Here is a 72,089-nt window from a genome sequence, read left to right as displayed (position 1 = left end):
TCCATAACAGTGTGAAACAATTCTTATAATAAATATAAGTATTTATATATATTGGTTCTTTTTCTCTGGAAAACCCTAAGCAATACACAGGGTGATAGAATGAATGAGCAGACATTTAGTCTCAGGTGAGATACTCTTGGAAACATTTTGGCCTTGGAGATACACAAACAAGTGTGTTTAACTTGGGAGATGAGAGTCAAATATACATAGGCACCAATAATGTAGAACTGTGCCCTAGTAATTCGGCCATAGCACATGCTTCACAAAAATACCACTTGACAAATGGCTCATCCTGAGCAAAATCCCAGTAATAGTTCTGGCCTGATTTGCTTTGTGATCTTAAATAATTTATTACCTTCTGTCATTCTACCTCATTTTCTACATCTATAATAGGATATTCTATCAAGGTGCCACAAAAGCACATTAAGCTAAATGTGTTGTTGCAGATGGAATTAGCTGTTATGTGCTGCCTGCTTGGAAATATTTTCTGAGAAACAAGTAAAAAGTATTTTTAAAATAGGGTTATTCCTAAAACAAATGACATAATTAAATGCAAGTGTATGAGCAGAGCATTATTTCACTTAGAGAAATTCAATACTTCTAAGTATTTCCTGTATCAACCATTACTCAGCCATATTGATATAAAATATAGAGGAATTAGAGTGATCATAAGCAGACATAATCAAAACCTTATTCAAATAGTTACCTACATTACAGTTACTGTGGCAACCCACAACTTTTCTTTTCCTGCATTGTATATCAAGCCACATGATGTTTTGGCAAATGATGTTTTAGCAGCCCAGGTTCCAAGGACAAGAGTTAATGACCCATCTCAATAAACAGTATTTTTAGTCTTACTTGTTCAGTATTGTGGAGGGAAGTAATAAAGTGCTACAGTTCCTGGAAAAAATGGCCAGACTTTATTTTTAGTGTAAACAGTCAGAATCGAGGTATATTCACAATAAGCAACAATTGTGGGCTTATATATAAACTGCTATTAGGGAGCTTCCTAGTGCCAGATGTAATTAAAAGGTAACTGATAATTTTTGAATCTTAAAATATAACAGAATTGTGAACTTCATTTACTAGTTTAATTTATACCATTATAAGTCCCAAAAATGTTTTTTTTATTTTTCAAATATGTGTTGTGTTCAAGTCACCATGCCAAGATCACAAACAGGAGCTAACAATCTAATGTAAACTGCACTTTTTTTTTGAACTTTCTTTTTAAATCAAAATCTTCACTGTTGGCATAATATACATATATAAAGAAAGGCACACAAATTATAAGTGTGTAAGCTCAGTGAATTTTCACAAAGTGAACCCTCTGCAATTCCCACTTCAATCAAAATACAGAGCCTTAGTAATACTCTAATAATTTGTTTCCAGTTTGGGCTAATATATTACTGACCATTTTTGTACGTCTTTGGTAAACATAGTTCCATAACTCAGAAGGCAAATGCTGGGTCACAGAATATGCTTATGTCCAGCTTTAGTAAATACAGCCAAACAGGATTCCAAAGTTGGACCAATTTGCATTCCTATCAGCAACATACGAAAGCTCCAGATGCTCCATATCCTTGTCAACTCTTGTTATTATCTGTCATTTACATTTTAGTCATTCTAGTAGGCATGTAGTGATACTGTCTTCCACTTACATTTTCCATTTCCATGATAAGCACTATCGTCAAATACCTTTTTCACAGGTTCATCAACTAAAAAAAATCCCCTTTTGGAGATATCTACTCAGGTCTTATGCCCATTTTTCTAATGTTAGTCTTTTGTATACTGATTTGGAAGAATTCTTTACATATTTTGGATATGAATCAGATACATGTATTACAAATACCTTCTTCCACTCTGTAGTCTGCCTATTCATTTTTTTTCTTTTTCAAGATTTTATTTATTTATTTGTCAGAGAGAGAGAGAGTGCATAAGTAGGAAGAGTGGCAGGCAGAGCAGGCAGAGGGAGAAACAGGCTCCCTGCTGAGCAAGGAGCCCAATGTGGGACTCGATCCCAGGACCCTGGGATCATGACCTGAGCCAAAGGCTGACACTTACCCAAAAGGCAGATGCTTAACTGACTGAGCCACCCAGGTGTCCCTGCCTATTCATTTTCTTAATGTGTCTTTAGCAAAGAGCTTCTTAAGTTAAATGTAGCCCGACTGATTTTTTTTTCTTTAAGGTTAATTATTTTTTTGTGTTCAAGAAATTTTTGCTTCCCGCAAAGTCATAAAGATATTCTATTTTTCCTTTAAAAGCTTTGTTTTCTCTTTCGTATTTAAAGTCTACACAACATTCAGAATGGATTTCTTAGTATGGTGTGAGATATGGTCCAATATCTTTTTTTCATATTAATATCCTATTCACCCATTACCATTTATTGAAAAGAACATATTTTCTAAATCATGCTTTTGAGACAAGCCTATATGAGAAGGTACATTCAGAAAACATAGGTCTTTAAAAGCAGAACTGTATATAATCATGTGACTAATTTGGAATGCTCTAGACTGCCAATACAGATGTAAGAAATTTATCTTTAGACTAGAGTTGGCAAACTTTTTATGTAAAGAAGGAGATAGTAGGGGCACCTGGCTGGCTCAGTCAGTTCAGTATCAACTCTTGATCTTGGGGTCATGAGTTCAAGCCCCATGTTGGGTGTAGAGATTACTCAAACAAACAAACAAACAAACAAAGAATGAGATAGTAAATATCTTAGGCTTTGTGGGTCATATAATTTCTGTCCTAACTACTCAGTGTTCCTACAGTGTGCTACTAGCAAAAAGAAGAGCTACAGACAACATGTAAATAAATGAGCATGGTAGTACTCCAATCAAAATTTATTTACAAAACCAGGTAGAAGGCTGGATTTGGGCTGATGGCCATGGTTTGCCAACTCCTGCTCTAGATTATAAAAAAAATTACCAGATAATTATGTATTTCTCTATTTCTTTGTATCAGTGAAACCCAGATATAGAAATAGGCCTTTGGCAGACAGATGGTCTGATCCTGCTTAGGAATTGCTCATAGGAGTTGATACTGATTCATCCAGTCTAAGCTACTTTAGCTGTTTCAAGTATTTAAGGTAAGACTGAGTGAATCAATATAAACTTCTCCAGTAAATCATCCCTAGACAGTCATTTGGTGAGAGTTTTTAGAATGGTTTGGAAGGAAGGATTAATGTGGTATAAAGTTTCCTAACAGGAGAGGGAATGGAATTCTTGAGGACCTGTTTGGATCATTCTCCCAAGTCAGGTCATTTCATTGGCAGCTTGATATCTGAGGACCTGTGGACCAGGGAAGTTTGTACCCAGTACTGGAAACACTGCTGTGTTCCCTGTTTTAGTGCAAATGAACTGTGTCTTCTACCTAAATTAAAGACTGTATCCTCACCCTGTGTCGATAGCCTGTTTCCGTCAATCACTTCAAAAACTCTTATGATAGCTACACTCCTGGTTATAGAAAATAAACTTCATTGTAAGTGAGTATCAGAAATTGGTTTAAGCCACACATCAATCACAAATCAAGGAAAATCTTTAGTCCAAGTGGTTTAAACATTTACATTTTCCCCTTTTGAAAACATTTTGTACTTCTTGATATTTTACTACCAGGTTAATATGGGTTCATTACCAGTTTTGTATGGGCCTAAATAGAAGAGTGAAGTTGTCAATGCATTTTGCTGAGGGATTTAAACTTCAACCTCCCTCATTTAATTGTCAAATTTCCATTCACACTTTATGTATTTTAATTAACCACTATAATTTTTAAATGATAGTTTAAAGCATCATTTAAGAATCAGTGAAAAGTGAATCAAATTTTACTTGGGTAAGCTGCTTAATTAAATCATAGGATTTTAGAGATAGCAGCAGTGGACAAGTTAGCTGCCACATAGCATAGCATTGTCCTAAATGTTTTCTGGAAACTTCTCTCCCCGCTAGGTTCTCCTCACCTAAGCGCAGTTTGAATCAGAGGTTGTTCTCTTCATACATATATGGCCAACAAGCACTGTTCTCAGACAATCTGGAACTGAGACCCAGGGATTTTAGTCTGGGTGTGGCTGCTGTCTTGAATATAGGAAATGAAAACTCAAGAGTGGCTGTTTGTGTTATTTTCCTCATGTGAACTGAAAATCAGAATGAGCTGGACTGCAGCAATGGTGAAGAATGAAGCAAGCGCAGAGGTTGGGGTGGAGGGTGTCTCTGGATAGCCTGTAGCACTCCAGTGTGTTTCTGAAGCTCAGTTTCAACCCAGCTTCTGTGAGATGCACATTTATTCTTTAAACCAATTCCCTCCTCTTTCTCTCTCTCTCTTTCTCTCTCTAGCTAGGTAAAGGGGGTTTCTGTTAGTAACAACCTAAAATATTTCTAACTAATACATCATCTAGTCCATACCTTCCATTGTACAGGAAAAGAAACACAAGTCCAGTGATGATAAATGATTTGCTCAAAGACCCCATTTTCAGCGACAGAGTCGTGACTAGAACCCAGTCTCCTCCCTTTTTGCCAGGTTTTTCTCTAGGTGATGTTAGATAGACATTTATTCAATGAATGACCCCATGAATGAATTCACCTTGAATCTCAGCTTGTAATTAGCTTTTTTCTAACGGGTTTGCTCTCTTCTTTTGGTCTGAATAGGTGACAAACTGTCTCTGGGGTACTTACTTTCCAGAAGGGAAAACGCTCAGCTTTAGAGTTGTGCTTCTCCTGCTCAGTTTGAGTTAATTATGGAAAGGCCTTATTTGGTATAGCAGATTCTGTGCACAGCCCAGATGTCCCCTTCAGAAGGAGGCATTCATTTCCCTAGCTCCTGGAAGTGTTGGCTGCTGAAGGTTCACAAATGTTGCTCTTTCTGGTTATACCACTGCAGGGAATTGCCTAGTGAGGCTATGCCTCTTCCCTGGGGTCCAAACAAAAGTCTGGTCCCCTTGCCTCAACTATGTACAATTCTGAAGGCCATATCATCTCCAGGCTTCCTTTGCAGCTGTGTGGCAGTTCAAAAACTCCCTCTGCCCAATCTCCCTTACTCCCTCCAGGGGTTATTCCTGAGCACACTCCTTAAATCTCTTGCATGCACAAAATCTGTTTCTCTGGGAATCTTATCTAACACAGTAGAACTTTCACTCTGTTACCAGAGTAAAAGATAAGAGGAGCAAAAAAGCTACATAAAGCAGTTTGTATCTTAAGATTCCCCAAACTTCTCCTGTCTCACAAAGCTCCATTTTTTCATTCTCATTGGTATTTTAAAATACTGTTAGCTGTGAGTTATTTTATAACTGTTTACTTCTTTAAGAGATTAAAAGTACATCATCTTGTATATTTATTGTATTTTATCAACCACTTTCTAATAAACTACTTTTATATTCCCTTTTTTTAAAGATTTTATTTATTTATTCATCAGAAAGGGGGAGAGAGAGAGAGAGAGAACACACAAGCAGGGGGAGCAGCAGGCAGAGGGAGAAGCAGGCTCCCCACTGAGCAGGGAGCCTGATGTGGGACTCGATCCCAGGACCACAGGATCCTGACCTGAGCCGAAGGCAGACGCTTAACCGACTAAGCCACCCAGGCGTCCCTACTTTTATATTCTTAAAACTCTATTTAATCCATGTATAGCAGTAATTATACTACAACTGCCTCCTTTGCTGGTCTTAACTTTGAATCTCTAGCACCTATCTTTCAGACTGCCCTTGAGCAATTCAGTTAATGTTGGTTGAATAAATAGATTGTATTCAGTTGAAATTTGGAAAAAGATTACAGCAGAAAAAAATTCCTAAACGGAACGCCTGAATCACATTTCATTAAATAAGATTTCTTTTTAAAAATTTAAACAATTTTTACTTTATTTTTAAAGATTTTATTCATTTATTTGAGAGAGCGAGAGTGAACATGGTGGGGGTAGTGGTAGAGAGAGAGGGGGAAGCAGACTCCCCGCTGAGCAGGGACCTGGGACACAAGGCTTGATACCAGGACCCTGGGCCTACTGAGCCACCCAGGTGCCCCTGAATAAGATTTCTTATACTCAGAACCCTTGAGATATTAACAATGGATTGTCAGAAAGACATTTTAGAGATTTGTTTCTAAAAGAATCAGTATCTGGAATTCAGAGTTTGGCAACATGTGAACTAAGCTAATGTAGAACCATTCCCCCCAACAAAATGCTGAATGAGATTCAATTTTTAATTTCTTCCAAATTTTATTTTGAAAAATTTCAAAGCTAAAGAAAATGTCAAAGTCTATATACAAATAAAAAACCTGACTTTTTTTTTCTTTCTCTCCTTGAATGTCTTTATGAACTAATGGGTTATTTTATTTTTTATTTAATGTATTAGTCCATGATAGTCTAATTATTATTTTTGATCCATAAATTGTCCCAAATTTGACTGAAGATTCTTTCAGTCTGGCTTCTGTGTCCTTTTAACATTACAACATTAGTCTTTTAGTATTTCTTTGCATTCTGGCTCATATTACACGGCTAAACTCATAAGAAAGGAAATTCGTATTTGCTAGAAAGGAAAGATAACTGAAAGCCAAAGCAGATTGTAATTGTAAACTGACGCTGAGGTAACCTGGGAGGCTGTGAGGGGACCTGCACCTGGGCCTTGATAGTGAGGGGCTTAGATTTTAGTTCCCGCATATCAACAGGTGATGAGCCCCTGGACTGGGGTGTAGCATGGATAGAAGTGAGACCTCTGTGTAAAGCAAGTCTCTTTCAAAGAGCTGCAAGTACCATGAAAGGGGACTGAAAAACTGTTCATAAGGCCGGAGAGAGAGCAAAGATCCAGGGACTCTGGGTAGAGGAAAAAAACTACTGGTGAGAGAAGAAAATCACCACACCATTCAGTGATTCAGTATCAGTTTTAAATTACCTGAGTGGTAAGGACATCTCCCAGGTACTCTTGGCATACCTGACAAAGGCATGTATAAAATCTCTTTGGAGGAACACTCCCATGATCTACAATTCCACGTTAGATCTTCAGAGAAATAACAATTGCCATTCAAGATATACACATAATCAAAAAATTAAAGGACACATGAGTAAAGACTGTCATGAACAAAGGAGTATTGAAAATCTAGACAGTTGATAAAATAGAATATTCTGAGAGATACTATAAAATTAGTATTTTTTTTTTTTTTAGAGAGAGTACATGTGAGTAGGGTCGGGGGAGGGGCAGGCTCTGTGCCCAGCATGGAGCCCAACATGGGACTTGATCCCATGACCCTGAGATCGTGACCTGAGCTGAAATCAAGAGTCAGACACTTAAATGACTAAGCCACCCAGGCACCCCTAAAATTAGTATCTTTCAATGATGAAACATATAAAGTATGATTAGAGATCAAATCACTGTGCGAAAGGAACAGTGTATTTGATTAAAAAACCAAACATAATGACAAGAAATGAAAAATAAAGTCACTGAAATTACAAGAGAAATGCATGGTGTGAATAAAATGATCAGCCACAGATGAAGAAAGTAATAATGAATTAGAGCAGATACTCAACTAGTAAAATTGAGCAAAGTACCAGAATGAAGCACAATGAGAGATGCCTAAGAGAAGCTCCACTAGGAAAAAACTGTAGAGAATATTTGTGAGATATTGAAAATATAGTGGATGAGAAATTTGCAAAATTGAAGCATGGCATGAATCCTCCGAAAAATCAAATACACCAAGTTTGAGTAAGATAAACAAAAATAAAATCCCTATCTAGAATACCGAAGAAAACAAAAATCTCAAAAGCAGTCAGTCATAAAGAAAGGGCAAATAAGGTAAAAGGGACTGGAACTAAACTGCTAATAAACATGTCAGCAGTAAAATGAGGTTAAAAGACAATACAAAGTATCTGTGAAGTGCTAAGGGCAAAAAAAGCCAACATAGAATTCTGTACCTTACTAAACTATTATTCAAAAAAAAGGGTGAAAATAAGGATTTACAGACACAGATAATTATTGAAAGAAATATTAAGAATGTATAGAATGGTCAACTGCTACTATTTTCAGTTCTTTGACCAATACTACACTTAAAAAGAAAATCACTATAGGGGCGCCTGGGTGGCTCAGTCGTTAAGCCTCTGCTTTCTGTTCAGGTCATGATCCCACGGTCCTGGGATTGAGCCCTGCATCCAGCTCCCTGCTCCGCGGGAAGTCTGCTTCTCCCTCTCCCACTCCCCCTGCTTGTGTTCCCTCTCTCGCTGTGTCTCTCTCTGTCAGATAAATAAATAAAAATCTTTAAAAAAAATCACTGTAACTTTGTAGTATTTTTTAACAGCTTTATTGTATTATAGTTGATATAAATTATACATATTTAAAATGTACACATGCATTTTGTACATTTTTTGACATGTGCATATACACATGAATACAGTACCACAATCAAGGTAATGAACATATACATTACCCTCCAAAATTTCCTCAGGTACCTTTTTAATCTCACCCTCCATCCCTCCCCATGCCCTCATCCCCTGGAAACTATTGATCTGCTTTCTATCACTATGAATTAGTTCGCAGTTTCTAGAGTTTTATAGAAACAGAATCAGAAAATATGTACTTGTTTCTGTTTCTTTCACTCAGGATAAAGTATTTTGAGATTCATTTATGTTGTTGCATGTAACAATAGTTCATTTCTTTTTATTCCAGAGAAGTATTCCTTTGTATGGATATGATAAACAAAATTTGTTTATTCACTCATCTGCTGATGGACATCTGGGTTGTTTCCAGTTGTGGGCCATTACAAATAAAGTTGCTAGAAATAAGTCTTTTTTATTGAGATATAATTGACATATTATATTATACTAGTTTCAGTGTACAATGTAATGATTCAGTGTTTGTATGTATTATGAAATAATCACAATAAGTAAAATAACAATAAGTCTAGTTAAAATTCATCACCACACATAGTTGTAGTATCTTTTCTTGTGATGAGAACTTTTAAAAATTTACTCTTCCCATCTTTCAAATATACAATATTATTAACTACAGTCACCATGCTGTACATTACATCCCCATGATTTATTTTTTTTACAACTGGAAGTTTGTACCTTTTGACCACCTTTGATCACCCTTTTGCCCACCCCTCACTCCCTGTCTCTGGAAGCTACCAATCTGTTCTCTGTATCAGAGTTTAGCCTTTTGTTTTCAGAGTCCACAAATAAGTGAGATCATATAATATTTGTCTTTCTCTGTCTTATTTCACTTAGCATAATGTACTTAAGGTCCATCCAATTTGTTGCAAAGGGCAAGATTTTATTCTTTTTTATAGCTGAATAATATTCCTATATATATATTATACACACATATCACATTTTATTTATCCATTCATCCATCAATGGACAGGTTACTTCCATGTCTTGGCTACTGTAAATATGCTGCAGTGAACATGGGGGTGCATCTATCTTTTCCAGTTAGTGTTTTCATTTTCTTTGGATAAGAAGTGAAGTGCTGGATCAAATGGTAGTTTTATTTTGGATTTTTTGAGAAACTTCCATACTGTTTTTCCATCATGCCTGCACCAGTTTACATTCTATCCACAGTGTACAAAGATTCCCTTTTTGTCCATATTCACACCAAAACTTATCTCGTCTTTTTGATAGAGTCATTCTAACAGATATGAGGTGATATTTCATTGTGGTTTTGATTTGCATTTCGCTGATAAATAGTGATGTTGAGCATCTTTTCATGTAGTTGTCCATTTGTACGTCCTCTTTGGAAAAATGTCTATTCAGATCTTTTGTCCATTTATTAAACTGGATTGTTTGTTTTTTGCTATTGAGTTGTATAAGTTCTTTATATATATATATTTTTTAAGATTTTATTTATTTATTTGAGAGAGAGAGAATGAGAGATAGAGAGCACGAGAGGGAAGAGGGTCAGAGGGAGAAGCAGACTCCCCGCTGAGCAGGGAGCCCGATGCGGGACTCGATCCTGGGACTCCAGGATCATGACCTGAGCCGAAGGCAGTCGCTTAACCAACTGAGCCACCCAGGCGCCCGTTCTTTATATATTTTGGATATTAGTCCCTTATCAGATATGATCTGCAAATATTTTCTACAATTCCATAGGTTGCCTTTTCATCTGGTTGATGGTTTCCTTTGCTGTGAAATATCAGTAAGTCTTTGCATGGATAAATGCTTTCATTTCTCTTAAATACCAAGGAGTGGAAAGTTTGGATTATATGGGGAGTATATGTTTAACTTCTTAATAGCTTTTCAAATTTGTTCTGCCATTTTGCATTGCATTCAGCAATGTGTGGGAATTTCAGTTCCTCTATATCCTTGCCAACCCTTGGTATGGTCACTCATTCTAATTTTAGCTACCAGAAAAGGTATGTAGCAGTATTCAATTGTGATTTTAATTTCTAAAGACTAATGATATTGAACATCTTTTCATGTGCCTATTTTCCACTTGTATATCTTTTTGATAATTTAATAACTTGATAATTTTTTCAAATATTGATCTGTTTTAAAAATTAGGTTGTCCCCTTATTTTAAAAGTTCTTTATATATTTGGGATACAAGTTCTTTCTTTTTTTTTTTTTTAGATTTTATTTATTTATTTGACAGAGCGAGAGGGAACACAAGCAGGGGGGATTTGGAGAGGGAGAAGCAGGTTCCCCGCTGAGCAGGGAGCCCTATGCGGGGCTAGATCCCAGGACCCTGGGACCATGACCTGAGCCAAAGGCAGACACCTAATGACTGAGCCACCCAGGTGCCCCTGGATACAAGTTCTTTATCAGTTTATTATTTGTGAATATTTACTCCCAGTCTGTGCTTGTCTTTTCATTCTCTTTACAGTTACCTTTTACAGAGCAAAGGTTTTACATTTTGATAAAGTCCAGCTTCTTAAATTTTTCTTTAATGTATGGTGCATTTTGTGCCTTATCTAAGAAATCTATGCCTAACTCAAAGTCACAAAGATTCTCTCCTGTTATTTCAAGAAGTTTTATAGTTTTAGGCTTTACATTTAAGTCTATGATTGATTTTGAACTAATTTTATATGTATAGTTTGAGGTATGGATCAAAGTTCCATTTTTTGCATATGGATATCTAATTTTACTCTTTTGTCATAGCTGACTTAGCTATTTATGGACCTTTGTTATTTCTCATAAATTTCTGAGTAAATTTTAGTAGTTCCTCAAAAAACCCTAGTGCAATTTTAACTGATTACAATGAATTTAAAGGTCAATATGGATAGAATCAACATGAGCATAAATTTCCCCAATTACATCACTGAAATTCTCTTGCCATAGTCATCAAAACCACCTCCATGTGTCTAAATCCTACTGGAATTTTAATTGCGATTACCCTGCAACACTCCCTCTCCAATGAAACACTTTTTTCACTTGGGTTCTATGACTCTACCCCAGGGTTCAACAAACTTTCTATATGGGGACCAGATAGTAATTTTAGAGTTTGTGGATCAAACAGTTTCTGTTGCAGTTACTCAACTATGCCATTACAGTATGAAAGCTGCTACGGGGAAAATATATAAATGAACAAATCTGGTAGTATTCCAATAAAATTTTATTTACAAAAAAAGGCAGTGGGTCAGATTTAGTCTCTCTGAGCCACAGCCTGCCAACCTCTGTTCTACATTCTTTTTGTTTTCATTCCACCTACTGGAAACTTCTCTGTCTCTTGTGCTTATTGTTCCTTATTTCCTTAACCTTTTAACACTGGAGTAATCTAGGACTCAACTTTCCTTCTTTAGGTATAATCAATTTCTTGGTGATTTCATCCAATATTATGATTTTAAGTAGTTTATCTATATTAATGGCTGCCAAATACGTATGTCCGCCCAGACAACTTCCTGAACTCCAGCTATTACATTTGATGTCCAATTAGTATCTCCACTTGGATATCTAATAGGCATTTCAACCAATACATGTCCAAAACTAAACTCCTGATCTTTGTTCACAAACCTAGTCTGTTTTCACCATAACAATTGATGGCAACAATATATTTCCAGTTGCTCAGGCCAAAACCCTTGGGAATCATCCCTGACCCCTTTCTTTTTGTCTTACCTCACATTTAATCCATCAGGAAAACCATGAGCTCTATCAAAATATATCCAGAATCTTGGCCACTTCTTATCACCATCATTGCTGTCACTCTGGTCTAAGCCATTATCACCTCTTAACCTAATTTATGCAACAGATTTCTAATTGATATTCATGTATTCAACCTTGCCCCATAGTCTCTTCTCAGCATAATAGCCAAAGTCATCTCTTTAAAACTTAAAATCTTATATGACTTCTCTTTTCAAAACCATCTAACGGCTCTGCATTTTATTAAGTGAAAACCATAGTCCTTTTAATAGCCCGCATAAACCGGCATCCACTCCCCACCTCCTTCTACCACGTCATTTCTACGATTTCATCTCTTACTACTCACCCCATTAACCACTTCACTCCTGTCACTGAGTTCTCTTCAAAGATAGCAGGCATGAACCAGTCTTAGGAACGCTGCACTAGCAGTTTGCTGTTTGGAAAGCTCTCCCCTTAGATATATGCATGGCTAGATCCCTCACATCCTCACCTTTACTCGACTATCACTTGTCTTTACTCAACTATCACTTTCTTCGTGAGAACTTCCCTGATCACATTTAAAATTGCAATGCCCTACTGTTCCCAGCTTCCCTATCTCCCTTTCCTTCTAATTTACTTATTAATTTTGTTTATTGTCTATCACCTCCAGAAGTAAATTCCCCCAGGGCAGTGAATTAGTGAGTCCCAATAGGAAATAGATGGTACACTTAAAATACGGCAGTTTGAGAATGATTTACTTGTAAAGGGACTATTTACAAAACTATGAGTGTAGGGGAACCCACATGGATAGTAGCAGATGAGCTGTTGCAACCCCAGGCCTGCAGAGGAAAGGGAAGCTCTTACCCAAACCGGAAGGAGAGAACTGTACAGAACTCACCTTGAGAGAAGCTTTGAGGGATAGTGCAGCCTGAGGCAACTTCTCAGGGATAGTCAGAAAGATAAATACCTGCCTTCACTCTCCTCCCTCCTTCTGATCTCCTGCCAGCATCCCTCATTAGAGAACCAGCTAAAAGTCAGAGGGTACAGAAGCCACTTGAGCTGGTTCATACAGGTCAGTCCTCCCAGAGAAGTTTGCAAACAGGGTCAAAAAAGCCTGAAAGTGGATCTAAAATGACAAACAAGATAAGGCAGGCATTTTTCTTATTTGCATTCATGTCTGTATCATACTCACAATAGGTTTACAATAAAAGTGTCTAGGTCTCTCTGTTCAAAAAAGAGGGATGATTGATTATGCCAACTGCTACTGAGAGAATGAATAAAATGAGGACTAAAAATTGACCTTTGGACTTCCAAATGGAGGTCGCCAGTAACTGGGACAACAAAGGTTTGATTGGAGTGGCAGAGTTTAAGTCGTGATTGGGATCTCTATAAGACAGAGTTGGGAGAGAAGTGGCACAGTAAGCACAGAAGCCTCGTAGTAAAAAAGTGCAGAAAAATAGTGTTGAAGCTCAAGGACGGAGGTGGGTTCAATAAAGTTTTTTTTTTAAGATGGGAAATATTTCAGAATGTTGAATGCTGTTGAAAACAATCCAGTGGAGAGAGGGGTAAATAAAGATTTAGTGGAGGAGAGGGATAATAGTAGGAACAAAGTCCTTAAATGATTCCAATATATAGTAACTTGGGATATGATCACATTGTTTTACACGTAATCAGGAAAAGGATAGGCTATCCAATAAATGATGCTGAGGCAAACTTTTCTCATAAAAAAGGATAAAATTAAACCTCTTCCTCATATTATAAACAAAAATAAATTCTAGATGGCATAAAGGACCAAACATAAAAAGCAAAACTTAAATGTTTAAAGGAAAATGTATTAGAACACCTCTGACTATGGAATAGAAAAGAATTACTTAAAAAGGTACAAAAGCAAAAGAAATTTAAAATGGATACACTAAAATAAACTCCCATACTACAGGTTTATATAAACAGTGTTAAAAGACAAGACACATTATGGAAGAAGACATTTACATCACAGGTAACAGACTCAGGAATTAGTACCCAATATATATAAAAAGGGATCAGTAAGAAAAAGCCAGACAATCCAAGAGAAAAAAGTGAACAAAGGATATGAACACACATTCATAAAGGAAAACTGTAATGACCAATAAACACAAGATTACTTCATCTGTAATCCAGAAATGCAAATTAAAACGTGATACCATTTCATATCCATCAATTTGGGAAAAAAATGAGAGAAGTTATATATAACAATAGTGAGGATATGGAAAAATGGGACCTCTCACACAGTGCTGACTAGAATATAAACTGGTACAAAACCTATTTTTTATCTGAGTACAAGCAGGGGGAACGGCAGGCGGGAGAGGGAGAAGCAGGCTCCCCGCTCAGCAGGGAGCCTGATGTGGGGCTCGATCCCAGGACCCTGGGATCATGACCTGAGCCGAAGGCAGACACCCATCTGTCTGAGCCACCCAGGTGCCCTGGTACAACTACTTTAAAGAACAATTTAAAATGGAAGGATTGAATATGTACATACCCCATGCCTCAATGGTTCTGCCTCCTCATATGAATTCAGATAAACTTTGGGTACAAGAATCCATGTGGAGTTTTTGGTAAATTTGTTTGCAATATCAAAAAATAAGACAATACTATTGTTCATCAAGAGACATGGATAAACTAGTTCATTCTTACAATGGAATAAGACATAAAAGACCCAGATATTTATGCAACAAAATAGATTAATCCCATGTGAAAAAATAAAAAAAGAATAGATCTTTAAAACTTAAGTATGATGAAAATAAGTTACAGAACACATGGAGCATAACACCATTTATTTTCATTTTAAAACCTCAAAACAATACATTGTTTTGAATACACATACATTTGGTAAAAGTATAAAAACAAGTATGGGAATGATATCCACCAGCTATAAAACAGTAATTATACTTGAAAAGAGATAAGAGAAAGAAAAGGAAGTGGGACTTTAACTTTATAAGATTTTGTGACTTATAAGGAAGGACATCTTTAAACAAATACGGCAAAATGTAACCTCTGTCAAATGTTGGAATGAGGTTCACGAGTGTCTGATACACTAGATGCTAATATTTTTACTATTTCATAATTAAGTTTTAAATAAATCACTAGTAGCTTAAGTACTGTCCTTTAAAAATTATACATTGATCTACACACTGTAAAAAATATTTAAGCATGCAGGAATTACCATAATAAAAATCCCCAATTTACCAGTCCTTTCACCAAATCTCATTCTCCTACCTGACTACAATTGATCCCTGAACAACCTGGGGGGTTAGGGACACTGAACTCCCACTCAGTTGAAAATGGACATATAACTTTTTTTTTCTTAAAGATTTTATTTATTTATTTGACAGAGAGAGACACAGCAAGAGAGGGAACACAAGCAGGGGGTAGTGGGAGAGGGAGAAGCAGGCTTCCTGCGGAGCACGGAGCCCGACGCGGGGCTCGATCCCAGGACCCTGGGATCATGACCTGAGCCGAAGGCAGACGCTTAACAACTGAGCCACCCAGGTGCCCCTCAACATTTAACTTTTAATTGCTCCAAAACCTAACTACTAATAGCTTACTTGTTGGCCTTACTGATAACATAGTTGATTAACACATATTTTGTATGTTATGTATATTATATACTATATTCTTAGAATAAAGTAAGCTAGAGAAAAGAAAATATTAAGAAAATCATAAGGACAAGAAAATATATTTACTGTATTCTATCAAAAAAAAAAAAAAAAAAGGTCCACGTATAAGTGGACCCATGCAGTTTAAGCCCTTATTCAAAGGTCAACTGTACTAACATTAAGCATGTTTATTTTTTTTAAAGTATGTAGATTTCTATTCATTTGTGTGTGTGTATATATATATGTATATATGCACAAATACTTTTGTATGTAAATGGATTCATAGATAACATATATTCTGTGACTTGCTTCTTTCACTTGACGGTATATATATTTTGCATCAATCTTTCCAACACCTGCATAATATCCTAAAGCTACATTTCCTATAACTGTTGCCCTAAATTTGGAAATTTAGGCCGTTTTCAATTTTTTACAGTTATAAACAATGTTACAGAAATTCCTATACCTATATTTGAGTGTTCATTTATTAGTATTCTTGTGTGCTATGGAGATAAAAGATTAATATGTTTATTTTATTATTTTTTAAAGATTTTTATTTGACAGAGAGAGAGAGAGACAGCACCAAGCGGGGGAGCAGCAGGCAGACTGAGAGGGAGAAACAGGATCCCCGCTAAGCAAGGAGTCTGACGTGGGGCTCGATCCCAGCACTCTGGGATCATGACCTGAGCCGAAGGCAGATGCTTACCCGACTGAGCCACCCAGGCGCCCCAATACGTTTATTTTAAATTTTGATGTCAATTTTCCTTTCAAAAAGGCTATCACTTACATCCCTTCCAGAAATATTTGAGATTGCCCATTTCCTCACACCCATGTTACTTTTACAAATAATGGATATGATCAGTTTAACTTTTGCAAATTTGATGAACAAAAAAAGTTTCATATTGTTTTAATTTACATTTCTCTAATCACTAGAGAGGCTTAATATTTCTTCTTTTGTGAACTTTTTATTTATATCATTTGTCCATTTTTCACTGAGTTATCTTTTACTGAGTCATAGGAGCACTTATATCTTAAAACTATTTTAATCATTATGTTGGCAGCAAATATTTTCTCTAAACTTTTTTTATAGTAGCTTTTACAGAGTATAGAAGTTACATATTTTTACATAGATATATCTTGAACCTTTTGGGATTTTGATAGATAACATTTAAACTGTTCATGTCCATAATTTTCAATTGTCCCATCTAGAAACATAGTATGTCTTTCATTTTTAAGTTACACAGGTTTTAAAAAAAGTCTATTACTATTTTATAGTTTTGTCTGCTAAAATAAACACGATCTTTTTTCTTATATATATACAAGATATGTATCTTGAAGAAAATCTCAAAGCCACTGGCTTTAATAAAATATGCATGTGAATTATTAATCTCTATTGTTCCTAATGGTAAGTTTATAAAAAAAAAATCTGTTGAGATATTTAAATTAATGTGAATGAAGAATGGAACACAGGAATTAAGATTAAAGAAAAAAAAAAGCTAGGGGGAGCGACTGGGTGGCTCAGTTGGTTAAGCATCTGCCTTCAGCTCAGGTCATGATCCCAAGGTCCTGAGATCGAGTCCTGCAATGGGAATCCCTGCTCAGCGGGGAGCCTGCTTCTCTCTCTCCCCTTGTTCCTTCCCCCCTGCTCATGCTCTCTCTGTGTCAAATAAATAAATAAATAAATCCTTTAAAAAAAGAAAAAAGCTAGGAACTACTAAAAATGTTCAATATTACTGAAATAATTAAAATATATTAAGTTAACCTAGGTCAGCCAACTTTCCTCCAAATATATAATACAGATACTTAATGAAACAATATGAAGTCAGGGAATTTATCAGTGATTGTACTGTGACAACTTTCAACATTCTTTTATAAGAGCAAATTTCAAATATGAAACAATTAGGTATAATTTCCACATAAATAATAACTACACATGGGAGATGAAAAATTAATGTTGCAAATCGTTTGACATGTATAAACCATTTCACAGACTACTAAACACTCTTCTCACAAGTATTAGAAGGCATTAAGGATAGTTAATGGCTTAATGTTAAGTGTAATATGCCAGGAATTTAGCAAAATCTTTGATCTCTTTAAATTATTTTATTATTTTTTAAATTATTTTAAAATATGACATTTTATATCCACTATGGATATACCCATGTTTTGCCAACAAAGCTTGCATTAAGAATCCTATAAAAATGGAAAACCCTGTATCATTACTGAATGGGAGAATTGCTCAGTGAATGGGAGAGAACACACTGTTCACTAAGAAGAGAATGGTAAAGATACACAGATAAAAGAGAAACACGAAGAATATTAAATGCAATTTTTTAGTTCCCACCATTAGATGGTAGAACGACACACTGTTTTGTGATACTGCCACTCACGTCAGGGATGGATGGGATATGTGGAAGAAAAGCCATTTAACTTTTTTTTATTAAAATGGAAAGAAGGTAGCCACATATCACATTTTCACAATAAAGTCTAGCTGTGGCCTAAGTACACTATTTCTACTAAGGGTGTATTCCATAGTTTGATTAAGGGTCATTATTTGCTAAAAAAAATTAGGATTTCTTTATTCCACAGTGATCCCAGGTGATTTTGATATTTTATTCATCTATCTTCAGAAGACTTATTAGAAAAATGTCTTTACAGGAACAGAGAGATACTCTATCTCTGAAAGGAAACTGAGTAATTACTTGTTAGCTACAGAAGTAATTTCAGTGCTGGGGCACCTGGGTGGCTCAGTCGTTAAGCATCTGCCTTCGGCTCAGGTCATGATCCCAGGGTCCTGGGATTGAGCCCCGCATCAGGCTCCCTGCTCCGTGGGAAGCCTGCTTCTCCTTCTCCCATTCCTCCTGCTTGTGCTCCCACTCTCCCTGTCTCTCTATCAGATAAATAAATAAAATCTTAAAAAAAAAAGACCAAAATACTCATCAAGGTCAAAGAGAAATGAGTATGATATACCTCCTGAGCATTTATTTTAGTTTATAAAGTTTGATTTTTAAAGCAAATTACATGTCTTATTTAATGCTGTCTAGGAATATTTAACTATGTTCTGCAGTTTTCAGCAATGTCCTTTTAATGTGAAATTTAATTATGAAGTGATACTTTAATTCATTCATTTTCAATAGGCTGGTTCTGAAATACTTGCATTTCCAAAACTTTTGCCAGAGTTATGTACTCAAGATTAAAAACTAAAAGACTTGGATTTTATCCTAGAAAACTCATTGCTTCTGAGTTGGTGCATCACAATATGGCACATTTTCTATAAGGAGCTCTTTCCTAGGGACCAATTCTGAAAGAAAAACAAAAAGAACAATTGATATCATTAAAATTAAAATAAAATGAACATTCTCATTTCCCCCTAAAATTTTTAACAGTAAAATACTGAATTTTAAGGTAAATCTTCCAGAAATATTTCATTTCAGATAACTTCAAAAGTGAAGTCCTTGATTTTAAATGGAAAACTGTTAACAGGATTCTCATTTCAAATTATATTAAAACATCTATGATCATCTTAACCTTTTATGATTTATTAAATATAACTAATTACCTGAACAGAATTCGGCTAATGTACATTATCACCTATCTGATGAGAGATTACTGATAATTTAAACAATCAACTTGAAAATTTGTTAAACTGCCTACTATATAAAAAGCAAGACCATTTTCCTAACTTAAAGACTCTCAATGAATTTTACAGAATAGTGGTTCTCAAATGGGGGTGTTTTGGGTTGTCACACCAAGTGAGAATGCTACTGGAATTTAGAGAGCAGGAGCCAGAGATGTATGGGACAATCTGGTGCAGTAAAGAACTATGCTGTTCAAAATGTCAACAGTGCCCCACTAAGAAACTCAGTCAAACAACAACAACAAAAAATATTAAGTCTTCGGTAAGACATCCTACTGGAGGTCAAGTGAGAGCTCTTAAGATAAAAAATTTTGTAAAGATCAATGATTTTTCGTTTTTTTTTTTTTTTTTTTTCCAGGAGAGGTGAATTCAGGTATCAGGATCAAAATGCTCATATCACATTCTATGAAATAACTTGGATATACTCTTCAAAAACATCATGGTCAGGAAAGACAAAGAAAGATTGAGGAACTGCTCCAGATTAAGGAAGACTAAAAAAATAGTGACTAAATGCTATTTGTGTGATCCTCAATTGGATCCTAGACCAGAGGGAATATTTTTCTTCTGCTAGACAAGACAAGTTAGGACAAATGAAAACATATGAATGGTAGAGTTGTATCAATGTTAATATTCTGGTTTTGATATTTACACTGTGGTTTTATAAGAGAATATCTTTGCAACTTTAACAAACATATATGAAAGTATTTTTAAGAAATATACTCTTTCTCCAAATCTAATCCTAGTGGGCTGTCATGATTTTAAAAATGACCATTTGGGTGTAAAGAGGCATTATGTTTACAATTTACCCTCAGAACATTCAGGAAAAAAATGAGGGATGGATAATAAAGCAAATGTGGTAAATGTTAGCATTTGTGGAATCTGGGTAAAGGAAATTTCCATACCCTTCAACATCTCTTACATCTTTTCTGTAAATCTGAATTATTAAAAAAATTTTTAAAAAGGTATCATTAAAACAAATTCAATTGAAAAGGAAAAATACCTGATCTAACTAAAATAATGTTCTTATGAGCCAGATGATAAATGTGGTTTACCAAAATGAAAATCAGCTAAGTAATTATTATTTAACCACTGTTTATATCTCATCTGCTTCTACCAATCTTTGGAGATACCACCAGAGAGCAAATTATAGTTTAGGTTTTAACATATTAGCAATGGCAGTAAATTGTTTCACTTATCAAACATATATGTGCCATTTTATGCTGAACATTATATCACAAAATGAAAATGCAGAAATGAAAACAGAATAGTCTCTTCAGTATAGCATAGTGACTGTAGTTAATAATACTGTATTGCATATCTGAAAGCTGCTAAAAGAGTGGATCTTAAAAGTCCCCATCCCAAGAAAAACAATTTGTAACTATGTAAGCAAACAGACATTAACTAGACTTATTGTGGTAATCATTTTGCAATTTATACAAACATGGTATCATGTTGTACAAATGAAACTAATATATTTTATGTCAATTATACCTCAATTAAAAAAAAACGTCTATTGGGTGCCTGGGTGGCTCAGCTGGTTAGGCGACTGCCTTCGGCTCAGGTCATGATCCTGGAGTCCCGGGATGGAGTCCCGCATCAGGCTCCCTGCTCAGCAGGGAGTCTGCTTCTCCCTCTGACCCTCTCCCCTCTCATGCTCTCTCTCTATCTCATTCTCTCTCTCAAATAAATAAATAAATAATCTAAAAACAACAACAACAACAACAAAAAACGTCTATTTAACTTCAAGGGGTTTACAATCTGGTGGAAAAGAGAGATTAACCAAAAGTCCAACAAACAGTTTAAAACAAGAGATTTAATTTTCTCACATATCAAGCGATACAGATTAAAGCATCCTGGGCTACTGCAGGTCTTTACTACCACTAAGAAGCCAGGCTCTTTTTAAATTTCTGCTCTGCTATCCTTCATATGTGATTTTTGTCTTTACTGCTGCTGTGACATCACCATCTGTACTCCAGGCAGGGAGAAGGGAAAAGGGCAAAAGAAGACTGCTAGGTTGACTTATGCCTTTTTAACAGGAAAACAATACCCTTCTTACAACAATATCCAGTACACAACTGCTTAGGTGGTCAGAAAGGTGTCATGTAGTCTGAGAAAGAACTTTTACTTTTTGGCTTGGCACACTGCACCCCAACAAAATTTTTCAGCTGGTAAGAGGGAATGGATATTGCGGTAACAAGCAGTACACCCTCTTGGCTACGTGAATAGAACATGAATATATACCCTTTGTTTCATATACGGAATATATCCATTTACTACTTGACCCCCAAGGTCCTATCCAGATTCAAACTGAGTACTTCTGGCTGATGTGCTAGCCTTTCCATTAGGTCTAGCCAGAGCCCATACGGTAGTTACCTATGGGACTACCGTAAAGAGTAAATAGATACAGCAATGAAAACCTGGACCAGGAAACATATGCAGTCACTGTTCCACAGTAAATCCTAAATGCTGCTGGAGAGGAAGAACAAGGACCCCTTGCTTTTGGCAAAGCAATAAATTCTTTAGTCAGTCAATCTGGTAGCATATATCCTGTTTTCTGGGAGACTCAAAGACCCTCTCTTGTCCATTGTTCTTCAAGGCTCCTGGTTCTGTATACTGGGGAAATGCTTCCCAGAGGTGAGGATACTGGGAGAGATGCCCTTCTTTGAGGCTATGAAGCTTTCATTTTCTATTGATATGAGTTCAGGGGCCCAGGGATGGCCTTAGGAGTTGAAGTGAGCTAGCCAGGCTTGGGGTTTCTTGGCAATATACTCCATTCAAAATTATCTTTTTCTAGTCATTTCTATGTACAAGTAGCCACAGGCAAACACCCTGAAAAATTTTAAGCATGGAGATTTTCATCCTTTGGTAATGGCCTCTATGTTCTGCCCATTCCCCAACCCTAAGATTAATGGATACTCCTTAAAGTATGAAAAACTGTAGGCCCCACTGAGTAAATGCATTGTATATCTGATCCTTGTCTAGAAAGTGGGAACGGCTTGAGGCACTGATTTTATTTCATGTCAGAACTCAAAAGCCCCCTGCTTGTATTGGCTATAGGGTTAGTGAATAAGAGCAATTCTCATTTTCAACACTGCCAGACTCTAAATCTCAAGTATAAGACTCAATCAGGATGTAGACAGAAAAGTGCCCTTAGCAAAATAGTACTTCCTTCCATATTTGCTTTGCACCAACTAGCTTAATCTGCATTCATCCTCTTTTTCAGAATTTTGCTGAAAGCTTGAAGAAATAACCAGAACACCTTGACATTTTGGTTATTTGTCTTATTGCTGTAGCCTCAGCTGGTACTTGGTCTGTGCCTCAAGAAACACAATGAGGCACTGACCTCATGTTTCATCACTACATAACGAGGACCACCAGCCTAAAGACTGTAAAGGTCAGGTCCACAACAGTCCTATCCCCCTCTGGCCTTGCCTTCCATTCAACTAATTTCACATTTTAGGTTGTGTAATTTTCACTATCTCACTTCTGGTAACAACTTCTGTTGTTTTTGGTTAAAAGTAACAGAAGCTGACTCTGGATGATTAAGCAGAAGTCATTTATTAAAAAGGTTATTAGTCTAATTCATGCAATTATTGTGAGGGCTTAAGAATCAGGCAGGCTTAAGGCTAAGCTTCCAGCAACAATGTACAAAGCCATACCACAAAACTGGCCTGATGATGAAAACTACTGCTGCCTATTGGGCAAGAGAAGAAATTGCCACCAATTCTACCACCACGGAAACAAGACGCTACATTTTGAGATGCTGTTGGAAACTCAATTTTACTACATTTGCTCCTGCCACCACACCAGTGCGCTTCTACATCAGGAACTTGACTCTGCAACCACTGATGCTACTCTTGCCTGCAAAAGAGATTCTATGCCAACTGTCTTTTCTCAAGTTCATTTCTGAATATGAGTGAATATACTTCACCTATGTCAAATTCTATGCTAAGCTGTAAAGAAAACTGAGGAACTGAATTTTCTAGATTCTATGATGGGAATTTAGAACTTAAGGAGATGGAAATCCCTGAAACAAAATTATCAACTCAAAGAGTGGTAAATAACCAGAAAACCTGTCAAATATTCACTATTCCATCCCTTCACCCAATTCACCTTATTAGGTAATCTCTGGAATCAAAAAGTGCCCTACAATTGAATTTTTCTAAATTAACTGCTAGCACTTTCACAGGCCAAATATATCACAGGTATATTTATATGCTGTATACTATTTTTCACTGTAATGTTGCTTTATTGATTATAAAATCCCTGACTTTGCTCTTTATATTAGATGTCAATGTACCATAACAGCATAAGTTTACTGAAGTTGTCAGATCTTGAAAAAGAACTATACTGAGATCATGATTTATTTCCTGTACTTTAGGCCCCTAAAAAACCTTATCTGTTTTGGTCATATGAAATGTATCACTTAAAAAGTAATTTCTTAAAATGAAAAGGCTTTAATCAAAATTTAGGTCAAGATTAAAGATAAATAAATAAATAAAACAAAAGAGGAAGTAATATTTCCAAACTCATTTCATGAGGCCAGCATTACTCTGATACCAAAGGACACCATAAGGAAAGAAAAATAGAGGCCAATAACCCTGATGAACATAGATGTAAAAATGCTCAACAAAATATTAGCAAACCAAATTCAACAATATGTGAAAAGGATCACACATCAAGATCAAGTGGGATTTATACCAGATGCAAATCAACATCTGCAAATCAATGTGATACACCCCATTAACAAAATGAAGGAGAAAAAAAAATCATAGAATCAACTCAAAAGACATAGAAAAAGCATTTAACAGAATTCAGTATACACTCATGATAAAAACTCTCAGCAAAATGGGTATCATGGGAACATACCTCAACATAATGAAAGTCATATATGACAGGCCAACAAGTAACACCATACTCAATGATAAAAAACAGAAAGTTCATCCTCTAAGATCATGAACAAGGATGCCCTTTCTCATCACTTCTATTCAACACAGTATTGAAAGCCCTACCCAGAACTAGGCAAGAAGAAGAAGAAATAAAAGGCATCTAAATAAGAACAGAAGAATGGTCTCTATTTGCAGATAATATGACATTATATATAGAAAACCCTAAAGACTACCAAAACTGCTAGAATAAACAAATTCTGTAAATTTGCAGGATAAAAAATCAATATACAAACAATCAGTTGCATGCCTATATACTAATAACAAACTATCAGGAAAAGAAATTTAAGAATATCCCATTTATGATTGTGTCAAAAATAATAAAATACTTAGGAATAAATTTAACCAAGGAGGTGAAAGACCTGTATACTCAAAACTATAAGATAGTGATGAAAGAAATAAAAGACAATACAAATAAATGGAAAATTATTCCATGCTAATGATTTGGAAGACTTAACACTGTTAAAACGTCCCTAATACCCTAAGGAATCTACATATTCAATGTAATCTCTATCAAAATTCCAATAGCATTTTTCACAGAAATAGAACAAATAATCCTAAAATTTAGAGAACCCCAAAAAACTTTGAAAAGCCAGAGCAACCTTGAGAAAGAACAAAGTTAGGGACATCACACTTCTTGATTTCAAACTATACTACAAAGCTATAGTAATCAAAACAATATGGTATTTGTGTAAAAACATAAGAATAAACACATAGATCAATGGAATAAAACAGAGGGCCCAGAAACAAACTCATGCACATACTGTCAATTAATTAACAACAAAGGAAATGGGAAAGGATACAATGGGAAAAGATAGTCTTTTCAATAAATAATTCTGGTAAACTGGACATCCACATGCAGAAAATGAAAGTGGACCTTTATCTTACACCATACACAAAAATGAACTCAAATGGATTAAAGGTCTGAACATAAGACCTGAAACCATAAAACTCCTAGAAGGAAACATAGGGGAATAAGCTTCTTGACATTGGCCTTGGCGATTTTTTTGGATTAGACATTGAAAACAAAGGCAATAAAAGAAAACAAATAAGTAGGACTAAATCAAACAAAAGCTTCTTGTACAGCAAAGGAAATCATCAACAAAATGAAAAGGCAACCAATGGGATGTGAGAAAATATTTGCAAATCATATATCTGATAAGAAGCTACTATCTAAAATATATATTTAAAATATATAAAGAACTCATATAAGTTAATAGCAAAAAACCAAACATAATTAAAAATTAAATTAAAAAATTAAATTAAAAAGGCACTGAGGATCTGAAAAGACGTTTTTCCAAAGACCTATAAATGGCTAATAAATAAATGAAAAGGGGGTGCCTGGGTGGCTCAGTTGGTTAAGCGACTGCCTTCGGCTCAGGTCATGATCCTGGAGTCCCAGGATCGAGTCCCGCATCGGACTCCCTGCTCAGCGGGGAGTCTACTTCTCCCTCTGACCTTCCCCTCTCTCATGTACTCTCTCTCTCTCATTCTCTCTCTCAAATAAATAAACAAAATCTTTAAAAAAAAATAAAAAAAATACATGAAAAGGTGCTCATCATCACTAATCATCAGGGAAATGAAATGCAAAACCACAATAAGATAGCACCTCATGCCTGTCAGAATGGTTATTATCCAAAAGACAAGTAAGAAGTGGTGGCAAGGATGTGGAGAAAAGGGAATCTTTGTGCACTACTGCTGAAAATGTATACTGGTGCAGCCACTACAGATAACAGTATGTAATTTCCTCAAAAAAATTAAAATAAAACTACCATATGATCCAGCAATTCTGCTTCTGGGTATTTATCCAAAGAAAATGAAATCACTATCTTGAAAATATATCTGTACCATGATGTGTTCACTGCAGCATTATCTATAATAGCTAACACACTGAAACAATCTAAGTGTCCATTGACAGATGAATGGATAAAGAAAATGTGGTGTAGGGCGCCTGGGTGGCTCGGTTGGTTAAGCGACTGCCTTCGGCTCAGGTCATGATCCTGGAGTCCCGGCATCAAGTCCCACATCGGGCTCCCTGCTCAGCAGGGAGTCTGCTTCTCCCTCTGACCCTCTTCCCTCTCGTGCTCTCTATCTCTCATTCTCTCTCTCTCAAATAAATAAATAAAATCTTAAAAAAAAAAGGAAGAAAATGTGGTGTATATATATATATATATACACGGTGGAATATAATTCAGCCATAACAAAGGAAGGAAATCTTACCATTTGTGAAAACATGATGGGCTTTGAAGGCATTATGCTAAGTGAAATAAGTCAGACAAGAACAAACACTGTATGATCTTACTTATATAGAGAATCTAAAACAAATACATAACAAAATACTGAACTCACAGATACAGAGAACAGATTAGTGATTCAGAGGTGGAGAGTATGGGGACTGGATGAAATGGGTGAACGGGGTCAAACAGTACACATTTCCAGCCTTCAGATAAATAAACTCTGGGGATGTAATGTACAGCATGGTGACTATAGTTAACAATACTGTACTGTATATTTGAAAGATGTTAAGAGAGTAAATCTTAGGGGTGCCTGCCTGGTTCAGTTGGCGAACATGCGACTCTTCATCTCAAGGTTGTGAGTTCAAGCCCTACATCATGTGTTGAGCTTACTTAAAAAAATAAATAAAAGTAATTAAAAAAAAAATCTTTAAAAAAAGGAGAGTAAATCTTAAAATTCTCATAAGAAAAAAATGTGTAACTATGTGTGGTCATCAAAGTTAACTAAAAACTTGTAATCCATGTTAATTGTATTTCAATTAAAAAATCTATCAATGGCATGGTTTATAACAGTTTGGTAATCAGAGAGTTGTTTAGGATATAAATAAATTATAGGGCATTAAAATATTTAGAATATTTAGCTCCACAGTTCTAGAAATGTCTCTAAACATATTAAGCACACAAATATACAAGCTCAAATTAAAGAACTTGAAGAAAAACTGCTTTTTTCTAAGAACCTCTCCTGACCCACGAAGTGTTGGATTTGGAACTCTGCCTATGTGCCTCAACAACACCTCTGCCTCTCTTATCATGGCACCCAAAGGATTGTAATACTTAACTGTTTGTTTTCCACATAGCACTCTAAGTTCCACTAGGACAGGAACTGTCTTTTTTTTTTTTTTTAAGATTTTATTTATTTTTGACAGAGAGAGAGAGAGAGTGTACAAGCAGGGGAAGCAGCAGGCAGAGGGAGAGGGAGAAGCTCCCTGCTGAGCAGGGAGCCTGATGTGGGGCTCGATCCCAGGACCCTGGGATTATGACCTGAGCCAAAGGCAGATGCTTAACCGTCTGAGCCACCCAGGCGCCCCAGGATCAACTATCTTGCTCATTTTCTATTCTCAGTGCCTTGCACAGTATGTAGTCAATAAACGTTTGTTGGATCACATGAACTTGCCTCAGAATAAAAAACCATATAATAGTTTTAGGCGAAGACAAATATAAAAAAAACAAATAAGTTTAAAAATGCACCTGAAATAAAGAATAGTTTCCTGGAACTTTTTTATTTTAATATAACACGCATGTACTTTGTTTGTCTTTCACATATAGTCCAGAGAAGAAATTAAAAAAATATGGATAATACTGTTTAGAAACAAAGTATGATTAATATATAGCTATGTGAAGCCCTGAGTTTTCTTGTTCACAATTTGTTCATCATACATTTCTTATTCATAGTTTTTTCTTATTCACAAATTTGGTGACTGTCTATGAAATATGTTTGATAAAGGCCAACAATGAAACCAGCTGTCAATGTTCATATGAGAAAGAGGACTTTGACAAATGTCAATAATCAATGAAAAAGTGTAGAACAATGGGATAATTTCAGTATTTTTCTAAGTCATAATTATTTTTCTGTACACTATCTAGAAAGGCTAGGCTAGACTAATGATGAAAATGGTATGAATCAAAGATTATGATTAATCCAAATTCATGTAGCTGAGATACCAAAAAAACAAACAGACACACACAGAAAAAAGTAGGGATACATGGAAAGATAAATAGTTTCCCTAATATTTTTTTTTCCTCATCCTGCCTGTTTCCCCAATATTTGAAAAGATTTTAAAAAATAATGAATCAACAAAACTAAAAGACAACCTATGGAATGGGTGAAGATATTTGCAAATGACATATCTGATAAAGGGTTAGTATCCAAAATATATAAAGAATTGATACTACTCAACACCAAAACCCCAAATAATCCAATTAAAAATGGGCAGAAGATATGAACAGACATTTCTGCAGAGAAGATATACAGATGGCCAACGGAAACATGAAAAAAATGCTCAACATCACAGATCATCGTGAAAATGCAAATCAAAACCACAATGAGATATCACCTCACACTTGTCAGAAGGGCTAAAATAAAAAAGACAGGAAACAACTAGTGCTGGCGAGGATGTGGAGAATAAGGAACCTTCATGCACTACTGGTGGGAATGCAAACTGGTGCAGCCACTGAGGAAAACAGTATGGAGATTCCTCAAAAAATTAAAAAATACAACCACTCTATAAGCCAGTAATTCCACTAGTGGGTATTTACTCAAAGAATAAGAAAACACTAATTGGAAAAGCTACACGCACCCCTATGTTTATTGTAGCATTATTTACCATAGTCAAATTATGGAAGCAGCCCGAGTATCCACTGATAGATGAATGGATAAAGAAGATGTGGTGTACATGTATAAGATGGAATATTGGTGTACATGTATAAGATGGAATATTACTCAGCACCAAAAAGAAAGAAATCTTGCAATTTCCAACAATATGGATGGTTCTAGAGAGTATAATGCTAAATCAAATAAGTCAGAGAAAGAGAAATAGCATATAATTTCACTCATATGTGGAATTTAAGAAACAAATGAACAGAGAAAAAAGAGATAACCCAAGAAACAAACCTTTAACTCTAGAGAATAAATTGATTACCAGAGGGGAGGTGGGCAGGGGGAAGGGTAAAATAGGTGAAGGAGATTAAAAGTATACTTATCATGAGAACTGAGTAATGTATAGAATTGTTGAATCACTATATTGTATGCCTGAAACTAATATAATACTGTATGTTAACTATATCGGAATTGAGATTGTAAAGTATCAGCATTAAAAATGAGTTTTTCTCAAATGATGAAATTATTTGGTCTGTAATAAGAAACTTGTAATTATCTGCAAGGATAGCGATGTGATTTTTTTTAAAAAAAGGAAAAAATGAGAGGGGCTCCTGGTTGGCTCAGTCAGTAGAGCATGTGACTCCTGATCCCTGGGTCATGAGTTCAAGCCCACTGGGCATGGTGCTTACTTAAAAAAAAAAATAAAGGAAAAAATGAGGTGCGCCTGGATGGCTCAGTCGTTAAGCGTCTGCCTTCGGCTCAGGTCGTGATCCCGGGGTCCTGGGATCGGGTCCCGCATCGGGCTCTCCACTTCGCGGGAAGCCTGCTTCTCCCTCTCCCACTCTCCCTGCTTGTGTTCCTGCTCTGGCTATCTCCCTCTCTATCAAATAAATAAATAAAATAAAAAAAAAAGGAAAAAATGAGAAGTTATTTAGTATAAAGAGTTCTTAGTAGGTATTTTATTTTATTTCCACTGTAGTTATTATTTGAAAGGGAAGGAAAAAGAGACATGGATTTAAAATTCATGCAGGGCGCCTGGGTGGCTCAGTCGTTAAGCATCTGCGTTCGGCTCAGGTCATGGTCCCAGGGTCCTGGGATCGAGTCCCACATCGGGCTCCCTGCTCGGCGGGAAGCCTGCTTCTCCCTCTCCCACTCCCCCGCTTGTGTTCCTGTCTCTCTGTCAAATAAATAAATAAAATCTTAAAAAAAAAATAAAATTCATGTAGCTGTTACTGAACTTGGTGATTATTCTTGCAAATGAAGTTTAATTTAATTATTTTCAATTGCTATTATTTTTCATGTTGGGACATTATCTGATTAATTTTTAGAAACACACTATCACAACTCTACTTTTTAGCCAAGTAGCAGAATTCATTTCTGTATACCAGTATAGACATTGCTAAAATTTGTGGAGAGATTTGCTTAAAGTGATTGTAAAACAGATTAAAAAATCAAATTTGTTATATCTTGGACCCACAGGAATAAATTAAGAAAAAGAGACCCATATATCTCTTAATAGAAAGAATGAGGCCATTATTAAGGTAATACAGCATTCTATACTAATTACCATCAAAGAGTCAAAATTTTCAATCTTGTGGGAAAATTAAATTATACAAAAACTAATAGATAAAAAGAAATTTAAACCAATATTGTCATATCTAAAACAAGGCATGTGAAGTATAGATATCAAATTTAGTTAGTTGAAATAACCTCAATTTTTATTCATATAAATAAAAATACTTTTTTTTAAAATGATAAAAATAACATTTAGCTGTGACTACTTGCATAAAATGTTGGCTATATTATGCAAAAGCTCTAACAATCATTATTAAGATTAAAGATGATGACTAAAATTTGCAATTTAGATTAACTATGTTTACCGCTTTTATAAATACAACTCAGATCTAATAACTTCTGATAAATTCTCATGAACTAAAAATAACTTTAAAGCTCTATAGAACGTATACTACTAAATATCAAGATTTATTATGAGGCTATAATAATTAAGACATTATGGCATATGATGCATGGATACAAAAACTAGTTATATAGATTATAAAGTTCAGAAACAGATATATGCATATATAGTTATCTGATTTTACAACAAAGGTGATCCTGCAGTGCAGTGGGGAGAAAGTGGTCTTCTCAATAAATGATGCTGGATTAAATGGACATTCACATGTAAAAAAATAATTTTTGACAAAAAGCTTATGATTTCACTTCTATGTGGAACCAAACAACAACAACAATGAATAAAAAAAGCAGAAAGAGACCTATAAATACAGAGAACTGGTGGTTGCCAGAGGGGATAGTGGTGGGGGAATGGGCAAAAAAGGGGGTGAAGGGGAGTGGGAGGTACAGGCTTCCAGTTATGAAATAAGTAAGTCACAGGGATAAAAGGTATGGATAGGGAATACTGTCAATGGTAGTGTAATAGTGCTGTGTGGTGACAAATGGTAGCTACACCTGGGATTAGCACAGCATGTACAGTGTTGTCATATCACTATGTTGTGCACCAGAAACTAACATAACATGGTGTCAACTATACTTCAATTAAAAAAAGAAAATCTTCACTTCTATCTCACACCATATACAAAAATCAACTCTAGTTGATAGAAACCACCAAATGGAAAAGATCAAACAATAAAGCTTTGGGAAGAAAGCATAGGAGAATCTCTTTATGACCTTGCTTGAGATAGGCAAAGATTTCTTAAACAAGACTCAAAAGTACCAATCATAAATGAAAAAACAGACAAACTGGATCACATTAAAATTAAGAACTTCTTATCAAAAGACAACATTACCAAAACAAAAAGCAAGCCATTAAGTAGAAGATTCCTATAAAACACATATCCAACAAAGAATACATATTCAGAACATACGAAGAATTTCTTCAAATCAATAATAAAAAGGCAGATAACCCCTCGGAAAAATGGGAAAAAGACTTGAACAGACACTTCATAAAGGAGAATATCCAAACAGCCATTTAACAACTGAAAAGTTGCTAGTACTTCATTAGTTACCAAAGCAATATAAATTAAAATCACAATGCAATACCATTATACAACTACCAGAAAGGCTAAAATTAAAGATGCAGAGTACCAAGTGTTGGTGAGGACGTCAAGCAACTGGAGCCAGACACTGCTGCTGGAAGTGTAAATTAGTCTAACCACTTTGGAAAACTGGTTAGCAGTATCATATATTAATTTTTTTGATAAATACAGTGAAGTACTATAAATGTCTTTTCTCTTCCTTATGATTTTAATAACATTCTCTTTTTTCCAGCTTACTTTATTTTAAGACTATAATATATAATACATATAACATATAAAACGTGTTAATGTACTGTTTATGTTATCAGTAAGGCTTTTCATAACAGCTGGCTATCAGTAGTTAAGTTTCTGGGTAGGCAAAAGTTATACATGAATTTTTTTTTTTTTTTAAATAGAGAGAGAGAGATCAAGCAGTGGGCAGAGGGAGAGGGAGAGGGAGAGAGAGAATTTTAAGCAGGCTCCAGGCCCAGGGCAGAGCCTGACATGGGGTTCTATCCCAGGACCCTGAGATCATGACTTGAGCCGATATCAATAGTTGGACGCTTAACCAGTTGAGCCACCCAGGCGCCCCTATATATGAATTTTCTAATGTGCAGGAGGTCAGCAACCCTAGCCCTTGCACAGTTTAAGGGTCAACTGTATATACATGTTTGTATATATATGTATACACGTATGTACATGTTTGTGTAAATATGTGTACATTTTAATTTTCATATATGTATAAATTTTAATCTAAAAGGCACATTCAATAATGTCCAAAGAATCAATATTCATTATAGTCCAGAACTAGGAGCAATCCAAATGAAAACGAAGGATAAATTGTGGTATATTCAAAGAATAGTCATAGAAATGTTGCTATACACAACGATACAGATGAATCTCACAAACACAATGCTAAAAGAAACTAGACAAAACAGTAATCCTATATGATTCCATTTATATGAAGTTCAAACGTTTTATTATATTAAGTTAAAAATCTAAAATATTAATAGGATAGTGGTTAGCTTGTTGGAAGGGAGTATCTGGAAAAGACATGAGGACATGAGGGGTTTTGGAGATACTGGTAATATTATTAAACAGCTTACTGTAGATGTTGGTTACATGGATATTTCACTTTGTGAAAATTCACTGGCTGTATAGTTATAAATTGTGCACTTTTCTGTTTGTATGTTATACTTTGATAGTTCACTTTAAAAAAAAAAAAAAGCTTTTCAAAAATTTGAATATCATCTTTTTTGTTGTTGTTGTCCCCAAAGATACTTCAGGCAATGAAAACAAAATATAATGTGATATGAACATTCTGCTGAGGGGCGCCTGGGTGGCTCAGTCGTTAAGTGTCTGCCTTCGGCTCAGGTCATGATCCCAGGCCCTTGGGATCGAGCCCCGCATTGGGCTCCCTGCTCAGCGGGAAAGCCTGCTTCTCCCTCTCCCACTCCCCCTGCTTGTGTTCCCTCTCTCGCTGTGTCTTTCTCTGTCAAATACATAAATAAAATCTTTAAAAAAAAAAAAGAAAATTCTGCTGAAGTCCTACAAGGAGTCTGGAGGTATAATGGAGGATCCTCAACTATATTTCTATTTCCTATAATCATTTTTAAAATAACTTTAATCATAGAATAAAAGGTAAAGAATAGTTAGTAAGTGATAAGTAGGTGATAAATGGTAACAGTTTAAGTAGGTGATAAATGATAACATAATAGTTAAGAACCCCAAATAAATATGATGAAAAACTGGTCATATTGTCTTTTAACTATAGTTCTGTAATGTAACCAGTGGTTAAGATTAAGAAGAAAAAATAAATTTAAAAAAGAAAAAGAAAAAAAATCTAGGAAAACAAAGTTTTATAATCTAGCATTTAAAAATGGCAGTCTTACAAATGTATAAAGATATAGCACATTGTCTAGCAAAATCAAGCTGTTTTACTAATCAGCATTAGAAGTGAGGCAATTGCTGAGTATTTTAAAATACAATGAAGTCAGAAAATATTATTGTTTAATTTTACTTACTCAGTGTATTGTAGTCTGTGTGAATACCTTGTATAACAGATGTTCTGAGTAACAATTCAACATCGGAACCTATTTTTATTAGCTGTTAAGAAAACCAAACAGAATAAATCCTTTGGGTATTTTTTCAGTGGTCCTTATGAATGCACTGTTTTTGAAAACTGTAAATTTACTGTTAATTCTTTTTAAGTAATACTGCCTTTAACTTTTTCTAACCATTCCAAGCATACAGAAACTCAGACATATGTGTACTTTTAACTTTTATACATCCGTTCCATATTTTGTTCCAAAATAGATTCAGAGTGTTTTTTTTGTTGGAATATATATTTTATATGTTCAAAATGCTGTTTTCTTTGGGAGAGGGTTGAATCTTTCTTTTATAGAGCTGGATGTTCTAAACACGAGAAATAATACTGAACTAGGAGTCGGAATACTTGGATTCCATAGCTCTATCATTAACTATAAGGCCTTTAAGTTCTCTTTAAGTTTCAGAAATTATCATATGCAAAATGATGAAGTGGACTAGAACAAAGATTCTCAAAGCTGTGGACCCCTGAGGGACTTGAATTTACCAAGAACTTTCCTGTCTCAGGGCATTTATGCTGTTGCTTATTCCTAGGATATTCTTCTCCACATGCCCTTAAGTCTTCATTAGTAGACCAACAGATTTTTACCATGCATTATTTTGTAACATCTTGAACATTTTCTTGAAAATGAATGAGCTGACTCTGTTATTTCAAGAAAACAACTAATTGTATTTGCTGACAATGGTAAAATTCAAGTTTTCAAGAAAAAATTAGAATTCTAGGGAAACTATATCTGCCACCATGAGCTTGATAGTTTTTCAATGCTTATGGATTTTTCTGATGAGATAGATATTAATATTAATAAATATAATTTAAAAATATTACATACTGAATTATGTTAACATTTGGAAGATAGGCATTCGTTGGTGAACCTGTATTCTCCAAATCAATGGTGCAAGACGTTACAAAATCATGCATGGTAAAAGGTCCATTCAAAGAGAAAGACAGGACGCCTGGGTGGCTCAGTTGGTTAAGCGGCTGCCTTCGGCTCAGGTCATGATCCTGGAGTCCCGGGATCGAGTCCCATATCGGGCTCCCTGCTAAGCGGGGAGTCTGCTTCTCCCTCTGACCCTCTTCCCTCTTGTGCTCTCTGTCTCTCATTCTCTCTCTCTCAAATAAATAAGTAAATAAATAAATAAAGAGAAAGACAGATTAAATCTATTGGTCTACTAATGAAGACTTAAGGGCATGTGGAGAAGAACATCCTAGGAATAAGCAACAGCATAATGCCCTGAGACAGGAAAGTTCTTGGTAAATTCAAGTACCCTCAATGCACTGAGACTGTAAGAGTAACAGGGATGGAGGGGGCTAAGGTGGGTAGTTAATAGAGGTCAAATGATATAGTTTTTTTTTTTTAAGATTTTATTTATTTATTTGACAGAGAGAGACAGCTAGAGAGGGAACACAAGCAGGGGGAGTGGGAGAGGGAGAAGCAGGATCCCAGCTGAGCAGGGAGCCCAATGCGGGGCTCGATCCCAGGACCCTGGGATCATGACCTGAGCCGAAGGCAGACATTTAACGACTGAGCCACCCAGGCGCCCCTGGATGATATGATCTTATAGGTCATGGTAAGCACCTTAGATTTTACTTTGGGATGAGAAGCTATGGGGGTTGTGAGTACAGGAGTGATGGGATATGCCTTTTTATTTAAAAGGCTCAATCTGCCTTTAAAAGTACTAAGAATAGGCTCCAGGGTGTTAGGGAGGAAGTAGGGAGACCCACTAGGAGGCTGTTGTAACAATCCAGTGAAAGAGGATAGTGGCTTGAACTAGGAGATAATGATGGGGAGGATGAGAAGTGGTCGAATTCTGGATATATTTTGAAGTCAAGAAAATTGGCTGACAGGTTGGATATTAAGTGTGAGAGAAACAGGGCAATCAAGAAAGAGAACACCAAGTTCTTTGGTCTGAGCATTAAAAGGTGGGAGCAGCCATTAATTAACATTGAGAAGGTGTGGAAAAGCAAAGCCTCAACTCCCAACACATCTGAGAAGGGACTTAGCAGGAGAGAGAAAGAATAAAAATGGGCCTCCTCATCCACTGAAGGTACATAAACCGAGTCTACTTATAGGTCTAAGGCAGGAAACAAGGCTTGTTGAGGAATAAGGGATAAGGGGAAATCAGAAAGGATGAGCAGGAGGTGGTCTGTATGAATCCTGGAGCAAAAAAAAAAAAAAATCTATCTATCTGCTTACCTACCTATCTACCTCTCTCCACACACTGGTCTAATAGCGAACAGAGTTCCACAATGCAACTAACCTTTAAGGAAGTTTACTATTTGTTGAGGTGTAGTATCAAAGAATATTCACAATTTATTTGAAAGGCTATTTGTACTCCTAACTCTTTTCCAACTTTATCTGTGTGAGGCTGAATTTTCTTCATATATTTCAACCTAAAAAACATTGCACCAGATTGAATGAGGAAGCAGATACGAGAATTGAGCTGCCTTCTATTAAGACAGACTTTAAAGATTTTATTTATTATTATTTGAGAGGGAGAGAAAAGAGAGAGAGAGAAAACATGAGCAGGGGGAGTGGTAGAGGGAGACGCACACTCCCTGCTGAGCAGGGAGCCCGATGCGGGGCTCGATCCTGGGATTCCAGGATCATGACCCGAGCCAAAGGCAGATGTTTGTTTGTTTGTTTTTAAAGATTTTATTTATTATTGAATTATTATTATTTGAGAGACAGAGAGAGAATTAAGCCAGACTTTAAAGAGATTTGCAAAATGGTAAAACAGTGCCCACTCTTCTCACTAAATGTTTTGAAAATATAGTTATTTTCCATAAAGAGTATATTTGTTACCACGTAATGAGCTTATTATTTTTAGACAAAAAATACGTATTTCAAAAATCTCTCAGTTTTAATTTCTACTAAGATAAATATCGAAAGGCATACCACAGGAAACTTACTTTTTGGGGTCCTCAACTTTTAAGAAGGTAAAAAGGGTCTTGTGACCAAACAGTTTAAGAACTGCTGGTATAAAAGATACCTAAGATTCTTTGTGGTGCCAAGACTTCATGAAACTTCCAATACATAACAATAACAATGCAATTTACTAAAAACTACTAAATATTTAATCTATGCAGAATTATATAAAATACACATTTGTATATAACAAAAAGGTCATTTCTAGACTGCTTTATGTTAAATTAGTGCTTTACAAGTAAAAGGCATTTATAGTTGATAGAAAGACATGTCAATTTAAAAATTTATGATTTCAAAATTTAAAAATAATTACCATATTGTTATTAATCAGCCTACTGAATAGCAAATACAAACTTTTGTATACATCTTTTAACTTCAAGTTATGACTTGATTATGTCATCTTAACTTCCGCCATGAATAAAAATTACACAGTCCCTGTTTGCCCTATCAGATGGTTAAATGAAATCTTTCCCTTTCTTCTTTATACAGGAGGGATAGAAACAATTAGGCTATCTCATTTTGACTCATTAACTTGATTATTACAGATATTTACTATTCTAAAAACAGCATTTTTCTCTACCAAAAAGAAATGCATTTTTTTCTAAAAAATTTTTAACATGTAGAAATTTTATTAAACATGGAAGATTCTAATTTGTACCTCCCTCTTTATCAAACCAATTCTTGGAATTATGACTGCCCCTGCAAATAATTTTCCATTTTTTGTTTTCCTCCTAAGTGTCCTTTCCCTACATTTATACAAAGTATAAGTAAATTGTACAGAAACATTTAGGAAGCTCAAAATAGACAATATGTATGTATATGCAGTATGATTTTACACAAAAAAGGAATCATTGTGCATTTTTTAAATGAACATGTACTGGGCGTATTAAGAAGCTCACTGATCAGTGTCAGTAGACTGACTGTCTTCAACTAGAGCAAGTGACCAAACGGCAAAGCAGGACTAGTTCATGAATTGTGGCTGATTAACTCTCACTGCATAGTTAGGAATTAAAAAAAAGTCTGTCTAGCTGAGCTAAATGGACAGAAATTCCTTCTGTAGTTCTAATATGCATGCTCCTTAGTTTTAGTCACTTGCCTTAGGTAAAGATAGAATTTCTGTGGGTTTCTGGGTTGGTTGAGCTGCTCTTGATTTGACCATAGCTACATCCATGTTTTGTACACTGGCAACTTGCTGTCTTAAGGGTGTAGCAGATGGCCCTAAAGAGGTGAGCCATACCAAACAAGTGGAGGTTATCTATAGTTGTGATATAACTACCAAGTAATAATTTTTATTTCATATAACCCCTCTATTTTCATCATTTTCTAAGAAAATTTATAAGGGCTTTATCATAATTAAAAGACTCAATTACTATACCTCTTCTATTTTCTTGGGAGAAGTTTCACTTTTATTACTTTTGAATTCTTCATTTATCTTTATTCTGGCTGCTAGAGAAAGAAAAAAATATAATTATTTCTCTTCTAATTTATAATTCCTGTCCCAAGAATTTATACCTTATTCATTATAACTACTTCTCTAATAGTCGAAACAGTTTTGCCCCATGTGAAACTAATTATAAAAATAAGACTTTTTTTTTAAAAAAACTGTGCTAGAAAGCTTTTGACAGGCTGGTAAATTTTTAATTAAACCTAATATACAAATACTTTCGTTTCCTGCTTTTTACTTCCAATTTCATTTATATACCTCTAGCTATCAGATTCTAATGAATCCCATTTAATAATTTCTTTCCATGAATCCAAAAAATTAAAATGCTTTAAGATGGCAAAACTCAATACATACAAACATGTTAAACCACACACACACACACACACAAATAAAATAAAGACATAGCACCAAAATATATATAAAAGTGGTTTGGCTGGCATGTAAAGTGAGTGATAAATAAACCTTTGTTCATGTAAACCACTGATACTTTGGCATCATTACAGCATAATTTAGTCTAATCTGACAAGTGCCTTATTGTTGCTGTGAGCATTTAATGGAACAACCCATGTAAAGTGCTTAGTAACTACGCAATGTTAGCTTTTCTTATGTCAATAACACTTGAAGTGCTGTTGATGGAGAATAGCCAGAAACCCTCCTTCTACACTTTATATATTTCAATATTAGGTGCTGAAAATTTGGGATTTGGAGCCAAACTGCTTAGGCTAAATCCTAGCTCTACCTCTCACAAGTATGATGTGGGACAAATCCTTTCACATTTTATCAGTTTTCTCATTGGAAAAAAACAAATTATAGTAGTAACTACCCCACAGGGATATATGAAGAACTAAATGAATTTGGTAAAGCATATACAATATGAAGCATATACTTTAATATTCAAGATATTGGTCTTGGTGAATTACAAAAACTTGAATTCCTAGGGACCGTGGGGATACTACCTAGGTACCCACTTAAAGAGTTTTAGAAATATATGAAGATAGATGGGGCGCCTGGGTGGCTTGGTTGGTTAAGCGTCTACCTTCAGCTCAGGTCACGATCACAGGGTTCCTGGATCGAACCCCGCATTGAGCTCCCTGCTCAGCAGGGAGCCTGTTTCTCCCTCCCCCTCTGCCTCTCCTCCTAGCTTGTGCTCTCTCTCTTTCAAATAAATAAAATCTTAAAAAAAAAAAAAGAAAACGAAATATACGAAGATAGATACTGCACATGACCAACACATAACCTAAGCTTTAGAACTCTGACTTTTAGATATGATAAAAGCCACTTAAAACAGTGAAATACTAAATTTGTAAACATTTGGGATAGATTCTTTTTCACAGCTGCTATCATTTCTGGAATGACACAAGGAATTAATAATATGGAAGTATCTGGTCCTAGAGAGTGTGAAAATGTGATTATATAATAGAGAGAAATAAGTTTAATGGCTTGACAAGCAATGGAGCATGCTAAAATTCTGATCTTTTCTGATTCTTTATAAAAACTAGATCTTTAAAAATTTTCTTTAAGTAGATACTCCTCAAAGTAGTGTAATGTAAACTAATCTTCATAAAACATAAGAAAATTAGGGGAGAGATATGAAGATCACTCTCTAAGATGGGTCTTGACCATACAAGTTCTCTTGGATATATTAGCAGCCATGTGAAGAAGTGACTTACTCCAACGTGATGAAAAATAAACCTACCTTCTAATGCTCTGGTATCATTTTTAAAAACCCGTTGTCTGGTCCTGTGTAATGTTTTAAAGAGCTGTAAAACCTATGAAAAAAAATTAGAATTCAGACCTCAAAAGAAAAAAATTTTACATTTTATATAATTACAAGGATTAGAAAGTATTTTTCTCTTTAGTTACTTGGACTATTTTTCAAAATAGCTGATAAAACCAGGGTTTGCCAAAACAATTTTCCCTTCGCTATTTATCTTTAAATTAAAAAAAAATTAGATTTACAAATATAATACCAAGTTCTTTGGAAAAAAAAACAAGGATGGTTAAAAAGTTAATAATCCCCCTGCCAAAACCAGTCTGCTAAAGTAACTTTGTCAGTCTGGTACATATTTGTTCTCACTTTTCTTAACATATGGAGGCCTTCATCTGCTCTTAAAGTTTTACACACATATACACAAACTCATGAACTTATTACATCTTAAGAGAGCCCGGAAGGAAGATGTTTCAGATAATTTAGGAAAGTGTAATTGTGATTTCCCAAAGAGAAGTGGAATGCTGAGACTTATGAATATTCTAACACTTTGTTAAAAAAATAGAAGAGCCTGACATTTTGGTAGAAGACAGATTGCGTAGAGGCTTTAGTGTTAGGCCAAGCCTACCTCACACTTCTCAAGTTTAAAAACGTACTCAATATTGTTCCCCCAATATTGTTTTTTCTCCTGTCTTTTCAATTTCAGAGAATAGAAGACACTGAGTTTCTCAAGCTGGAAATTTCTACACAATTCTTTAAATCTCTATTACTCTTCATGTGGAAATTTTAGGAATGTCTCTCTAATGTTTTCAATATTCTCCATTCCTGAAAATTATTTAAGTTCAGTCCCTCCCATCTCTTGAATAGACTACTTAACACAGATTTGTCACTCTGCCACTATTCCCTTCTTCCCTCCAATCCATTCACTAGATAAAATATCTAATATTTATTTACTAAGTATACCCTGTGCTAGGCATTGTTTTAGGTATTTACATATATTAGAAAACCTATAACATCAAAGGCAGACACCAAAAGAGAAACAGGAAACATGAAGCAAAAAACATAAAAACACAACAAACAAAAACCAAACAACCAAAATGAACTTCCTCAGAAACGTAAGTGACTGCAGAGATGGAATAACAACAAAAAGAAGCCATAGTAAACTGAAAAAGGAACATTCAGAAAATGCCCCAAAGCTCTCAGATATCAAATGAATGACAGCAAATATTAGGGGTAGAAAACAGCCGAGAAGTAGAATAAAAACTCAGAAATCGAGGTGAGAAAACAAAATTAAGGGAGTAGTCCAGATGGACCAACAATTACATTAATAGGATTTCCAACAAGAAAGAACAGAGGGGTGCCTGGGTGGGTTAGTCGGTTAAGTGTCCGACTATTGATTTTGGCTTAGGTCATGATCTCAGGGTCCTGGGATAGAGCCCTGCGTCAGGCTCTGCACTCAGCGTGGAGTCTGCTTAAGATTCTCTCTCTCTCTCAAATAAATAAACAAATCTTAAAAAAAAAAAGGACAGAGAAAATAGACAAAAGAAATTAAAAAGGAAAAAATTAAGAAAATGTTACCGAGTAAGGTGCATCAGTTACTTGATTGAAAAAGCTCCAAGTGCCCAACACAAAACCCATACCATAGTACATCATGATACAGGTTCAGTACGATGCTAATAAAAAGAAACATCTCGAAGATAAAAAACTGTTCACATAGAAAGGAGAGAAAATCAGAATGACACCTGACTTATAAATAGCATCACTGTGAGAAGACAATGGTGTAAGATCTTCAAGTTAAAAAAAAAAAATGCCCAGGGCAACCCTCTTGGGCTCCCTCCCTCTTTGGGAGCTTTGTACTATCACTTTACTAACACTCAATAAACTTTGCGTTGCTGCCCACCAAAAAAAAAAAAAAAAAGAAAAAAAAAAGATTTCCAGCTTAGAATACCATACATAGCCAAATTACCATTTAACTGCAAAGGCAAAGAGACATTTTTGAAAATACGAAGTCTCTTATCTGCCATACATCCTTTCTTGTAAAGCTGTAGAAGATGTACCCCACAACAAGGGGATGAACTACAAAAGAAAAAACATGGGAACCAGTGAGGCAGGTGATCCAACACAGAGAAGATGGTGAAGGACAAATACAGGTCACCATTTGCGCAGCCAGCCTACAAAGCAAAGTCCAGACTATAGCAAAAGGTTGAACTGCTCCAGAAAAGATGTTCCCAGGAAAAAATCAAACTGATACTGATTTTGGGAAGAGATAAGTAGGAAACTAACCAATGATAATAAAAACCAGGTTATTATTTTCAAGAGAAACAGAATTAGAAAAGAAAGGCAATGTAAGAGGACTCAGCTGTGGACAATTTTATACAATCATAGTAACTCAAAAAAATGAAAACTAATGCACCAAAATTTGTAAATGAGAGGACTAAGGTTTAAGAGGGGAGCTCAGTCATCAAATTCTATTGTTAAAAGTCAATAAATAGTATCTCCCAAAAGAAAAAAAAAAACACAATGAATAGCAGTTTATGTTCTTTAGAAACAGGGAGGTAAATGTGAGAATAGCTAAAATGATTAAAAGCACTTACCTCTGGGGAGCAGGAATTGAGAGTATGTAGAAGGAAGTATACACCTATTGGTTTCTGTGTAACACTTTGATATCTTAAACCTTACACATTTATCAACTTTATAAAAACTAAAAAAAAGTATTTTAGAAAGAGAAAGGGAAAGGACATTATCAAAAAAGAGATAAGACAAGCCCTGACAAGAAGAAAATATCTGCAAACCATATATCTGGTAAGGGGCTATTATCTGGAACATTTAAAGAACTTTTACAACTCAACAATAAAAACAAAGACAAAGGATTTCAATAGACATTTCTCTAAGATAGACAAATGGTCATCAAGGCCATGAAAAGACGCTCAATATGATCTGGCATCTGGGAAATACAAATCTAATTCTCAGTGAAGTACACTTAAGCCCAGCAGAATGGCTGTAATGAAAAAGAAAATCAGTAACGAGTATTGGCAAGAATGTAGGAAATTGGAACTCTTATACATTGTTGGTGGGAATGTAAAATGTTGCAGCTGTTTGGAAAACAGTTTGGCAGTTGCTCAAAAAGTTAAACATAATGTTATCACCTGATCTAGCAATTCGACACTTATATATCCAAGAGAAATGAAAACATATGTTTACACAAAAACTTGGACTTGAACAATCATAGCAGCATTATTCACGACAGTCAAAAAGTAGAAACTCAAATTTCTATCAATTCATGAACAGGTAAATAAAATGTGGTATTTCCAAACTGTTATAGCTTAAATTGTGTTTCCCCAAAGGAAATACTGAAGTCCTAATTCCTGGTACCTGTAAAATGTGAATTTACTTGGAAATAGGGTCTTTGCAGATGAATTAAGTTAAGATGAGGTCATTAAAGTGGGCTCTAATACAATATAACTGGTATCCTTAAAAGCAGCAGCAAATGCCATGTGAACACAGAGACACACACAGAGACTGCCATGTAAAGACGGAGGCAGAGATTAGAGTGGAGCAAGAGTGAGCCAGCAAGCCAACAAGCCAATGAACATCAGGGATTGATGGCCACCATCAGAAGCTAGGAAGAAGTAAAGATTCTACCCAGTTTCAGAGGAAGCATGGCTCTGCTGGCACCTTCATTTCAGACTTCTGGCCTCCAGGACTGTGGAGACAATACCATTCTGTTGCTTTAAGCCACCCAGTTTGTGGTACTTTGTTAGAACAGCCATAGGAAACTAATACAGATGTTAGTATTGGGAAGTGGGGTACTGCTATAATGAGTACCTAAAAAATGGAAGTGGCTTTGGAACTGAGATATGTAGAGACTGAAAGAATTTTGAGGTGTTTGACAGTAAAAGCTGAGACTGCCATGAAAAGATTGTTTGTAGAAATACAGACTATTTTTTTTTAAGATTTTATTTATTTATTTGAGAGAGAGAATGAGATAGAGAGCATGAGAGGGTCAGAGGGAAAAGCAGACTCCCTGCTGATCAGTGAGCCCAATATGGGACTCGATCCCGGGACTCCAGGATCATGACCTGAGCCGAAGGCAGCCGCTTAACCAACTGAGCCACCCAGGCGCCCCTAGAAATACAGACTTTAAAGGTAATAGAATATCATAGAAACCCAGGCAGTTTAATATTACAAGAGTGGTAGAAGATAAGTTGCACAGGATTAAGAGTAAAGTGGAAAGTTAAGTAAATCTAATCATTTTAGGGGTACCTGGGTGGCTCAGTCGTTAAGTGTCTGCCTTCGGCTCAGGTCATGATCCCAGGGTCCTGGGATCGAGTCCCATGTCAGGCTCCCTGCTCAGTGGAAAGCCTGCTTCTCCCTCCCCCACTCCCCCTGCTTGTGTTCCCCTCTCGCTGTGTCTCTCTCTGTCAAATAAATAAAAATTTAAAAAATCTAATCATTTTACTTGTTTTTTAGGGAAAAAAGAAATTTCATTAATAGAACAGCCAGCATCCCTAATTTAAGAACTAGTACACACAAAAATAAATTCAAAATGGATTAACATGAAACCATGAAAATCCTAGAGGAGAACCCAGGCATTAACCTCTTTGACATCAGCTGTAGCAACTTCTTTCTAGATATGTCTCCTGACGCAAGGGAAACAAAAGCAAAAATAAACAACTGGGAGTACATCACAATAAAAAGCTTTTTGCACAGTGAAGGAAACAACCAATAAAACTAAAAGGCAGCCTATGGAATAGGAGAAGATATTTGCAAATGACAGATCTGATAAAGGGTTAGTACCCAAAACATACAAAGAACTTATAAAACCCAACATCCAAAAAATGAATAATCCAGTTAAAAAAGGGGTAGAAGAATAGACATCTTTCCAAAGAAGACATACAGATGGCCAACAGACACATGAAAAGATGCTTAGCATCACTCATCATCAGAGAAATGCAAATCAAAACTACAAGAGATACCACCTCACACCTGTCAGAATGGCCAAACTCAAAATACAAGAAATAACAGATATTGGTGAGGATGTGGAGGAAGAGGAACCCTCTTGCACTGCTGGTGGAAATGCAAAGTGGTACAGCCACTCTGGAAAACAGTGTGGAGGTTCCTAAAAAAAGTTAAAGATAGAACTAACCTATGATCCAGCAACTGCAATACTAGGTTCCACAGAACACAAAAATATTAATTCAAAGGGTTATATGCACCCTGATGTTTATAGCAGCATTACTTACAATAGCAAAATTATGGAAACAGCCCAAGTGTCCATCGACTAATGAACGGATAAAGAAGTGGCATATAAATATACAATGGAATATTACTCAGCCATAAAAAAGAATGAAACCTTGCTATTTGCTATGATGTGGATGGAGCTAGAAAGTGTTATGCTAAGCAAAGTAAGTCAGAGAAAGACAAATACCATGATTTCACTCATATGTGGGATTTAAGAAGCAAAACAAATGAGTAAAGGGGGGAAAAAAAGGGAGAGGCAAACCAAGAAAGAAACTCTTACCTATAGGGAACAAACTGATGGTTATGGGGGGGGGGCGGATTAAATAGGTGATGGGGATTAAGGAGTGCATGTGCTGTGCTGGGAACCAGGTGTTTGTTGTATGGAAGTGTTGAATCACTGTAGTGTACACCTGAAACTAACATTACACTGTAGGTTCACTGGCATTTAAATAAAAAGTTAAAATAATAGAACCAATATAAGAAAATGTTATCAATACTGTCTTGGAACTCTAAGAGCTAATATCACCTTGGAGTTAATAAATTTTTATTAAATGCAGAAAGCTAGGTCACAGATTATCTTCTCTTCCTCATTTATTTATACTAATTGGATAATTTAGGTAATGTATACAGAAGGTGGATTCTCTACAGACAGATCAGTTGGAACAGGACATTGCCACTTATTGTAACCTTGGACAAGTTACTCAGCCTTTTTGTCTCAATTTTCTTACATAATGGGTTAATATTAGGGGTATATGGGAAAATTTCTGAACTAGGTTTCACTTTGGATAGTTATTACTTATCTATCTCTTCCAATTCTGGGTTATATGCTCTTCCTGAGTACATCCACAGCACTGGGCACTTACTACATAGTATGTGAAATCAAATGCTTACTTGCTGTGGTCCCATACTTCTTCAAAGGCTATGTATCCTTTACACTTACCCTAAGTATCATCTATATATGGTAGGCCTCCCCCCAAAAGTGTTTTTGGAATGAATCTTATTTCTTTTGAATTCAAGTTTTCCAAGCAACTTCCCACATCAAGGACTTTCCATATACTACTTCCTCTTTCTGGAATACTCTTTCCTCTCTTCTTCTAGCTAATTTCTAATCAAACTTCAGGTCTTAACTTTTATTCTATGAAAGACTTTTTTTTTTTTTTAAATAGGCTCCATCTCAAGATCCTGAGATCAAGACCTAGGCTGAGATCAAGAGTAGGACGCTTAACTGACTCAGCGACCCAGGCGTCCCAAAAGATTCCTTTTTTTTTTTCATCCCTCTAGAGAGGTTGAATCCCAACTATAAGCTCACAAAATACACTGTATTTTCAATTCAAAATCTCCCTCCCTGCTAAATTTTTTAAAAAGATTTTATTTATTTATTTGACAGAGAGACAGAGAACACAAGTAGGCAGAGAGGGAGGGAGAAGCAGGCTCTCCTCTGAGCAGGGAGCCCCACGCAGGGCTCGATCCCAGGACTCTGGGACCATGACCTGAGCCGAAAGCAGACGCCCAACCAACCGAGCCACCCAGGAGCCCCCCTGCTAAATTTCTTTATGAAGGCAAAGGTGGTCTGTCTATCGTTGCATCCACTGTGCCTAGACAGTGTAGACTAAATGTTGGCTGTAAGGTATTAGTGATAGCTATTATGGACACTCAAATTATCTGAGTAACTCTTTACAATTGTTTCTACTGGTGCTGTGACATATACTAAAACGTACTGAGAACACCAAAGGCAGTAGTACAGGAGGCACCGCTCGGTGGTGGCTTATTATTGACCAACCATAAACACTGCTTTTCCTCACTATACGGTCACAGGCCTTTTCCCCCTTTCCATGCTTATACTGCAGCCAGTGACAGAGACAGGACCAAACTGGGCATGCTGATACGCAAGGTTAGGGATGGCTGGTCCCTGAGAAGTGTGCGCCGGCCAGGAACGTGCATCAGTTTGACAAGAAATGAATCTGACACCAGGTACTCAGGGAAGCACCTGGCGGGGACATCACTGCCCAAGCTCATTTCGGGCACTCAGGTCTCACGGGTCTCTGCTCTGTCTCCGTGGGTGTCGATGTTTCCCAAGTGATTCCGCCCGGATTCACTTTCCTCGGTGCCACGCTTCGGTGTGCCTTCCGGTTATCTGGTTATCTGACTAAACTTTTCACCTCATCCGACCTTTCACTCAGTAGATGGTTGCAGCGCAGGGCTGCCTTTGGCGTCTCGTCTACCTCTCAACGACGGGAAAAACGTCCCTCAAACACTCGGTGTGGGGATGAAACGGGGGCAGAACTTGCATGACGCAGAAACAAACACTTCGGTACCCAGGCGACGAGTGGGGAAGCTCTGGTGCCACCCTCCCTCATCGCACCAGCACAAACCTTCTCCCGCCCTTCGCAGGTGGTCACCGGGCTCCTTAGCGGCAACGTTCACAAGCTCCGTGGAGGGCCCTGAACCCACACCTACTGAGATTCCAGACAACCTGCGCCAGGCCGCCCGTTTTCCCTCCCCGTCGGCAAAGAACCCAAACCCTCCCCGGGCCCTGTCACCTTGGCCGCCTGACCCATGGCTCCCCTCACGGCGGCGGCTACTTCGGCGATCGAGCCGCCCCGCCTCTCGGCAACCAATCACTGCCCGGCGTGGACTATCCAACTCCCCGAAGTCACGTTCCTAACGTGCCGAAACCAATCACCGCGCAGATTCCCTTTTGTAGCCCCGCCTTCCACAGAGAGACACCGGAGACGAGTTTGCTAAACGGCTGCAGTCTGGTAAGACCGCGAGAAGTTGCCGAGCCCAAACACTGGAGAGAGGAGAACGGAAATTACCTGACGCCATGTTAGTTAGGGGCAGAGTCATTTCCGGTCTTTTCCGAGGCAGTCAGGTGGCGGGGGTGGGTTGATAGTTATTGGATGTCTTCGACGTCTCTACGTTATTACCTCTTGTTTGGGGGTTGCGGTTATCTAATAAAGAACCTTTACGTTAATGTTTACCGGTGGCGACAGTCTTCTTGTGAAGGTGCATAAGAGCCAAGCCCTAACAAGTATGGCTGCCGTTAGTTGGAATTCTGACTTCCCAAAGCGCTGTTTGTACATTTTCTCAATTCCCGGAAAAGGTGATGTAGAGTTACTTGCTCAAGACCACAGGCTAGAGGCGTGCCTGGTGACTCAGTCGGTTAAGCTGACAACTCTTGATTTCAGCTTAGGTCATGATCTCTGGGTAGTGCGATCGAGCCCCGCCCTTGGGCTCCACCCTCAGCGGGGAGTAGCTTCTTTTCTCCCTTTCCCTTTGCCCCTCCCCCTGCTCAGGTGGTCCCGTGCATACTCTCTCTCTCTGAAATAAATAGTTTCTTAAAACAAAACAAAAACCACAGGGCTAGTAAATGGAGGTCCGGGACACAAATCCCTATGGCTGACTAGTCTTACCCTCTACACATCCTGCTTACTCACCTTACCCTACTCTTTGGTTATGCTGGTCAATCAGAAATGTTATTTAAGTACATTTTAACTTAGGACCTTGCAAACCGCAAGAAAAATCTCAAGCTTTCCCTCATCGCATAATCGTTTTTTGCCTTCCCTACGTCACAGACTTTCAGGTAAAACTACTTTTTAGTAGGAATGAACGATTTGAAGCACAAGAGCTTAGAGACCTTTTTCTTTCTCTGTGATTTATGTCATTTTAAAGAATATTGGAAGTCATCAAAATAGCAAGATAACAGTTGACTTTTAAATTATAATTCATTAGATTTGCAGATGAGTGTTTAACATAACCAAGCAATTAACCAAATATACTCAAGTACTGTCTTTTATATAGGAAACAATAGATGATCTTGTGACAGTGCATGATGGTGCCTTCAAATTTTTAAAGAATGACTGAAACATGCTTATTTTCATTTCCAGTTTAGAATCACTGCCCAATTTCCTGAAAATTCATAATTTACTGTTACAATTTCTGGCTAACTAGGGTCCTGACCAAAACCCCATATCTGCCAATACTTGAAAATAAAAATCTCATAGGGTCAAAATCAGTTCATTACTGAAGCCTCTCTTAGATAACTCTGTATGGTTCCTTCAGCTGTTCCACAAATGAGGTAACTATTTTTGTTATTCTAGGACTATGTCCTGGTTTACATCTCAAAGTGTGAGACCAGAACTAAACAAGAATTCCAATTTGTTCCTCACATAAGTTCATGGAGCTCTAAATAGGCAGAATAAAGGCCTCCAAAAGATGTCCCTGTTTAAATCCTAGGAACTTTTGAATATGTTACCTTATATGACAAAAGGGACTTTGCAGATGTGATTAAATTAAGGCTTTTGAGATGGGAAAATTTTCCTGGATTGTCTGGTGGGCCCACTGTAACCACAAGGATCCTTATAAATGGGCAAAGGAAGCAGAGTCAGGGAGAGAGGTTTGAAGGTGCCCTGCTGCTGGTTCTGAAGACAGAGGAAGGGGCTTCAAGCCAAGAAATGCAGGTAGCTTCTAGAAGGTAAAGTAAGGTAAATGTTCTCCCCTAGAACCTCTAGAAGGAATGCATTCCTGTTAACAATGATTTTAGCCCAGTGAAACTCAGACTTCTGACTTCCAGAATGTTACCTGTTTGTGGCCCCTTCCATCTTGAAAGCCAACAGGAGGGCATCTTCAATCTTTGACTGTCCCCTCTCCTTCCATCATATCTCCTCCCTCTCCTTTGCCCCTCTTTCACTTATGAAAGCCCCCATGATTATATTGGGCCTACCGGGACAATCCAGGAATCTCACCCACCACAAGATCCTTACTTTAATGACATCTGGAAATCCCCTTTACCATGTAAAGAAACATATTCATAGGCTCCAGAGATTAGGACATGGGCATCTTCTGCCTACCATACCCAGTTTAGTTGAAGCTGGGCAATAAGGTTGAAATTGAAGGAAATGAAGCAGGAGAAGCAGCCATGGGCCTGATCAGGTAAGAACCCTATAATCCAAGGTAGGATTTTGGATTTAATTTTGTGACGAAATGCCTTACCAGCGGGAGAGTGAGATCATGATTTATATCTTATAAAAATCACTTTGTGTGCTAAATGGCAAATTGACTACAATGGAAGCAGAACCTAGCTAGGAGGCTCTCAAAGTACTGCATGCAAAATCTGACAGTGGCTTGGATTAGGGTGGTGTAGTAGAAGAGGCGAAAAGTGGTTGGATTCATGATATATCTCTTCTTTTTAACTTCCTATTTTGACAGTTTCAGTCTTACAGGAAAGTTGCAAGAATAACAGAATTTGCATACAACCCTCACTCGGATTCCCCAAATGTTAACATTTGACCACAATCACTTTATCCTTTTCTATCTCTCTATATATGAACATTTTTTTGGGGGGGGGTATTTCTTTAACTGTTTGAAAGTGAGCTGCAGACATGATACTCCTATACTCCTAAATACTTCAGTGTTTTTTATTCCTACAAAAAAAAAAAAAAGACAGTCTCTTACATCACTGGGCCTCAAAGTATGATTCCAGGGCAAGCAGCAAATGCATCACTTGGAAACATGTTAGAAACCCACATTATAAGACCTTACCCCAAATCAACTAATTTTGATAATTTTGCTATGGTTATGTGAGGAAATTAACACAACTTTCAAAGCTACTATTTAATTTATAGGCATTATTTAGATTTTGCTAATTGTCCTAGTAATGTCTTTGATAGCAACAGTAGCAAATGAGTCACTTTGGAGATTCAAGGGATTCACTATCAGTAATTTTTATTGGCAGAGGACAAGACAAGACAAACTGGTAAAATATTATTATATAGAGTAGTCTTGGAGCTAGAGTTAGTTTTTCTTAATAAGGGCATGTGGAAATTAAATGTTAGCTAGAGAAGACAGCCAAGAATGGAACCCATTGAGAAGTCTGGAACTGGAAGCTTACTGTGAAGGAGAAACAGCATCCAGAGGGGTATAGGAGACAAGACTAGGAGAGTGAAGACTATTCCTGAAAAGAGGAAATGATCAACATTAGGAAATAATGCCAGGAGGTCTAGTATGATAAGAAATGGAAATGTTCATAGAATTTTGTAAGTGGAGGTCCTTAACAACATTGGCAAGAGGGAAATGGGTTAAAAAGAGATGAGAAAGGGGACACAATAAAGAAAAGTTTTAAGAAGCAGCAAAGATATGAAGGGGTATGTCAAGTTAAGGAAGGTGTTCTTCCTTTAAGGTGGGGCATGTTACATTACGCTGATTACTTCTGGGAAGAAGTCTTAGTTGCACAGTGGAGGGAGGATTACAAACTCCTGATGCCTGGGTCCCAACCTCGGAGTCTGATTTAATTGATCTAGATTTTGGCCAGGTTCAAGAGGATTTTTCAAAAGTTCCCCAAGTGATTTTAACGTGCGGTGAGAACCACTGCTAGAGGGAGAAAAACACTGGTGCAAGGAAGGCTTACTTACTGGAACCAAGACCTTCTGCAGCTGAGAAATTGTTAGGGTGTCTCAGACAACAAACACGACCAGCATTGCTTGGATTATCAAATCTTTTCAGTACAGTATCTATTTTTTCCTACAAGTGTCCATTAAGCAAGTGAAGAAGGGCGTATACAGTAACTCCACTCCCCAAGACACACTAAAGAAAGAAAGGAAAAAAAAAAAAAAAGACCTCGGTGTGGCTCCGTAGAGTCTCGAATCAGGAACCTCCCTTCCGCCGGGTCTCGTCGGGCGGTTCTTGGAAGCTCCCGCGCGCTCTCTGCACCCGCAGTGCAGGTCGCCAATGCGCACGCGCAGGACCAGCCCGGACGCCCGAGCAGCGGTCCCCGCGCAGGCTTGGCCGTGCACCCCCGCCCTCTGCCCGCTGCCCCGGCTCCTCCCTCCTCTCGAGCTTCTCTCCGGGGCGGCCGCGCGGGAGGGAGGCCGAGATGGCAGATGAGATCGCCAAAGCACAGGCCGCACGGCCTGGTGGCGACACGATCTTCGGGAAGATCATTCGCAAGGAAATCCCAGCCAAAATCATTTTTGAGGATGACCAGGTAGACACCGGGCGTCGCCTCCCTGGAGGGCTGAGGCGGGGCAGTCTCCGGTGAACACGCGGGTTTCCCGCGGACGGAAGGGAAAGGGTCGGGCAGCGTCGCGAAGGGAAGGGACTCGGCCGCCCCGCGGGGCCTCTGCCGCGGGCCCCCAGCCAGCGGGCAGGGCCGCGGCCGCTTGCAGGCCGCCTGCCGGCGCGTGCCGACGCTCCGGTTACGCGTTATCAGCCCGGGGCGCGGGCCAGGCTGCCGGGCGCCCGCCGGGCCAGCACCGCGGGGTCTGGGCGCGTGTGGGGGACGCGCTGGCTCCTCGGTGTGGGCGCCGGCCGGCTCCGCGACTGCCTCGAACCTCGCCCGTGTCAGGAATCTCACAATCTCGCCAGCGCTCTGCCCGACAGGTAGAAATCCGATCGCGCCCTGCCTAGGGCCCAATCTCCGCGATCTCCCGCGCACAGCTTGCCCGCCTGGGCTTTCCCGGGCGCCAGTCCGCGCCACGTTGCGTGAGACTGCCGGGGGCCCGCGGCCTCGGGGTGGCGGGGGGCGTGCGGACGCTGGGGGCCGAAGGTCCGCCTCGCCCAGGGCCTGCTAGTCAACCCCACCCCACCCCCATCCCGCTCGGGAGTGGGTCGGTTTTTGGGATTTGCTTTTCTTTGGCCCCGCGCGGTAGCAAAGTTTCCTTTCCTATTTTACAGGAAGCAGTTTTATGCCAGGGGACTAAGCACGTAGTTTTTGTTGACTTCATCGTAGGTGAAATTCTGTTTTAGGAGGGCCAAGTAGATGTGACATCTTGTGTAAAATACTGGGCGAGTTGTATTTATGGGCTTGGATCTCAGATAAAGCTGGGCAGGAGGTTGGCTGATTTAGATAGAAATTAACTTTGTCAAATTAACTTCAAGAAATATGGAATAGAAGGGAAACATTCTTTTTACACATATAGTAGCGTTCTTAGATTCAAAATGTTACCTAGATTAGATTCCTCTAGGTGAATTTTATTTAGATACCTTTATTTGTTACTGGTAGGGAAGTGCTTTTGTTCTAGAAAATGCATATTTCTTTTTAAATATTTTCACTTGCTTTTTATAAATGATTGAAATAATTGATTTTTGAACCACGTAAGACCCAACAGTATAGCTGCATGAAGCAATCTAAATGATACAGCATTTTGTGTGGAGTACTAAATAGAATTAGTCCTAAGACCGTTGAGCAGGGAAGGTTCTATTAATAAGCAGCTTCCACCTTCAGTAGAGAACAAGAGATAAAAAAAATATTCATGTGGTATGTAATTTGCCTAAATGCTGCTTATCTTCATTTCTACAAAAGACAAAAGGTATATTACTTAAATCGTTGAGTAAGGTGGGAAGAAATAGGTATTAGTCAAAATATCAGAGAAATACGTAATTACAAAGCTCCTCACTGGGGTAAAGGAAAAAAACAGGAAATTGCACAATCAGGACTCCTAACCTAGGGAAGGTGGGGAGAGAAATCTGATTTCTTTCAGAAATTTTATATATGCTGGGAGCTGAGGAATGAATATCAGGTTAAGTTAGACAAAAGCTGGGGTTGAGGGGAGAGAGGACCATTGCAGTAGAGGGAAGGGCCTTTGAAAAAAGCCTGGGAGTGTGGAGAGAGATGAAAGACACTGTGATTTGAGCAGGAAGAGTTGAATGAGATCAAACTCAAAAGGTAGACAAGGATTAGCTTGCCTAATTTCTACTTCACTTTTGGATTTCACTTTAAATGTCCCTACCTCAGAGTGGTTTGTCTGTGATCCCCCTGTCAAAATTGGGTTTTTCTGTGATAATCATTTATTTCACTCTTTACTTTTCCTTTGTAACATGTAGGTAGGATCTTAACTCTTTTATACCTTTATTTGTTTAAGGTCAGCCTTCCCATTAGACTAAGTTCTATGAAAGTAACCATGGGATCACAGGTATTGTGTACACTTCTGATTTCCTAGCATCTGCTACATGCCTCCCATGGGGCTAGTGTGAAAGAATAAATTTAGGCTATAAGATGATACTAAAACTGATTTTTCCCCCCCTTTCCTCTAGTGTCTTGCTTTCCATGACATTTCCCCTCAAGCACCAACTCATTTTCTGGTGGTACCCAAGAAACCTATATCTCAGATTTCTGTAGCAGAAGATGATGATGAACGTGTAAGTAAATTTACCAACAAAATTCATTTTTTTTGCTTTTTTTTTTTTTTTAATTTGGGAGACTAAATTTTGACCTGAAAGTGATGTCATATTTTCATTTTCCTGAGGGTATTATTGAGGGAAAAAAACCAAACAATCCTTTGGGAGTGCAATGTAGAAATAGTTTGATTTTTTAAAATTGAGATATAGTTGACACATAACATTATGTTAGTTTTAGGTGTACAACATAATGGTTTGACATATGTATATTACGAGTTGATCACCACAGTCAGTCAAGTTAACATCCATCATCACCAATTCTTAAACAAAATGGTTCCTAACAAGAAATAGTTGGTGAGACTCATTTTTTCTCAATAAAGAAACAGTACATCATACAGGGGATGATGTTTCTTTTTCTTCTTCCTTCCTTCCTTTCTTTCTCTCTCTCTCTCTCTTTCTAAATTTATTTGACAAAGAAGGAGAGAGCACAAGCAGGGGAGAGGGGCGGAGGCAGAGGGAGAAACAGACTCCCGCTTAGCAGGGAGCCCAATGTGGGGCTCGATCCCAGGACCCTGGATCATGACCTGAACCAAAGGCAGTCACTTAACCAACTGAGCCACCCAGGCACCCCGATTTTTTCTGTTAATTTTTTCTATTAATGCTGTTAAAGGAAAGAAAAATCATTATTTGGTTTTGTCAGATGTATAGGCCTCAGTTAAATCTTTTCCTAATGCTCCTTATGGTAGATTGTATAATTGTTTATAAATACTGGCTCTTCTTCAGGGGTGCTTTAATACTTCCTGCCTTATTGATGGCAGGCCTGGTCATGTGACTTGATTTGGCCAGGAAATGCAAGCAGAAGTGGTATGTCTTGCATAGAAACTATAAGAGACTAGCACCTGGTTTGTCAAGTTCTCTCTTCCCTCTGCCACTATGGTCATAACAGAAACTTCTCCATCAGCCTGGGTTTCAAAGTGAAAAAGATGAAGAATTTAGAGCCTAGTCAACTTGTGATGAGCCTATAGTGAGCACAAAAAGTGTTATCTTTGTTGTAAACTAGTATGTGGGGTGGCTTGTTACCACAGCTTAACCAAAGCTATCCTGATTGATGTACTCTTCTAAGAAAGCAAGATATATCTTGCTTTATTAAGAACATGTAAATCTTTTTTTTTAAGATTTTATTTACTTATTTGAGAGAGAGAGAATGAGAGAGAGAGAGCACGAGAGAGGGGAAGGTTAGAGGGAGAAGCAGACTCCCTGCTAAGCAGGGAGCCCGAAGTGGGACTCAGTTCTCAACTCCAGGATCATGACCTGAACTGAAGGCAGGCACTTAACCAACTGAGCCACCCAGGCGTCCTATTAAGAACATTTCCCATTTGGACAATGATTTTAAAATTGTTTTAATTGAGCAGATTTATGTCTAATTTGTTTATTGGAATTAGTCATGAGTAAATACCTAACCTTAATGGCTTTTTATTGTAAATTGTGTTGTATTAGTATTAAGAGTTTCCAAATATTTGCCCAGAGGGATATGTTTCAACTTGGTGGTCTTTTAATATTTCAACTTGGTAGTATGTTATTTAATGACAAGAATTTGTAAATTGCCTGTTGCTTAAGAAATTTTTTTTTTCTTTTCCAGCTTCTTGGACATTTAATGATTGTTGGCAAGAAATGTGCTGCTGATCTGGGCCTGAAGAAGGGTTATCGAATGGTGGTGAATGAAGGTTCAGATGGGGGACAGTCTGTCTATCATGTTCATCTCCATGTTCTTGGAGGTCGGCAGATGAATTGGCCTCCTGGTTAAGCATATTTTAGGGATAATTTTACCTTCTCTGGGCAATGGTCAATATTTCCCAGTTCCAGTATGTTAAACAGTATACTTACTTTTGTCTGTGTATGGAGAGATTGAGGAAATCATTTTTAAAACCCATACATAATAAAAGACAATGTTGCATGGTTTACAGTCTTTTTGACTGCTGTATTTGATTTATTAAAAAAAAATATATATATATATTTGTTGGAACGTATAAAGGTAGAGTTCATAATTTGGGAGGTTTTTTGGTTTTTCTCCCCAAGGAGGACTAAATACATGTACATTGTTATAATGGTGTGACTGGTTTCTGAATACAAATTACAAGATTTCACAAATTTAGCTTTGAAATACCCTTTTAGGGTAAAATATTAGTCCAGGAGAAGATTTTCTAATCTAATTCTCTGATTTCTTAAGAACAAAGGAGTATGTGATGTGATTGATCCAGAAAGTGACAGTTTTGGGTTTAGAAGGAATATCACAAAAGTGAATATCACAAAAGTTAAGTCAGATGAATTTTTTGGTCTAGAAGGAATGGTTTTTGTCTAGCCTCTACTTCCCCTGGACTGTTGGGGTAATTTGGAAGGGATGAAAGTTGATTTGTCACAGAATCTTTGATGACCATATGAAGCCACACATTGGTATTTCTTTTGTCATCTAAACTCTGTCTGAATATTTATTATAATCATATTACTTAGAATTAACTTTCCAAATTGAAAACTTACTGTTTAAATGTGCATGTGCACACTAGCAAAAATATTTAAGTTGTACTTGAATCTGGCTATGTGGAGTTAGGGAGGGAATAACATGGTGTGAGTTCTTATGAAGACTGACCAAACTTTTTTAGTCTTGCCATGCACCGTAGTTTTTCTGAGATACTGTAGGGCATGTAGTTTTGCCTTTTGGCTTTCCTTCACATAGGCACTGTTTTCCAAAACCTAACTTGATACTTCTTGTCTGCCTTACCTTCCTCTTTGATTCTCTTTGTGCTTATGGATTCTTTCCATTATTAATCTCTATAAAGACCATTTGAGTAAGGTTTGACACTGAAAACTTTTTTTTCCTACATTTTAAATTACGTTATTGATTTTTAAATACCTGTTTGGGGGGATTAGGAAAATTGGCCATTTAGATCTTAAAAATAATTTTTTCCTAATTGTCATTTTTTAAAAAGATTTTATTTATTTATTTGAGAGAGAGAGAGCCAGCAGGAGTCGGAGGCAGAGGGAGAGGGAGAAGCAGGCTCCCCACTGAGCAGGGAGCCCAATGTGGGGCTGGATCCCAGGACCCTGAGATCATGACCTGAGCCGAAGGCTTAACCAACTGAGCCACCCAGGCGCCCCCCCCACCAATTGTCATTTTTTAACTTTTTAATAGTGTTTAAAATATTTCTGTAGTTGATCTATCGAGTTCTTAATTTATTTCATATTTTAAAAAGACGTTCCCACTCCAGGAGGATTTAAAAGAAATCATTATTTTTTTCCCCTTAATACTTTAATGGTTTTATGTACTTCTGTGACTTTTTTAAGTAAGCTCTAGGCCCAAGGTGGGGCTTGAATTCATGACCCTGAGATCAAGAGTCACATGTTCCATTGACTGAGCCAGCCAGGCACCCTTTTTTTTTCAATGGGGGTAGGTCTGGGGAGGAATTTGGGAAGGACTTGTGCCACTATAGAGAGTGTTGTAATGAGAGAAGCATTTGTATTACATACAAGAGGGTAGCGTCTGCTTTCTTTAGGCACATTATCTTTCCCATTGATTTCATCAAACCAGTGCTAATAAATCAGGTAGACAACTGCTAAGTTGTCTTGTTGGTTTTGTCTGTGACCTTTCTGCCTTAAACAAACTTGTGGCAGTTGTTGCCCACCAACTCCTTTCTGTGAATAACAGTGGGTGCAACTTTTATTCCAAGTTAAAGCTCCTTCCTTGCTGCACTCATGGTGCTTTATTGTACTGATAATTTTTTTTTTCTATTCACATTATGACATACAAAATAAGTAATTAAATTTTAAAAAGCCCTTTTCTTATAGCATGGGTTTTACTTAAATAGAATAGTGATTAAGCTGTTCTCAAATACGTACTGCAAGTATGCCAAGAGTTTATTCAAACTTTGCATATCAGTCCTTTCATTAGTCTGGAAAGCAAACTATTTGAGAACACCAGCAGATCATAGTAATTGCTTCTTGAATTGCTTTCTGTGATATACAGGATCATTTAGTAAAGAGATTTTTGCCTATACTGGCATACCTTAGGGACATTGCAGGTTCTCTTCTAGACCACTACACTAAAGTGAATATCAAAAAAGTTAAGTCAGATGAATTTTTTGGTGCCCAGTGCATATAAAAATTATATTTATACTATAGTCTGTTAAGTATGCAATAACATCATGTATAAAAAAACAATGTACGTACTTTAAAAAATACTTTATTTCTATTTTTTTATTAAAGATTTTATTTATTTATTTGATAGAGCGAGAGAGCACAAGCAGGGGGAACAGTAGAGGGAGAGGGAGAAGCAGGTTCCCCGCCAAGCAGGGAGCCCAATGTGGGGCTCGATCCCAGGACCCTGGGATCACGACCTGAGCCAAAGGCAGACGCTTAACCATCTGAGCCACCCAGGCGCTCCTAAAAAATACCTTATTTCTAAAAAAATGCTATCTCCTGAGCTTCCAGGGAGACGATCTTTGCTGACAGAGGGTCTTGCCTTGATGTTGATGGCTGCTGACTGATAAGGTTGGGGTTGCTGTAGCAATTTCTTTAAGACAGCAATGAAATTTGTTTCACTGACGGACTCATCATTTCATGAATGATTTCTCTGGGGCATACAATACTGACAGCACTTGACCCACAGCAGAACTTCGTTCAAAATTGGATTCAAAGGGTGCCTGGGTGGCTCAGTCGGTTAAGTGTCTGCCTTTGGCTCAGGTCATGATCCCAGGGTTCTGGGATCCCCCGCATCGGGGATCCCTGCTCAGTGGGGAGCCTGCTTCTCCCTCTCCCACTCCCCCTGCTTGTGTTCCCTTTCTCAGTGTCTCTCTGTCAAATAAATAAAATCTTAAAAAACAAAAAAACAAAATTGGATTCAATTTTCTCAAACCCTGCCACTGTTTGATCGACTAAGTAATACTCTAAATCTTTTGTTGTCATTTCAACAATCTTCACAGCATCTTCACCAGGAGCAGATTCTATCACAAGAAAGCACTTTGCTCACCCTTAAGAAGCAACTCCTTATCCATGAAAATTTTATGAGATTGCCGCAGTTTGGTCACATCTCAGGCTCCAGTTCTAATTCTAATTCTCTTGCTATTTCCACCACATCTGCAGTTATTTATTCCACTGAACTCTTTAACCCCTTGTAGTCATCCATGAAAGCTGGAGTCAACTTCCAAACTTTTTTTTTTTTTTACAATTTTACTGACTTACTAGAAAGAGATCACGAGCTGGGGGAAGGAGGGGCAGAGGGACAAGGAGACTCCCCACTGAGCAGGGAGCTTGATAGGGGACTGCATCTCAGGACCCTGAGATCCTGACCTGAGCCAAATTCAGACGTTTAACCGACTGAGCCACCCAAGTGCCTCCACTTCTAGCAAACTTCTGTTGATGTTGATATTTTGACCTCCTCCATGAATCACGAAGGTTCTTAGGGTATCTGGAATGATGAATCCTTTCTAGAAAGTTTCCAATTTACGTTGCCCAGATCCATCAGAGGAACCCTCTCTATGGCAGCTGTAGCCTCAGGAAATGGCTTTCTGTCTTTCTGCCTTGTCTTGTCTTTTCAGAGATTTATTTTAAAAAGAGAGAAAGTGGGTGCACCCACTGGGGGGGGTGCAGAGGGAGAGGGAGAGAGAATCCTAAGCAGGCTTCACACCCAGCACGGAACCTGACTTGGGGCCCCATCTCACGACCCTGAGGTCATGACCTGAGCTGCAATCAAGAGTTGGACACTTAACCGGCTGAGCCACCCAGGTGCCCCAGGAAATGTATTTCTTAAAGAGTAAGACATGAAAGTCAGAATGACTCCTTGATCCATGGACTGCAGAATAGATCTTGTCTTAGCAGGCATGAAAACAACATTAATCTCATTGTACATCTTCAGAGCTCTTGGGTGACCAGGTACATTGTCAATGAGCAGTAATATTTTTAAAGGACCTTTTTCCCCCCTAAGCAGATCTAAATAGTAGGCTTAAAATACTCAGTAAATACTGTTGTAAACATGTTGTAAACAGATGTGCTGTCATCCAGGCTTTGTCCCATTTATAAAGCAAAGGCAGAGTAGATTTAGCATAATTCTTAAGGGTCCTAGGCATTTCAAAATGGTAAATGAGCATTGGCTTCAAATTCAAGTTTCCAGCTGCATTAGCCCCTAATAAGAGTCAGCCCGTCCTTTGAGGCTTTGAAGCCAGGCAGTGACCTCTCTAGCTATGAAAGTCTTACCATCTTTTTCCAATAGAAGACTCTTTGTCTATGTTGAAAATCTGTTGTTTGGTGTAGCCATCTTCATTATCTTCACTTAGACCTTCTGCAAAATTGGCTTCAGCTTCTACATTAGCACTTGCTTCTTCCCCTTGCAATTTTATGTTACGGAGAAGCCTTCTTTAATCTCATGAACCAACCTCTGCTAGCTCTAAACTTCTGGACCCTCCTTACTTCTCTCAGCCTTCATAGAATTGAAGAGAATTAGGTCCTTGCTCTGGATTAAGCTTTGGCTTTCGGGATTGGTGTGGCTGGTTTGATCTCTCCAGACCATTAAAACTTACCCATATCAGTGGTAATGCTCTTTGCTTTTTTTTTTTTTTATCATTTGTGTATTCACTAGAGTAGCACTTTCAATTTCCTTTAAGAACTTTTCCTTTGCATTTACAACTTGGCTGACTGGTGCAAGAGGCCTGCCTGTCAATCTGTCTTGGCTTTTGACATGCCTCCCTCACCAAACTTAATCATTTCTGTCTTCGGATTTAAAGCAAAAGACATGTGACTCTTCCTTTCACTTCAACACTTGGAGGCCACTGCAGGGTTATTAAGTAGCATTTGCTCAGAGTATTATATGTGTAATGGACACTTGTAATTATTGGTGTCCAGCATTTGAATGCTCTTCACGTTTGAGGGATTCCTTGCCTCCCCAAAGAGAAACTGAAATGAACAGACATCTAGTATCCTAGCTCCTCTGCCAGCTGGGATGTGGGCCCTTGATTTAGGCTCTGCCAATCAGATACACTCATCTGGGATTTTGAATTTGAAACTAATGACACAAAGAAACAAGGACAGTGGAGACTTTTTTTCTGGTATCAGTGGCAGCAGCATCCAGTTGGCAGGCACAAGAGTGCCTGTGTTGCCTGTTGTTGGATCCAGTATCGAATGCCAGGGGTGCCAACGGTGCTGGCTGTGGTTCCTGTGTTCAGTGACGGGTAGCAGTGCCCTGCTGGACTAGCTCTCTCAGTCTGTTTTTGAGCGTGGTGTTATCTGTATAGCTTTGCTTTATTCCTGCCTATTTTCCCAGTTAATCTGTGACTAGCCACTAAATACTGTTTCAAGAAATGTACACCTGGAGAAATTTTTACGAGGAATGGTTATAGACAATAGATTCTCAGGGGAAGGGGGGGTGGAGTGGTGGGGAGCTGAGATAGTTATTTGGCCTGGTTTGAGAATCCAGTGACTATTAAGAAGCTGTATTTTCATAGCCCATGGTAAATAGTAGCAAAGTAGCTAATTAAGTCATTCCATGGCTCACTTGTACTGATATGCCAATTGAAGGAAAGGCTTTGGGTTTCCCACTGCTACAGCCATAGGACAGTATGAAAGATAGGCAGAACTCAAGGATCATGGAGGTGTTGTGATTACTTCTAATTGCTGAACAACTTAAAAAATGAATGACAAGGTCAGATTTCTTCTTTTTCTCCTTTTTTTGACAAGCTAAGATTTCTTTCTTTTTATTTTTAAAGTTTTATAGAGAAAGCACACATGTGGGGGTGGGAGGAAGGGCAGAGGGAGAGAGAGAGAGAGAGAGAGAGAGAGAGAGAGAGAGAGAGAATTCCAAGCAGACTCCCCACTGAGCAGGAAGCCTGAGGTGGGGCTTGATCCCACGACCCCGACATCATGACCCAAACTGAAACCAAGAGTCAGACACTCAACCTACTGAGCCACCCAGGCACCCTGAGCTGATTTCTAAATTATTAGTTCAAGTTATCAATTGAAACCCAAGGGTTGTCTACGACTATGCTATAAAAATTTATGAGAGATTTTTTTCAAGATGTAAGCTCTTTCAGCTGAAGAAGTGAAACAGTTGTAAGCCAAACAACATTTGATTCTTAAGATTGCGAAATTTTATTACTTTAATTCATAGCTTTGTCTAATCTCTTATGAGGAAGTTAGAATATCGATAAGCAAAGAATGGTATCTGAATACTTAGAATGAGTTATATTGGACAATTTGGCCGACTCAGAGCATCCCAAATTCCCAATCTACTGAGCCTTTCTTGTCAGCTGAAGCAGCCTCTCCTCTTGTATAAAACATATTGGTTGCTTAAAGAATCTTCTCAATTATTTCTCTTATATACTGCAGCTATTCCTATGCCTCACTCTTTAAAAAGAAAAGGAAAGCTCTCATGCCTAATCTTCCAGGCACCTCTTGCATTTCTTTCTCTGAAATTATATCGGAAGATCCCAAGAGACCCTAAATGGTACATTTGGGACCATTCTGAGAACTGTATAAAGAGAAACTGCCAGGCAAAATGAACACTTTCTAACTTCCTCATAAGAGATTAGACAACTTCATTGTTTTGACTGTGGCTCTTCAGTTGTCCCACTACCATTTGCTTTCCCATTTAATGGTCTTGGCACCCTCATTAAAAAATCAACTAACTATAAATGTGATGACTTGTTTCTGGGCTCTCAGTTCTATTCCACTGATCTATATATTTATCCTTATGCCAATACCAGACTGTCTTCATTACTGTAGCTTTTTTTTTTTTTTAATTTTATTTATTTGAGAGAGAGAGTGTGCGCACAAGAGAGCATGAGCAGCAGGAGAGGCACAGAATGAGTTAGGAAGAATCCCCTCTGCTTCTGTCTTCTGAAAGAGATTGCAGAGTATGAAAAAATTTCTTCCTTAAATGTTTAGAATTCACCAGCAAACCCATCTGAGCCTGGTGCTTTTTCTTTTGGAAGGTTACTATTTATTAATTACATTTCTTTAATATATGTAGGCCTATTCAGGTTGTCTATTTCTTCTAGTATGAGTTTTGGCAGATCGTCTCTTTGAAAAAATTGGTCCGTTCTATCTAGGTTATCAAATTCTTGAGCAGAGAGTTGTTCAGAGATAGTATTCCTTTATAATCCTTTTGATATTTATGGGGTCTGTAGTGATGTTCCCTCTTTCACTTCTGATATTTGTAACTTGTGTTTTCTCTCTTTTTTTGGATAGCTTGGCTAGAAGCTTTTTTGGTTTTAGTGATCTTTTCAGAGAATCAGTTTTTCATTTCATTGATTTTCAGTTTTCACTGGAGAAGTTTTCAATTTATTAATTTCTTCTCTAATTTTTATTTCTTTACTTCTGCTTACTTTGAATTTAATTTGCTCTTCTTTTTCCAGTTTTAGGTGGAAGCTTAAATTAATGATTTTAGATCTTTCTCTTCTAATACATACATTCAATGCTATAAATTTCCCTCTAAGCATTGTTTTAGCTGTATCCCACAAATTTTATATTTTCACTTAGTTCAAAATATTTAAAAAATTTTCTTGAGATTTCTTTTTTGATCCATATGTCCACATGAATTTTTGAATTAGCTTGTCATTTTCTGCAAAGAAGCCAGTTAGAATTCTTATTCTTCAATAAAAATAAATGATTTCTAATGATCAGAAGTACTTTGGAACCACTGTAATGGCAATTGAGGTCTATAATACTCTCCTCCTTTATCTTCATTCTTGCTCTGAATGTGCCACTTTAAAACAGGAATGATTTGGGTGTAGCTGGGTAGTCAGTTAAGCATCTGACTCTTGGTTTTGGCTCAGGTCATGATCTCAGGGTCGTGAGATCGAGTCTTGCGTCAGTCTCTGTGCTCAGTGGGGAAGGAGTGGGATGGAGCGGGGAGCTTGCTTGAGATTCTCTCCCTCTCCCTCTCCCCCTCCCCCGGCTTTCTCTCTCTCCCTAAAATGAAATCAATTTAAAAAATCTTAAAGAAAATAAAACAGGAATAATTGCTAAATGATTCACAATTCCTCCTAGTATTTTTTTTTTTAAAGATATTTATTTTTAAGTCATCTCTATATGCAACATGGGGCTCAAACTTACAACTTCAAGATCAAGAGTCACTTGCTCCACTGACCAAGACAGCCAAGCACCTTCCTTCCAGTATTTTTGATGACATATTACAAAATTTATTTTGTCACTATTCTTTCTCTTATTTCCTCTTTTTTGATGTATCTGTCCTGCTGTGAATAGCATCAACAGTTCCTGAAAATAATAGAGCCCAAAGGTGATCACTAGCTAGAAGAATGATAAGAATCTTACTCTTGAGAGCAATAGTTTTATCCTTTTTAAATTTTATTTTTGTCACATCACATTAGATACTTCTATTTGGCCACATAGCACAGGATGGGTTCAGGAGAGCATTAAACTTTGCTAAGACTACATTTTGTCCTTCAGTAAAACATTTTACAGTTATTAAAGAAAATTAATTAGGTTCTATTTCAAGAGGTCTTTCTCTGGATTTTTGTTAATGCTCTGATTTTTTTTTTTTCTTTATCTGCTATAATAAAAGGAGTTGAACTGATTTCCCTTTCTGAGTTCAGGAAATGTCTCATTCAATTATTTGTTTGCTTTTAACTACTGTTAGGCAGAAAACAAAGGAATGAACTCTCTTTCTGATGGAAATAATTGGTAAATTCAGCATATAGTATGTATTTTTCTGTTTCTACTATTTATATTCCATTGAATGTGGCTATAAGTGATTCAGGGAAAGATGGCTATCAGAATGCTCATGTTTACTAAAAGGAGGATATAATTCTTAATGAGATATTGCATGTCTTCAAGATTCAGCTATTTGGTGTGTTTAGGAGTCTGTAAAAGGTTTTGTTTAAGAGTACACTTAATCATGATGAGCACTGAGTAATGTATAGAATGTTGAATAACTTAACTGTATACTTGTAAGTAGTATATCAGTGTATTTTAACTATACTGGAATTAAAATAAAATAAAAAAGAGGTTTTGCTATTTACTCTTCTGGAATTGCAATGAATAGCATTTCTCTTTGGAAAAATATTAATTACCCTCTGTTGGAGTCCCCAAGAGGACCCCCAATAAATAGTACCTCTCTTCCTTGCTTGAGTTACGGACAAACTGAGAAAATAAAACAAAGAGTAAAAATAGAAATCTGCATTATGATTACATCTTATTATTGGTAGAGATGAGGTTGAAGAATATGGCCCTAGGTCTGTAGCCATGTGTTCTTACTAATACTCATCCCACAATTAAACAGATTTAACCCAGGAGGGGTAAAGGAACTGGGGGAGTAGCAGGGGATATGAGCTTCTAGAGGGCAGCTGGCTTCTAAGAGGAAGAACAGCAGAGCAAGAATTTGCATTAGTGGTTCTTCTTCAGAGATTTACCAAACAGATAAATCACCCACCCCTCTTGAGATGGAGTGGGGAAAAAGGGGAGAGGGTGCTTAGGAAAAAGCCTTCCTCAAGGAAGCCAGGAGAAGAAGAAAGGAGTTCCATTCCTACATTGCCCAGGTCTTTGTTCTTTAACCCATTTATTTAGCTACTAAGCCTGTGGTCAACCACTGGCTGTTCTGTTTAGTACCCCTCATAAAACTGCTCCTCCCAAAACACCCACTTCTCTTCTGGGCATCATTCTGGGACTGTTGGTGGGAGTTTAGATTTTGACCCAAGAAGGATAGAAAATGGGTGAGAAAGTACACTTATTAGTTAATACTAAAGACTGCATTTCAAAGGCTGAAAACTAATCCCCCACTTCCCATTCTAAACTATGTACAGTCACCATGCCCAACAGAGTGTATCAGAGGTTCCACATGAGACTGAATGAATATATTAATATATAATAATTAAATAATAAAAACAAAATATGGAATTTCATCAAATGTGAATGTAAATCTTCTCTCATTATCAAATTCCCAGAAAAAAAATAAAGTCTAAAGATAAAATCTTTTTGCAAATTTTGTGAACCAGAGATAATTAGGTACAAAGGAATTAAAATCCCAAATCAAAATTTCTTGTTCTTTTGAGCTGAAAGTCTGAAGTTAAAAATTTCTCAGGCCCCAAACTTATCCTCTCAAATTTCTTTTTAAATTTGGTTTTAGCCAGGGACGGATGCTTGAGTGGGGCTGGGGTTCCTTCTATAGCCATGGTTTCAGCTGGCTGTCATGTAAGGAGTATGCTTTCTTTAGAATTTGAGAAATAATACCTGTTCAGAGCCACGTTTTTCCTGGGTCTCCCATTTTAAAAACTCAAAAGTGTCCACAGACCCTATCATAGCCACAGATTTAGGAAAGATTTTTCTACCCCAAGAGCAGGAGATGGGGGAGAGCCAGACCCCACACTGCTTCAGCTCCGCTCAGGAGACAGGGAGTGCATGAGTCCTTGGGTAGAGAGCCCCAAACTGGAGAAAACCCACTGTCAAGAAAACCTAGATTCACAACTACATGCAAAAGAATGAGGCTGGACACTTTCTTGCACCACATACAAAAATAAACTCAAAAGGGATTAAATGTTTAAATATAAGACCTGAAACCATAAAACCCCTGAAGAAAACATAGGCAGTAAACTCTTGGATGTTGGTCTTAGCAATATTTTTCCAGATATGTCTCCTCAGGCAAGGGAAATGAAAACAAGAATAAACTATTGGGACTACAATAAAAAACTTTCACAAAGTGAAGGAAACCATCAAGGGCAATGACTGCCTTTGAATGAAAATGGAAGGGCAATCTACAGAATGGGAGATGTTTATAAATGATATATCCAATAAGGGGTTAACATCAAAAATATATAAAGAACTCATAAAATTCAACACTATAAAAAGCGAACAATATGATTAAAAAATGGTCAGAGGACCTAAATAGACATTTTTCTAAAGAAGACATACAGATGGCCAACAGTCACATGAAAAGATGCTCAACATCGTTACCCATCAGGGGAATGTAAATCAAAACCACAATGACATCTCACCTCACACCAGTCAGAAGGGCTGGTATCAAAAAGACAAGAAATAACAAATGACAACAAGAAATGATGAAGATGTGGAGAAAAGAAATTCTTGTGCATTGTTGATAGAAATATAAATTGGTGCCGCTACTATGAAAAACAGTATGAAGGTTCTAAAAAAAATTATAAATAGAATTTCCAAACCATCCAGTAATTCCACTTCTGGGTATTTACCCCAAGAAAATGAAAACACTAATTCAAAAAGACATACGCACTTCTATGTTCACTGCAGCATTATATATAACAGCCAAAATGTAGAATCTAAGTAGTCCATTGATTAGATGAATGGCTAAAGAAGATGTGTTTTATATATATATGATGGAATATCACTCAGCTAGAAAAAAGAATGAAATCTTGCCATTTGCAACAGTATGGATGGACCTAGAGAGTACAATGCTAAGCGAAATAAGCCAGTCAAATAAAGACAAATACCGTATGATTTCATTTATGTGTGGAATCTAAAAACAAATGAACAAACAACAAAAAAAGAGAAATAGACTGATAAATACAGAGACTAAACTGGTGGCTGCTAGAGGGGATGGGGTGGGGAGATGGGTGAAATAGGGGAAGGGGATTAAGTGGTACAAATTTCCAGTTATAAAATAAATGAGTCACAGGAATGAAAAGTACACATAGGGAATATAGTCAATAATAATGTAGCAACTTTGCATGGTGACGCATAGTGACAGCGATTATTGTGGTGAGCATTTCCTAACGTATATAATTGTCAAATCACTATGTCATACTCCTTTTCTTCTCCAGTATGATCCACCCCCAATGTGGGGCTCAAACTCACAACCTTGATTTCAAGAGTCGCATGCTCTACCGACTGAGCCAGCCAAGCACCCCACTATGTTGTACTCTTGAAACTCATATTTATGTCAATCATATTTCAATTAAAAAAAACCACACTCAATCACCATATACTTCTCAAAACAAACCTACAGGTCGGGTGTTCCTCCTTTGCCTCTGTATTTGTAAGAGTTTTCCAGGGAAATAGAGCCAACAGAATAAAGATACATATAAATAGATATAGATACAGATTTAGATAAAGATGAGGAGACTGATAATAGGAATTGGCTCACTGTGGTTATGGAGGCTGAGAAGTCCCAATATCTGTCATCTGCAAGCTGGAGAACCAGGAAGGCTGTTTCTATAATTCAGTTCAAGGCCTCAGAATCACGGGGCTGCTGGTGTAAATTCCAGAGAGAAGGATGGAGAACCAGGAGTTCCGACATCAGATATCCACGGGCAGAAGATAGATGTCCTGGCCCCAAATGAGAGAGAGACTGAGTGAGAGAGAGAGAAAATTCTCAAAAAGAATTGAAATGATACCCGCCCACATTTGCCAAGGTGGATCTTCTTTACTCAGTCTACTGATGTAAATGCTAATCTCTTCCTGAAACAGCCTCACAGATGCACCCAGAAATAATGTCTGATCAACTCTCTGGGTATCCCTTAGCTCAGCCAAATTGACAAATAAAAGTAACTGTCATAGCCTCCTATGGAGACACAGTATAGGAGGACACTCCTTGGCTGTACTTCCCCAGTTCTGAAGTTTCTAAGCAACTGCCCAAGGTCAGTTAGCCCCCTTATTTGTCTAGTCCTCTCTTATGCACAGGACTTCAGGTTAAAATTAACCTAATTTTAATCCTGAGGACACCTAGACCTCAGGCTGCTTGGTAAAGGCTTAACAGCTGGCTGGGGGTCGTTAGGGGGGAGCCTTGATTTGTAGTGTTGGCTGATTTCCACGGCATAAATACTCCTGCCAGGGCCAATTTCAAGCTGCCAACTCAAAGTGGAGTTGAGAGGAGATGTGCAGTAGCACAATATTATATAATGTTTCCACCATATAAGTACAATACATATAAATATTATCAGGAATATAGATAACTGCAAACTGGAGTAAAATAATTAGGAAGTGATGAATTTTGAGTATTGTAAAAAAAAACCTTTCTATTTTTAAATAGTAATACATTCACTAGAAATTACAAAATATAACAGGGAGGTTCTGTGTATCTATCACCCAGTTTCCCCCAATGGTAATATCTTATATAATGATCATATATTACAAAATTCAGGAAATTGAGATTTTATTGCCTTTGATTTTTTTTAAATTTTACTTTTTTTTTGAGAGAGAGAGAGAGAGAGAGAGAGGGGCGCCTGGGTGGTTCAGTCTTTAAGCGTCTGCCTTCGGCTCAGGTCATGATCCCAGGATCCTAGGATCAAGCCCCACCCTGGGCTGCCTGCTCAGCGGGAAGCCTGCTTCTCCCTCTCTCATTCCCCCTGCTTGTGTTCCCTCTCTTGCTGTCTCTCTCTCTGTCAAATAAATAAATAAAATCTTAAAAAAAAAAAAAGACAGAGAGAGAGCGCGCATGAGCTGGGAGGGGCAGAGGGTGAGGGAGAGAGAATCTTAAGCAGGCTCCTTGTCCAGCAACGGAGCCTGAGGGACTCGACCTCACAACCCTGAGATCATGACCTGAGCTGAAAACAAGAGTCAGAAGCTTAACTGACGGAACCACCCAGTTGCCCCTAAATTTACTTTTAATTGTGGTAAATACATGTAACATAAAATTTACTATCTTAACCATTTTTCAATGTACAGTTCAGTATTGTTGTTTATTCACAATGTTGTGAAAGTACCTCCAGAATTTTTACCTTGCAAAAAACTGAAACTCTGTACCTATTAAATAACTCCCCACTCCTCCTAGCCTCAATCCCTGGCAACCCCCATTCCATCTCCTTTGTCTATGAATTTGACTACTTTTGGTATCTCATATAAATGGAATCATACAGTATTTGTCTTTTTGAGTCTGGCTTACTACACTTTTTTTTTTTTTTTGGCTTATTACACTTAATGTTGAAGGATAGCTGGAAGAAAGGCAGGCAGGGACAAGCCCCTGTCCCCCCGCCCCCGGCCCCGGCCCTAAGAGGAAAACACCCTTAAAAGGATTTTACACTGCCCTGGAAGGAGCCCTCCACCCTTTCCCACGTGATAGATAGATGACAAAAACCTGATTGGATGACAGGTGCAGGGTTAATCAGATTAAAACAGCCCACCAACAAGCCCATAAAACCCCCTAGACTTAGAAACTCTAGTGGTAACCCCTCTCAGATACCCTCCCTCTTTGGGAGCTTTGTACTATCACTTTATTATCGCTCAATAAACTTTGCTTTGCCGCCCACCACTCTTCATCTGGTCGACCTCTTCATTCTTCGAAGCAGTGTGACCAAGAACCACGGAACTAAAGGAGAAGGAAATCCTATATAACAGCATAATGTCCTTAAAATTCATGCATTTTGTGGCGTGTGTCAAAATTTACTTCCTTTTTACGACTGAATAGTATTCCATTGTGTATATATACCCCATTTTGTTTATTCATTATCTCTGGATGGACACCCTACCTTCTGGCTACAGTGAATTATGCTACTATGAACATGAGTGTTGCCTTTGTTTTTAATGTAACTTATTTGTTAGCTCGTATAATTTAATTTTTAATAACGGCTGTATTTAAAAACCGGCTTGCAAGATTCCTGAAAATACAACAACTCGCTACGGAGCCATCATACCAGCTCTAGCAACCAGTGGATCGGAGTCACTTCAGCAACGGAATGGGGACAATTTGTTCCAAGATAGTGGCAGAGGAGAAAAGCAGAACAACATTTCCCATTTCCTTATGTTATCTCCTGCTGGGCTGCTTCCTGTTCCAGGCCAAAGCCACCATCCCCTGCACACACCAGTTCGAAGCACTTCCCCCATCAAGGATTCCTCACAGTTTTCCTTGTTTACATACTTGGGGGTCAGTCTTGGGAGAGGGAGCTAGTACTTCTGACAGTTCATCATTCTGTCCTTCTGTGTTATCTCTAGCATTTGCAATGATATTTCCAACGGTCAACGGTGAAGGGTGATGAGAGATTGCCTATGTGCTTTTAGAGGAATATGACTTCTTAATGCTGTGCTCCAGGCTTACTGGAGCCTTATCTTGGAGCAGAGTATTGTGTGCCTTGAAAGCACATCTTTCTTATTCTATCCCTTGGCATTTCCAGGGGAGAGAAGTCTTTTCGCTTGTCAACAGTGAGTTTCCCCTTCTGGACAATCTCTGGAGGGAGGGAATCATCCCTGGAGGCTTTGTGGACTGCTTGAGCTTTCCTGAATGCCTAATGTGGTTAGAGAATTTCTGCTTGGATTGCAAAGTGGGAGAATGGGACTTAGGAAATAATAAAGATACAACTCAAGCAGAGCAAAGAAGGCCTATTGTAGTTATGGTTTGTAGTACACTGTTAATTTTCCAGAAAAGTGTGTTTTTTTTAAAAGTGTAGCATACAGGGGGCGCCTGGGTGGCTCAGTCGTTAAGTGTCTGCCTTCGGCTCAGGTCATGATCCCAGGGTCCTGGGATCGAGCCCCGCATCGGGCTCCCTGCTCGGCGGGAAGCCTGCTTCTCCCTCTCCCACTCCCCCTGCTTCTGTTCCCTCTCTCGCTGTGTCTCTGTCAAATAAATAAATAAAATCTTAAAAAAAAAAAAAAGTGTAGCATACAATTAGAAGTTGTAGTAGGGCCATTTACACGGAACAATTATACTTTTGATGAGTGCTTTTCATAAACACTAGCCATGTACTCTGGGGACTTGTTACATTTCATTTAGATGACACATTTA

The 72,089-nt window shown here is 37.6% G+C and overlaps 2 protein-coding genes across 3 annotated transcripts; one reads left to right on the top strand and one right to left on the bottom strand.

The window, feature by feature from the left end:
- Positions 1 to 14,804: 14,804 nt before the first annotated feature.
- Positions 14,805 to 48,075, bottom strand: LYRM7 (LYR motif containing 7). Of its 2 annotated transcripts, none has more exons than XM_025860954.2 (5): positions 47,836 to 48,075; positions 40,043 to 40,115; positions 38,278 to 38,345; positions 33,894 to 33,975; positions 14,805 to 18,944 (listed from the first exon to the last, which is right to left on the bottom strand). In XM_025860954.2, the coding sequence occupies exons 1-5, from the start codon at positions 47,851 to 47,853 to the stop codon at positions 18,874 to 18,876; spliced, it is 312 nt and encodes a 103-aa protein (XP_025716739.1). In that variant the 5' UTR covers positions 47,854 to 48,075; the 3' UTR covers positions 14,805 to 18,873. The 2 variants fall into 2 exon arrangements, with proteins under 2 accessions (XP_025716739.1, XP_025716737.1); XM_025860952.2 differs by having other exon boundaries at positions 38,278 to 38,348; positions 47,836 to 48,074.
- Positions 48,076 to 52,036: 3,961 nt separating this feature from the next.
- HINT1 (histidine triad nucleotide binding protein 1) lies at positions 52,037 to 56,375 on the top strand. Its single transcript, XM_025860933.2, has 3 exons — positions 52,037 to 52,277; positions 54,326 to 54,430; positions 56,049 to 56,375. Exons 1-3 carry the CDS (start codon positions 52,167 to 52,169, stop codon positions 56,211 to 56,213), a joined length of 381 nt encoding a protein of 126 aa, XP_025716718.1. The 5' UTR covers positions 52,037 to 52,166; the 3' UTR covers positions 56,214 to 56,375.
- Positions 56,376 to 72,089: the final 15,714 nt, after the last annotated feature.

The sequence above is a fragment of the Callorhinus ursinus genome, unplaced genomic scaffold (genome assembly GCF_003265705.2).
Source record: "Callorhinus ursinus isolate GAN/ISIS: 27379988/994484 unplaced genomic scaffold, GSC_fseal_2.0 scaffold30, whole genome shotgun sequence".
NCBI lineage: Eukaryota > Metazoa > Chordata > Mammalia > Carnivora > Otariidae > Callorhinus > Callorhinus ursinus.
This window is presented reverse-complemented; position numbering and strand designations above follow the sequence as displayed.

What these genes read in the sequence shown, in the direction of transcription:
- LYRM7 (XM_025860952.2), bottom strand. An exon ending in TGATACCAGAGCATTAGAAG is followed by an intron (nt 38,349 to 40,042) that starts GTAGGTTTATTT and finishes TTCTTTCTCTAG; the next exon opens with CAGCCAGAATAAAGATAAAT. An exon ending in CACAGACTACAATACACTGA is followed by an intron (nt 18,945 to 33,893) that starts GTAAGTAAAATT and finishes TTTTTCTTTCAG; the next exon opens with AATTGGTCCCTAGGAAAGAG.
- HINT1 (XM_025860933.2), top strand. Translation starts at nt 52,167, where the DNA reads ATGGCAGATGAGATCGCCAAAGCACAGGCCGCACGGCCTGGTGGCGAC. An exon ending in TCATTTTTGAGGATGACCAG is followed by an intron (nt 52,278 to 54,325) that starts GTAGACACCGGG and finishes CCTTTCCTCTAG; the next exon opens with TGTCTTGCTTTCCATGACAT. An exon ending in CAGAAGATGATGATGAACGT is followed by an intron (nt 54,431 to 56,048) that starts GTAAGTAAATTT and finishes TTTCTTTTCCAG; the next exon opens with CTTCTTGGACATTTAATGAT.